Source organism: Pipistrellus kuhlii, unplaced genomic scaffold, assembly GCF_014108245.1.
Source record: "Pipistrellus kuhlii isolate mPipKuh1 unplaced genomic scaffold, mPipKuh1.p scaffold_m20_p_2, whole genome shotgun sequence".
In the NCBI taxonomy this organism is placed as follows: Eukaryota; Metazoa; Chordata; class Mammalia; order Chiroptera; family Vespertilionidae; genus Pipistrellus; species Pipistrellus kuhlii.
The window spans coordinates 9,624,173-9,696,261 of NW_023425515.1; positions in this window are offsets into that span (position 1 = coordinate 9,624,173).

Genomic DNA, 72,089 nt, shown 5'->3' on the forward strand with positions numbered 1-72,089 from the left:
ATATTCACAAAGCCTGGTAAAATATGGGATGGAGCCATATTAGGGCATGAGACCATGAGATAGGAATTAGTGGAGACCATGTAGGAAGCCAGTTACCCCACTCCTGCCTGGCCCTCAAGGTTTCACATTCTACCAACAAGCAAAACACCTCTCCTCCTCATAAGGCCCCTACTAAGGACTTATGCCATCACAGCCACTCAGTTCAGACTCTGATTATGGACTATCCTTCTTGGGTATGGCTCCTGTTGTGCAAGCACTCAAATACAGTTCTTTACCTGATTTATAATGGTGAAAATAGCATAGGTAATACCTTCCAAAAGGGGAGAAAATAAAAGGAAAAAGTAGACATTGGGCCAAAAGAGCTCTGATATCAAGCCAGGCATGTGCTATAGATTCTCAAATTCAGTTTCAAGGTCGGTAAATATGCAATTGTTCTGGGCTCATGTTGCTTCTCAGTCTGCTTACTGTCGGTAGAATTTTGAGTCAAAAGACCTTTATTTAGACCTTTTTTCATTTTGTACTTTTCAGTCAAAGTTGGTAATATCTCTGAATATAGATTCATTTTAAAAGGAGTGAATGGGATTAAGGTCCATACCATTACAGAAAAGCCACATTTACAATCTATTGGAAATAAACCCTTTGTAACTAGAATTTCACCTGGGAAGGCTGACCAACAATTATCTTTTTAAAATACATTTGTATTGATTCCAGAGTGGAAGAGAGGAGGAAAGAGAGGTTAAAAATATCAACGAAGAGAGAATCATTGATTGGCTGCCTCCTGCACGACTCCTACTAGGGATCGAACCTGAAACCCAGGCATGTAACTCTGACCTAGAATCAAACTTTGACCGGGAATCAAACAGTGACCTCCTGGTTCATAGGTCAACAATCAACCACTGAGCCACACAGGCTGGGCCCATGTTGAAATTAAATTAACTCATGTGGTGCAGCCAATCCCCAATGACAGAATCATTATTTAAAATGTACCTCAAACCTCTATAATACCACACAGTTTATTTCTTGGTTTTATTGTCTACCCCCAATTAAAAAATAGTTTCCATGAAGCAGAGACTTTTTGTCTGTTGTCTGCTCTTTGGTATCTCTGAGAAGGGTAATGAGAGCATTGACTGCAACTTAGATACAACACAAAGGATATGTACTGAATGAATATGTGGAGCTTACTGAAATAGCAGACTAAAAGATGTGAAGTTTAAATAGAGCATATTAGGTATGTCTCTAGGTCTAAAGAATAAATTGTTATTTTGAAATACAATAAGTGGAATTAGAGATTTAGATCATCATTGCATATTTATTTGGAAATATTTCTCTTCCTGGCTATTGTCACATTGGGAGCTATTAAAGGATGTAAGTCTTTTTTTTTATTTTTTATTAAGTATCATTGTTGTTCTAATACTCTTGTTATCAATTAATGTCAAATGACTTTTGCCTAACCACACAAAATATTATTGATCATTTCAATTTACAAAAAGTTATTTCATGAATTGTTTAGCACAATTGTAGAGCAATGGAGAGAGAGAGGTTATATTCTTCAGTGACTTGAAAGGCTGTATAATCCAGTTGATTTTAGCTTGCCTATGAGGTTCAATTGTTATCAAGGTTATATGATAATACATTCCATTTTTTTCTATTGAGCATCATGCCAATATATATAATTTTTTTCCATTTAATGGGATTGCTATTGTATTTCATAGTAACATTTGCCAATTCGATATTTCCTTTACTCAAAGAAAGATCAAAGGGCTTTTTGCTCTCTGATCTCTAGTTCTTCAAATATCCATGAATGACATTTCTCATTACTTTCTGAAAATACCCAAGGTAAGGCAGAATGCCACAATACAGTTTAGAATCACTTCATGCCAAAAAGTATAAAAGAGGTAAAATTGTTAATTTTATGTTTGCAGGAACTATTGTCAGCAATGGTTACTACTTAAAAAGAAAATTTCATTTTATACAATACTTTAGAATTGTTTTTATTTTTCTTCCTCTGATGTGTCTACTACTAATCCAACTAATCACCTATTGGCTTTTATGCTACATAGTTGTTTTTGTTTTGTTTTGTTTTGTTTTGTTTTGAATATTTGACTGATTTTTCACAGAGAGGAAGGGGGAGGGATAGATAGTTAGAAACATCGATGAGAGAGAATCATCCACCAGCTGCCTCCTGCACACCCCCTTCTGGGGATGTGCCCTCAGCCAATGTACATGTCCTTGACCTGATCGAACCTGGGACTTTTCAGTCCGCAGGCTGATGCTCTATCCACTGAGCCAAACCGGTTTCGGTCATAGTTTATTTTCTACTACAACCTAAGAGAGAAGCTAAATACCTTGTGTCTTTTTTCTTTTTATTTTTTTATTTCTTTTATTTATTTATTTTTTTGTATCTTCTGTAAACAGTTTTAAATTAAGGGAAAGCTATCAGGGTATTATGAGTAAAGACTACAGACATTAAACAGTGTTTCAAACAGATAAGCTTTGACTATTTTGATTTTAATTATTGTTTTTTCCATATTAGCTTTCTTTTAATGAAATAATAACTCATTTAGTTGGGGGGAAAATTGTCATAAAACCTATTACTGTATGTTTTGCCTAAAAAAAAATTTTTTTTAAAATGTGATACTAAGTACTCTGGTACGAAGCATCCTCTCAAATTTAGGTCTACCAAAAATACCATGTGACTGTACTTGATAATAAAGTCTTTCCAAATGGAATTAATTAAGGTGAAGTCATACTGGATTAGGCTGGGCCATACGTTTAATGACTTGTTCTTGTTTATTGTCCTTATAGCCAATGTCATACATATTCATGGCTTATAGGAAAACCATGTATTGATACAGACAGGAAGAGAGGGTGAACACCATGTGATAACAGTCAGAAGTTAGAGTAATACAGTGACACATCCACCACCAAAGAATGCCAAGCAGTGCTGGTGACCATCAGAAGCTAGGACGATGAAAAGAAGGATTCTTCCCTAAGCTTCAGAGGGAGTGTGACTCTGTATAGGCCTTGATTTTAGACTTCTACCCTTCAGAATAAATTTCTGTTGTTTTAAGCCACCCAGTACAAGGAGACCAAAACCCTAATATAGAATGTGTAGGATCACTCCCTATAAACACTTATTTAAAATATTTTGCAACCCTATGTACTTTCCATGTTTCCAAATTCCTGATGTATACATTGTTTTGAGGACCTTTCTTGTTAATGTCATTATTTTTTGAAATGTGAAAATAGTAAATAATATTTTAAATGATTACATAAATCTCTAGAATACAATCTTCACAGATAATTACAAATTCACTTAAACTTACACCATACATTACTAAGTTGATTATAGAAATGATTATATTTTATTCTTCTCTCACTATACAAACCACTACATTAAAAAGAAGGTAGAGTGAGATCTAAGGTGTTGTGTTTTTTTTTCCATATAATACTGGTTTGGTGGTGATGAACTCATTTTTGTCTCTGAAGCTCTTTAGCTAACCCTTAATTCTAAATGAGAGCTTTGCTTGGTAATCTTGGTGATAGGTCCTTGCTATTCATCACTTTGACTATATCTTGCCTGCAAAGTTTCTGTTAAGAAATCAGCTGGCAGTCGCATGGGCATTCCCCTGTAGGTAACTGACTGCTTTTATCTTGTGGCTTTTAAGATTATAATTTTATCTTTAACCGTTGGCATTCTAATTATGATGAGTCTTGGTATGGGCCTCTTTGGGTTCCTCTTGTTTGTACTCTTTGTGCTTTCTGGACTTATAAGTTTATTTCTTTCACCTGGTAGGGGAAATTATTTCTTCCAATAGGTTTTCAATATCTTGCTGTCTCTCTTCTCCTATTGGCACACCCATAATGCAAATGCTGGTATGCTTATATTTGTCCCAGAGGCTTCTTATAATATCTTCATATTTTTGGATTTTTTTTCCTCTTCTGATTGGGAGCTTTTTGCTTTTACGTATTCCAAATCATTGATTTGATTCTCAGAGTCTTCTACTATTGAATCCCTGTAAATGACTCTTTATTTCAGTTAGTTTATACGTAATTTCTGGTTGGCCCCTTTTTCAAGTCTTTGATATTCTCACATAGATCCTTGAAAGTCTTACTAAATCCTTTGAGTTCTCATGAGGTCCTTGAGTAACCTTATAAACACTGTTTTTCTTGTTCCATTTTTTTTATTTGTGACACGTTTCTTCGTCTCTGTATTTTGTCTGCTTCCCTGTGTTTGCCTCTCTCTATTAGGTAGATCTGCTTTGTCTCCTGGAATTGGTAGAGTGTCCTCGTACAGTAAGTGTCCGATAGGACTCAGTGGATCAGCATGCCCGGTCACCTGAGCTAGGTGCACCTCTGTGTGGGCTGTGTGCACAGCTTTGATTACTGTCTCTGGGAGGAACTGACCTCCTGGCCAGTTGGCTGTGAGGACCAGCTGAGACTACAGTGGAAGAGCTGCTGTGCAAGAGAGGACTTGCTTTGGTGGGGCTTTGGTGCCCACAATTCTGCCCCTTGAGTGTGTCACCCATGGGTGGGTAGAGTTGTAATCTGCTATGGTCTAAAGCTGTCCACCAGGTGCACTGGCTCTAGGTCCTCTATGGAGGTGCAAAATCAACTACTGCCTGGGGCCACCCCGGACAAGCTATTTGTATTGGGCTTAGAGGTGCCCAGGTGAGGCCTGGCTGAGAAGCAAGGCAGGCTGGTGCTTCCTTGGTCTGTGTCTTGGGCCTTGATAGGTTTGGGGAATTCTGTCACCAGCTGCAGCCTCTTAGAGAGATATTTTAGCCTACTTTGAAGCCAGAGCTGGGACAGCTGCTGCACACAGGTTGCATGCGGCTGCAAATTGGATGGGGTGGGGTCTCAGGCAACCCCCTGGGTGGAGCAAACAGTGTAAATCAGGTTGATGGGAACTCAGATATGGCTGCCCGTCAGCCCTGAGACAGGGAAGGTTCCAGCACAGGAACAATGACCCCTGTGAGCACCCCTGTTTGGGGAGAAGCCGCCCCTGAGTTCCTGCCCTGATGCCAGACAGTTCAGTTCCTCCTTGTATGTGTCTGGGTCCTGCAGAGCTGCTGCCTGGTGCTGAAGTTCAGAGGAAGCTAGACTTTGTAAGTTTGTGGGGCAAAAGGAAAAGCTGGGCCTCTAGCAGCCTCTATGGCACTCAGCACCAATCTCTGCTGGTTTTTACAGCTCTTAGTTATGGGGACTTCTTTTCCCAGTTCTGAGACCCTGGGCTGGGGGGCTGGTGTGGGGCTGGGACCCCCTTGCTCATCACAGGCATATCTCCCTCCTGATTAAAAATAAAAACTGCATCTGTGGGTGTGGGTACAGCCCATTATGTGCTTCCACCCCTCCTATCAGTCTCAGTGTGCTTTCTTCTTCATTTACCTAGTTGTAGGACTTCCATTCAGACAGCTTTCAGTGGTTCTAAATGATGGCTGTTCTGTATTTTAGCTGTAATTTTGATGTGGCTGTGGGAAGTGGCGAGTACAGGCATTTAGTTATGCCAGCATCTTCAAACTATCCACCTGATTTCTAAATGTTATCCTCATGGGGAAAAGTTATCACTGACATACACTTTACATTTATTTTAAACTAAAGCTTAATTGTATAAAAGTACGCATCATGTTTTGAGTTTGTGTCAGCAAGGTAATAGACTAAGTACCACTTGTCTGAAATGTTCTCTGGGTTGTATTATCCCACTAAATACACTGAAGTTGAAATCACAACATTTTGAACAGGGAAAATAACTTTTTATTTGCTTTTATTTGACAAGGACATGACATTATGTGTTCAGAGAAAGTTTGTGAATTGTGTAGTCTAAAATGAGTATTTTTATAATGCGTACTTTTTTAAAGTATATCTTTGCTGCTTGAATAATGTAACCACTAATATAGAAAATCACAGCTATTTCAGTAAAGAAAACTCAGCTATTGTACAAATTTAGAGAAACACACTCCATTAACCTTTCTGTCTTTGGAAATCAGACTGACTTATTGTGCAATTTCAATTAGCTTGTCAAATAAATGCACTGCCACTACAATTCTTTTCTTTAGATCAGTTTTAGGAAACTGGGTGTGCCAAGAACTGTTTAAGCATTATAATTTTCTTCTCTGGGAGAAATACTGGGCAGTGCATATTGAAGTAATATGCAAAACTGAGTAAATTTTTTAACTGAATGCCATATGAATGATAATAGGCAAGGCTTCTGTTTGATGTTCCATTCTCTTTTTCTTTAAATGCTTGAGATCATTCAGCTCGCTTATAGTTGGGTGGATTTGGTATTGCCTGACATTAGCTATATATGAAGAAGAAAAAAAATCACTGGCTTTTGATTTATGTAGCTCAATCATGTATATTATTATTGACCATGTGTATATAACATAGGAAAAAGAAAAAAAAAGGAGATGAAAATGTGAAAAATGGAATTATATATATATATATATATATATATATATATATATATATATATATATACACACACACACACACACATACATACACACTAGAGGCCCGGAGCATTAAAGTTGTGCATGGAGGGGGGTTCCTCAGCCCAGCATGCCCTTCTCCAATCTAGGACACCTCAGGGGATGTACAACTGCCAGCTTAGGCCCGATCCCACAAGAGGCAGTGGACATCTTTCGTAACGACTTGCCTGCCTGCCTGCCTGATCACCCTCACCCCCTCTGCCTGATTGCCCCTACCTTGCCCTCCTGCCTCCCTAATCACCCCTAACTTCCCTTCCCTGCTGACCTGATATCACCCCCAACTGCCCTCCCCAGCCAGACTGATCACCCCCAACTGTCCTCTTTGCATTGGCCTCCACTACTATGGCTTTGTTTGGGAGGAAGTTGGACATCTAGATGACCAGTCGACCCTGTCTAATTATCATATTACCCTTTTATTAGTATAAACAGATCATATAAGATAGGAGGCTTAAAGGGGGGGGTGGGAGACTTTTTTAGCAGGAGGAGATGCTCTTGGCAAAAACACATAATCCCTATATCTGGACTGTTAGCCAGCCATATGCACTATACTACCAAACTGGTCATTAAAAAAAATTGAACCACTTTAATTACACCTTACACCAAAGAGCTGTTGCACTTAAAACTCCTCCTCAGTCTCCACCTCAGGTGCTGCCTTCACAGTTCACCCAGAGTAGGTTCTGATTGGTTGGTTTCTATGCTAGTAAGTCAAAAGCCCCACCTCCTAGGCAGCTATTGGCTTCTTGCAGTTCACCTATATTTGGCCCGGATTGGTAGGTTTATATGCCAGTTAGCATCTTGGGCCTATCTCCAGGCCTGTTCATAGAGGTGGGGCTGATTAGCAGCCACTGCAGGCTGCTAGAAAGTGGGCAATACTTTTGACCTCTGGGAGAGCAATAAAGGCTTGGCTGCTGGTGAGGCCCAGAGAGATTAAGTAGGGTGATCAGGTTGGAATAAATTGACTAAGCTTCTATGCTGACATAAAAATCAGGTGATAATTTTTCTGGATCACCCTGCTTCTCTCTCTGCTTTCTCTGGACCTTGTAAGCAGCTGTTGCCATTGCTGATCAGCCCTACCTTTATCTCTCTCTCTCTCTCTCTCTCTCTCTCTCTCTCTCTCTCTCTCTCTCTCTCTTTCAGAGGTCAGCAGTTCAGGGGCGTTGGTGGTATAGTGGTTAGCATAGCTGCCTTTCAGAGGTCAGCAGTTCAGCCCACTCACCTGCTGCGCATGCAGCCTGGCCTTTGGCCAAGCCTTTGGTCATTTTGGATGTTATGACTCTGGCTCTTTATATACAGTATAAAGATGATTCTATTATTTTTTCTTAACTTTAATTGAATTTATAGGATGACATTGGCTAATAACATTATATGGTTTTCAAGTGTACAATTATATAACCCATCATCTGCATGTTGAAATTTGATCTTATCATCTGGAGTCAAGTCTCCTATCACCATTTACCCCCTCTTTATCCACTTTGACCTCCCCCACCTCCCTTTCTCTCTGACAACCCCCATACTGTCATCTGTGTCTATGAGTTTTCTTTCTTAGCTTAATCCCTTCAACTTTTCACCTAGACCCCCAACTTCCCTCCCCTCTGACAGCTGTCAGACGGTTTTCTTTATTTATGAGTCTGTTTCTATTTTGTTAGTTCATTTTGTTTATTAGATTCCACATATAAATGAAGTCATATGATAGTTGTTTTTCTCTTACTGACTCATTTCACTGAGCATAATGCTCTCCAGGTCTATTCACACTGTAGCAAAAGGTAAGATTTTCTTATTTTTTATGGCCAAGTAGTATGCCATTGTGTAACTATACCACAGCTGTTTTATCTACTCATCTACTGATGGCCATTTAGGCTGTTTCAGATCATGGCTATTGTAAATAATGATGCAATGAACATAGGAATGAATATATTCTCTTGGATTTGTGTTTCTGTATGTGTGTGTTTTTTTAATGTATTCCCAGAAATGAAATTGCTTCATCATAAGGCAGCTCCATTTTTAATTTTTTGAGGAAACTCCATACTGTTTTCCACAGTGGCTGAATCAATCTGCATTCCCCACCAACAATGTATCAGTATTCCCATTTCCCCCCCCATCCTCACCAACACTTGTTGTTTGTTTATTTATTTCTAATAACCATTCTGACAGGAATGAGGTGGTATCTTATTGTTCTTTTAATCTGCATCTCTCTGATGAAAGTGACCTTGAGCATTTGTTCATGTCTATTGGCCATCTGTATGTTCTTTTTTGCAGAAATATCTACTCAGGTTCTTTGCTCGTTTTCTAAATTTGATTATTTATTTGGCGTTGATTTTTATAAGTTCTTTATGAATTCTGTATATTAAGTTCTTATTAGATGTATTGACAAATATGTTTTCCCACTTAGTGCATTGTCTTTATTTTGTTTATGGTTTTCTTTGCTGTAAAAAACAAAAGCATTTTAGTTTGATGTAGTCCCATTTGTTTATTTTTTCTTTTGTTTCACTTGCCTGAGGATATATATCAGAAAAAAAAATTTGCTACAAAAAATGTCTGAGATTTCAGTGCCTATGTTTTCTTCCAGGATTTTTATAGTTTCAAGTCTAATATTTAGGTATTTAACTATTTTGAGTTTACTCTTGTATATGGTATAAAAAAGTGGTCTAGATTCATTTTTTAAACACATCTGTCAATTTTCCCCAGAATCATCTATTGAATAGACCATCTTCACCCCATAGTGTGTTTTTGCCTACTTTGTCAAATATTAATTGATCATAAAGGTGTGGACTTATATCTGGGCATTCTATTCTGTTCCATTGATCTCTGTGTCTGTTTTTATGCCAGTTCCATGCTGTTTTGATTACTATGGCCTTGTAGTATAGTTTGATATCAAGTAGTGTAATACCTTCAACTTTATTCTTCTTAATATTTTGAAGGCTATCAGGATCTTTTGTGGTTCCATATAAATTTTGGAATATTCATTCTAGTTCTGTAAAATACACCACTGATAACCTGATAAAAATTGAAGTGAATCTATAAATTGCTTTGGGTAGTATGGACATTTTAATTATGCTAATTCTTCCTGTCCATGAATATAATATATGCCATGTTCATGGGAATGGTTTTATTCTTATTGTGAATTTACATAGAACACAATAATAGTAAATGTCTTCATCTTTCTTTGTATCAAGCCATAGACTGTCTAATCACTGCTCACTTTCATGGATATATATGTTAAAGAGGAAGAAAACATTTCTAATTTCTAAGTAAAAAATCTGAAATTATTTTAATATTTCCCAAAATATATTTAAATCATAACAAAAACAGTTTATAGTTCTTATTCCAATAATCAGGTCCAAAATAAAATGTTTCAAAAATATTAGCAAATGCTAATTATCCTATATAATAAAAGCCTTATATGCTAAGTGTCCAATTGGCTAGCTGTCTTTCAACCAATCAAAGTATAACATGCTAATGTATGTTAAGGCTACTCAGCTGCTTACTATGACATGCACTGACCACCAGGGGCAGATGCTCCAACTGGTAGGTTAGCTTGCTGCTTGGATCCTGCATATGGGATCTGAGTGAGACAGGATGGACACACCCTGGATCTCTCCTGTGGTCCCTCCCCCGCTGGCCAAACTCCCGCATCTCTCCCAGGCCCCAATCGTGCACCATTGTGGTCCCTCATCCTAGCCTGTGCCCCCTCTCCATTGGGGACCCCTCGGGGGATGTGAGATAGCTGGGTTCAGCCTGATCCCACAGGCCAGGCCCAGGGATCCCACTGGTGCCCAGATTTGTGCACTGAGCCTCCAGTTATTTTAATAAAAAACAAGTCACAGATTTGTATATTTTATGATAAACAATGACAAATTTTACACTACATTTGGTACTGAACCTTTTAATTTTCTTTTTTATTTTTGTTATTATTCAAATGCAATATCTATTGCATAGAATGTTGTGATTTTTTAACTGAAAAGAATATTGATATTATACTAAATATACTGTATATAATATCATTATAATTTTTGTTTTACAATATTTTCTATTTGACAAATATTCTGAATAATATGTACCTTCTCACTTATAAGCAGTGCATTTCTACTTCAGTGCCTTTCCACTTCTGTTAGTTGGATGTAGAAGGTGTTTTCTCAGTTTTTTTAAGGCTTATTTCCAACCTTCAATGAAATCTTTTGAAATAATGCCTTCAAATGGAAGTATCTAGAATAGGGTTGTCGAACTCAATCAGAGAAGGGGCCAAAATCTAAAATCCAGCCTAAATCGCGGGCCGAATGGTTTACTGAACAGTCATAAACTGTCATTGTGATGGAAACGCAGCGGAGTGCAGTGATGACAGCGCGGTGCGAGCCACATTGCAAGGCCTGGTGGGACGGATTTGGCCCGCGGGCCTTGTGTTTGACACATGTGATCTAGAACATGAATGAATATTTCTAGGTCTGACCTTTCCTGACTACTCTATTTGAAGTTGTAGTCCCCATAACTTTGTTTTTCCTGGTTTACTTTTTTATATAACACATATAAAACCTGACAATACATTACATATCTATTTGTTCATTGTTTATTTCTCTGATATTATTCAGGGTATTATAACTTTAATTGTAACTAAAGGAAGTGACTCTGCTGAGAAAGCAGAATAAGATTTCATTTAAAAAAGAAAAATAGGGCAGCTTACAAATTGTTTATTGGCCCAGAGAACCAACCTCCCAACTCAACAACATGATGGAGAAAATCACCCAGAGAGTGCATTATCTCACTGACCACTAGAGGCACCGCTGCTAAGGCTGATGCTGCCAGCTACATGGATGCCTCTTCTGTGCCCAGAACTCAAACCACAGTTACTCCTACAATTTAGATGTGTCTCAACTTACCCCCAAATGAATTCCCTTCTCCTGAGAGCTTTCTTTCTCCATTTGCTCATTTTCATCAGTCTCATCTGAATAAAAGAAATTTGGCTCCTAATGGAGATTTAGCTCAATAAAAGTTGAACATATTTTATAGACTACAACATTTTTGAGAACCTTAGTTGGGAAAGAAGTTAGTCTGATGATTTTGTATTTTTAAATATCTCTAACTGAATTTACAGAATGAACCTGATCTTAACGTTAAACTAGTTACTGCCAAACTTATGTCCAACTCTACTTTCTTTTTTCCAAAACACTCTCCTCTAAAATTGATTCAAGTCTCCAAACCATTTCTCTATGTAGATCCAGAATTTTTGTGTCTATCAATCATACAGGTTGGAACAAAAGTAGGTTTATAATTGTGAATACTTGAAACAGTTTACTCTTTTATTTTTACTTATTAATTATTGTATTTTTTCCATACAGAAAACTGTAAACCTACTTTTGCCTCACCCTTGTATGTTACTACCAAAACACATATTTTATCTCTATCTCCAATTATGCATGTAATGAGGGAGAAAATATGTCATTTTTATAATAACATATTACATTAATACTTCCCTGAAAACTTTTAATATTAAGAAGTTGTCCTGAAAAAATTGAATTAATCTATGATATAAGGAGTATGTACACTTTGTTACAGTGGGTAGCTGCGACAGATGTTAGTAGATAAAAAGCAGATTCTAAATGATTCTCTTTTTACAAGACATTTATAAAAGAGAAGCAAAATTAAATGTCAAAATGATAGAACTATTCTCAGTTCAGAGATATAAACCTCCCCAAACTCATTAAACTAGGAACAACAGCCAGAACAGGTGTTTATGTAAGTAGGAACTTAAAACTTTTATGTGGGAAAATATATATTCTTACTAAAATAAGATCTATTTAGATATGCCAACTTTCCTTTTCATATTTAAAATCTTTTACTAGGATATTTTGACATAGGTTACTTTATGATTTTCATCGGTGCGTGGATTAAATGAATACAATTTCTACATCACACAATGTAAAACTAAAGAAAAGAGGTAACTATGCATATAGCAAACCTAAAAAAAGAAACTGTCAGAAAATAAAATAAATTAATTATAATTTAAATAGTAACACTTTTTTTCAAAAGAGCAAAATATACTTTTAATTGACATTTGGAAACCAGCTTAGAGAAAATTATATATATCCATATGTTGAAAAAACTATTCCCCTTAGAATAGAGCAAAGTATCCTCTTATGAGATAAATTTATTATTAGGAAAGCTGAACACAAGAAATTCATTTTCAGGGACTTTCCTTAGCTTCAAGAATTAGGCAAGTTAATCAAGATTACTTGAGTTTGAAGTTGTCTTCTGACAAAAACAATACTTTAGCTCACTTTTACACTGACTCACTGTGTGGCAGAGAAGTCTAGTGACCTGAATATCAAAATTTTTTCATCAAGTGCAAGTAAAATTAAGATCTTTTTAAAGACAATGTCTTAGGTTCTAGGATTGCTCTGAAGGCAAATACTTGTTCAGCACCAGCTGTCTTCACGATCATGTATCATTTATCTAGTGTTGAGCATAAAATACCTTGAGACAAAGAGAAGTTAACTGTCTCAGTTGATTTTATGGGGCATTCAGTAAAAAGTGCCCCTGACATGTCACTAGTCTATAAGGTGTATTCACATTTACATAACTTGTTTCTCAAAGACCCTATAAAATAAACACCAATACATTAAGTGACTTGCTGAATTTATAGACCATTAAAATATTGGGCTTTATACATTGTTATGCTATTTTCATGTTTTTCAGATTATTTCCTCACTGTCTCTCATTCTTTTAACCCCAAACACATTTACTTTTAGGGCTACAGTATACCCCACCAGTAAGATGGAGTCAGGCCAATGGTTTTGAAACTCAAGAGATAGGCAACAGACTGCTTTTTTATCCTGAAACATAACTTCCAAGAGTCTCTCACTCACTTTCCTGACATAATGGCAATCAATGAAGCATGTTGCTTCATAATCTAGAAAGACTTTTAACGTATTTTTGTGATCTAGTACTTATAGATGATGAAAAATTACCTAGCATATCCTTTCTAATTGTGCTGGGAATACACCAGGCTCTAGGTAGAAAACAAATTCAAAATCTAGTAATTGAGGTTCGATATCTGTAGCAACCCTGCAAAACAAAACCTTTGAGTAAATAAATCAATAGCAGCATTTAAAATAAAGAGTGTTAGGAGGAAATGAACTTTCTGATTCACCTCATTATAGTAAAAACACTGCTTCTCTGGGCACACACACACACACACACACATTCCTAGAAGTATTGATACAGAGTCAATCTGACTTTAAAATATGTTATAGCACCAAAATAACCAGATCATGATGAATTATATGGACAGAAGTATAAAAGGGTGAAACATTTGACCTGTTGGATATATCAACAAACTAGTAGACATTTTCAAAAGGTTAGGAGAGAAAATACTTTTATTTAAGGCAAATGACAGAAAACTATTATCTAAAATGCCTTTACCTCTAAGAGTAAGAAAATATAATACCTGTGTTGAAAATTTATGAGATTAAGGGAAGGATACTATGCATAAGTAAAAATTAGAAATGTTGTAATCCCAAATAGACCCCCCACAGATTTATTGCACACAAAAGAAAATGAAAAAAGACACCTTATTTCCTAAAACATGAGGAGGAAAAAAAAAAAAAAAAAAAAAAAAAAAATATATATATATATATATATATATATATATATATATATATATATATATATATATATATATATATATATATATTTGAACCATATGTTCTCTAACCCATATGGAAATGTAAAAGATCCAAGAACTAAGATCTGGAGATTTCCAACAATGTAAAGAGATCAAAGCAATTAGATGAAACGAAAAATAAGAAACTAAAAGGAGCTGCTGTTGAGAGAGAAGAAAAAAGCATAGATGGAGACCAATGGTGTGTTACCTTCTGCTGATAGGTTACACATTAACAGAATGGAGAATTGACCATTAAGTATTACAAACAAGTGGTCATTGGTGACATTGACAAGAACACAGTTTTAGGGGAGGGGTGTGGTCAAAAGCCTAAACAGAGTTGGTTCCTGAGAGAACTGAAGTGAAACAATTATAAACAGCAAGTAAAGAAAACTATTTCCAGTAAAGGGATGTAAAGAAGTAAATTAGTGATTAAAAAGGAAAATGAAGTCAAGTGAATGTTTTGCTTTTGTTTTTAAGATGGTGGAAACAATAACATGATTGCAGCTGGGGAAAAAAGGAACTAGGGAGGAGGAAGTTGATGCTGCAATTATAAAGGGGGAAAATTGCTATAACAGTGATCTTAATTATATGAGGTGATCTGAGTACCAAAACATGAGTGGAAGAATGTAGATAGCCATGCCAAAGTAATAGAAGAAAATGCAGAATATATAGGTAGGTGTTCAATGGACTAATAGGAGCTTACAGGAATGCCGTTCTGTTCCTGTTTATTTTCATAATGAAATAAAAAAATAATCATAAGGTAGTTTGCTGGGAATGCAGATAGATCAGGAAACATTGAAGGCCTGAGGAGAGAGCAGAAGGTATTAGGTGCAAATGTTAGGCGTTATTTATTTTCACCTCCCAAGAGCTCTCAGATTGTATTTGTAATTGTGGCTTACTGCTGTTGTATTCTACAATATAATTCATGTCAATGAAAATAATAGATTTCTAGAACTGCCCTATATAGTCATTTGACAAGAAAATTGATTGTTTGTTTATCATCATAATTTTAGAAAGGATAAATGATTGTTCACTTTCCTACCAGCTTTCTTTTTAATCTGATATTATGCTTGAGGCAAAACAGTGCATTGATTTCCCCAAGTAAATTGCTTATTCAGAACCAGTATGACAACTCTTTTAGCAGTCCTTAGATCAATGATAACTAATAATCGGTGCCTGTGTCTTTTTTGAATTATTTGTTTACAATACACAGACCCAGATGGGGGTATCTTTAGCAAAGTAATTTATGGGAAAGTTATGGGATAGCCATTAGAATCAAAGCAAAAGCTACCGTGAGCAATTCTTGAACAGGCCTGAAACAAGAGAATCCCTGTAGTTTTTATAAATCAATGGGCACTCTCTCTAGAAAACAAAAACAGGATGGATTAGGTCCTAAAGGAATGAATCAACACACCAATAGCTTTGTACACTCTCTGAAACCAGTGGAGAACTTGTTCATTCTCTCCTGCCAGTTAAGGCCACAGCACTGTACAACCCCATTAGCTCAGAAGTTGTGAAAATTCTAAAGGATGTAGTATTTCTTTGACAGTGAAGCTGGAATTAAGTTGCACATTTTTGGCTTCATACATATAACAAATTATGATGAAACTTAATGGTGATATATTATGATTAGGATAATCAGTGATATTTAATAATTTAAGTGTTTTATTTACCTTGCTATCTTACTTCTATAATTCTCCTTAATGAATGGCAATATATTACTCTAAATAGCTTATACATTCTTTCAAAACAATGATTCAAAAATATTACTTCGTTTCTATTTCTCTTTCTATATTCTATTCACTACATCTCTTTACTACATTCTTCTCACTAGACCAAGTTTATTATATTACTAGAGACCCGGTGCACAAATTCGTACATGGGTGGGGTCTACTGGGCCATCACTGGGCTGATCAGGTAGGGCTGGCCTGGGGTAGGGACTGCAGGCAGTTGGCCAGCCCACCCCTGATAAGAGTAGGGGGGGCGGTTATAGAGGACAGGGTTGGGTTGGCCAGGGCAGAGGCCACAGGTAGTTGGTCAGCTGGCACTGCCCCCTGGTAAAACTCAAGGTCGAGGGAACAATTTGTATACCAGCCTCTTATTATATAGGATTTTAGATCTTGATGGACACATCTAAATTCTTAAACGCAGTGTCAAGAACAGATTCTCTGCCAACAAGATTTCAATGTTTATTTATTTCCAAATATTTATGACATACAGTTGAAAATGCTAAAGTCCATTTGTATATGTATTCAATGTGTACAATTTGCTCATTTCAGTAGTAATAACAATTTTTCCTCTTTACTGATATATTCACTGTATTTTTCCATTATTTGGGTTTTATATGACAATTTCTTTTGTATCACATTTGTTCTTTTTTTTAACTTGCAGATTTTTAGCCCATTTTCAACACTTTATCATTTTATTTATCATTTATTTATATTCAAAAATGTGATTTATGCATATAAAATTATGATTCACTTTCCATGTATACACTTCTTTTTTCTTTTAAAAAAAATATTTTATTGATTTTTTACAGAGAGGAAGAGTGAGGGATAGAGAGTTAAGATCGATGAGAAAGAATCACCGATCAGCTGCCTCTTGCACACCCCCCTACTGGGGATGTGCCCGCAACCAAGGTACATGCCCTTGACTGGAATCAACCCTGGGACCTTTCAGTCCGCAGACCGACGCTCTATCCACTGAGCCAAACCGGTTTCGGCTATGTATACACTTCTTTATAGAGATCTCATTTATCTGTCTTTTCACTTACTCTTTAGCTTTCTCCTTTCAAATTATTTCTTTCTTATTCTTTCCCCTTTGCCTTTTCCTTTCTACCCCCTCTTCCTTTTCCCTGTTTCTATGCCTCTCACTTGTTTTTAAAAATAAGCTTTGATATGAGTGACGGAGAAATGTTTCTCATGCATTTCTCATCCATGAGATGAAACATGTCTTCATATGATGCTGGATTGTTGCAGCAAAATAATCTGGAGAGATGAAGAATCACATTTCCTGCTATCACTGTTTATGATGATGGCCCTGCCAAAGTAGTTTATTGGAGCTGGAATCTGAGGCAAACTACAGACAGGCAAGGCCATTTTCATTTTAACATCAGAGACCAGGGTTGGGAGAACTTCAATCTTCAGGTTTGCTTTGGAAATGTATTTCTTTTAAAGTCTTACCTACTTCTCCTTGATTAATGGTTAGGAAGGTAAATCCACTCTCCCATTGAAAAATACCTGCTCTGGGTCAATAATTTAATTTCTCCTACTGGACTTTTTATAGGTAGAAAATGTCCAAATGCTTACTTGCTGAAAATAAATCGGTCACATGCAGCCTGATTTTTTTGTTCAATATATGTAGCACTTTACTTTCTACAATTCGTTCTAGTGCAGTGAGGTTGCTGCATTAGGAGAATATATGCATCCTGTCACGCATGACCAAAATGTTTGACTCATGACTCACTGGTTAAAGGTAGAATTTTGTTTATTTACCAAGATTTCTATAAATCTGTGTAAAATATTGTGGCCTATATGTCATAAACCTGAAGTGGTGAAATTTACAGGTCCATTGGAGAGCAGAAATTTTGAGAGAAAAATAATCCAGATATTTGTCTTAGAGAAAAAAAAATTAATTGGCTAATATACCTCTGCTTAGGCTTGTCCATTAATTCTATTTTTTCGGATCTAAAAAAAATCTACAGAATGGATTTGAAACAATCACAGAGTAACTTTAGGGTAAGCAATCACATTATCTGGATGAGGTAAGTACTCATGAGATTTGACTTTATTCTGCTCCTCTCCTAAACCTTCTCATCACGATAAAGTCGGTACATGTTCCTGGAGCCTGGGGAAACAGGGTTTCAGGGAGTTGAAGGGTAGAATGATGCCCCAGGAAGGAGTAAATCTGCCTTTGCATGTGCCTTGGAAATTACATCTTGGTAAAGAAGATGTCCTTCTTCATAAAAGATGGAGAAGAAATTCTTGTTCTTGGTGTTACCAAGTACTTTAGCATTCTTCCTTTAAGGTCTCAGGGACTCCATGTCAGGCTTGTTACTGACTAAGCTTCTATGTTGACATAAAAGCATTAAGAGAAACACCATTTTAGGTGTAACACAATGGAATGAGTAAATGAAAGAATAAGCCCTATATGGAATGAAGAAACTATATTCAAAGAGAAATCAATATTCTATTGATTCTGTATCTATGGAGAACCCTGACTATTCCAGTGCTTATCATGACCTGCAGGGTTATCCCTGGATTGGCTTATTCTTATTCTCTTCACACCCTTGTTCTATTTTTCCCCCCACTATGCTCTAATCACATTGAGATATTGTTTCTTCCCCCACCCACATTCAAAAGTCAGTCTCTCAGTAAAGTCTCCACTAACTCCCCAATCTGTGTGACTTTATCTGTAACCAACTCCCCCAAAATAAAAAATAAAATCACATTTTCCCCTGATTTATTTTCCTACCTAGAACATATCCCTTTATAACACACCATTCCTTTTCTCATTTATAGTATCTGTTATTTGTCCTCTTCATTATACTCTGTGTTATTAGTGATTGTCATATTTTGTTGTTTAATGTGTCCCAAATGCTTAGGATAGTGGCATATGGTTACCACTCAATAAGTATATGCTGAATTGATAATAGGTAAAATCCTATTAATGTTACCTTCAAAATATATCCTGACTCTCCTAATATTTTACTGATTAAAGCATGGCCACCCTACCCCAACCCACCCCATTCTAGACTTGGCTACTTCTCACCTGGATGATTATAAGTTTTCTCCTCTTGTTCCATGACCACCTATTTTTTTAAAGACACAAGGAAAATAATGTCCCCCTTTTGCTCAAAATCTATTATAACTTCCTGTCTCATTCAGAATGAAATAGTAGGTCTTTACCATGACCAAAAGACCTGGTGCTTTCCCAATCACAGGCAATTAAAGGACCAGTTCTAATTATTCTGTTGGGTAATAGGATACTGTAGATATCTGCATGCCTGCTCCCTATTTTTTAATCAGAAATATTTTCACAAGTAATACTTTTACCTTTCTCCCACATTTTTTATCATTTTTCTTCTTAGTACTTTATCTGACTCATTGAATATTTATTGTTAACTTTTTTTAGTTACCTGGTTCCCCTTATCAAGTATGCACAGTCTATGAAAACAAAGAATATTCTTTGGTCTGTTCTGTTCACAGTACCCAGAATATTGTCCAGTTCTTACTAGAGTTAAAATAATTTGGATAGATGAAATACTTCACAATGTCAGTACTTAATAATGTCAATTTGATGTGAGCTTCCATCTATATTTCTTCCCAGAATGACCAGTGTATGACCAGTGTACATCTGAAAAATATTGACTGATGTAAAGTAAAAGACTAATAGGGATCTACAATATTGACGTTTTCTCCTATGATGGGATGTCTGTGGGTGATGAAACATCAATAATGTTAACAAGCAATGTAATATCGACAATATTTCTGTGTAAAGGCAATTTATTCCTTGACTCTCCAGAGAGGATTAGCTCCAGAAATTATCAAAGGACCTCATTATAGTTTATCTTCACCTACATGGTAAGCCCATGAAATGAACAGGATTTTAATAGAATAAAATACTGTGTTCATTACATTCCATAATAAGTATTAAAACCAAGGAAAAATAGTTTTTAACTTTTAAAAAGTGACTCTGATGTAATAACAAAAAATTATATATAACCATTAAAGGGAAATATGATTGCATTGTAATTATTTATGTCATCATGCATAGCAAAGTTTTATTATCTTTATTTAATAAATCTGTTATATGTGATTTTATTTTGTTCATCAGCAAAAGTTTAAGGGTAAAATATTCCTTTAGATAGTACCCTACACTAAAAATACCACTATGCCATATATATATATACACATATATACATATATACATATATATATACAATATATATATGGTAGTAATATTGTATATTTTTGTATCTTGGGATATTTGATATATGATAACTCCTCTAATAATGAGCATCACATGAGGTGTTTTGATTTACGATGCCAGAAAACATGAGCCACCTATTTAATATTTGATACAATATTCTTAGTATCACAATGCTTTTGTTATAAAAATATAACTTGATATGCTGTTATATAATAATATCTTGACCTGCCAGATGAAGAAAACGTGCTAGGAATGACAGCAACACCATAGCAAGAGTGTAGTCCCTGGACAACCTTCTGAACTGCAACCTTCAGAAGAGTCTTGGACGCTACATTTTTAGATACTGAGAGAACTCCAGTATCATGTTTAAGCCACTCTTACTTTGGGTTTCTGTATGAATCTACAAAATATAAGTCATAATTCATAAAATGATCTTTTCAATCCCAAACTATCTCACTCAGTAATGTGTTTTCAAAATAGAAAGAATGTGTAATTAAAACATTACCTACATTTATTGGGTGTCATTTTTTATGATCCCCTTGGTAAATGTAATCATTAATAGTTATTATGTTCACTACCTCCTTGATCAATTCATTATTTTGTCAGAAATGATTTGTTTCAAGATTTTTCACTTACCATATTGTAAATGTTCACAAAATCAAATTTAGGAATGCATTGCTGCCATGTTTAGTTTCATCAAATAACAATTAACATTGATCTGTTTGTGAACATTAGTAACCTACAAAATATGAACATCAATAATAAGTATCTTTTAATTGATTAATACATTTCATAAATAAATCTCCTTGAAAACGCTTTTATACAGACATGCTTAGCTATGTCAGCAATATGTACCATCTTTAAATGGCTGTGAAAAAAAAAAACCATTAAAATTTCTGTCCATGAATCTAAATAACTTCCTTGATTAACTTGTTTAATGATAAAAGAAGAAATTGTGAATGAATATGTGTCTCCTATAAAATCCAGGTATTTGAAGAGAAAATAGTTAAATTCATTGTTAATTTTAGCTACTTTTTAAAGTAAAAAAAATGTATATTTCATGCATTCATGAGAAATAATATTGGTCATTTGCATACATTTCACCCATTGTTCTCTATGCCAATTCTACCACCTGGTGAGATTACTCATTTCAATGCTGAGTGACTGTAATAGCTATATACCTTGTCTCTTAGTTCAAAATTTTCAGTCTTCAACTCTTCATATAAAATGGTGCCCCTTTAAAAATCAGACAAATTTTTACTAGTAATATGTAAGAACTAGAGGCCTGGTACATGAAATTCCTGCACAGTGGGTGTGTGTTCCTCAACTCAGCCTGCACCCTTTCCCATCTGGGACCCCTCGAGAGGTATCCAACTGCCCATTTAGGCCCGATCCTAAACGGGCAGTCAGATATCCCTCTCACAATCCAGGACTGCTGGCTCCCAACTGCTGGCCTACCTACCTTCCTGATTATCCCTAACCACTTCTGCCTGCCAGCCTGATCACCCCCTAACTACTCCCCTGCCAGCCTGATTGATGCCTAATTATTCCCCTGCCATCACTATTGCCCCTAACTGCCCTCCCCTGCAGGCCTGGTCAACCCTAATTGCCCTCCCCTGCAGGCTTGATCACCCACTACTGCCCTCCCTTTCTGGCCAACTTGTGGTGGCCATCTTGTGTCCACATAGGGGCAGGATCTTTGTCCAAATGGGGACAGACATCTTATGTGTTGGAGTGATGGTCAATCTGCATATTACTCTTTTATTAGATAGGATAGAGGTCTGGTGCATGGGTGGGGGCTGGCTGATATGCCCTGAAGGGTGTCCTGGATCAGGGTGGGGGTTTCATTGGGGAATGGGGTGGCCTAGGTAAGGGGCCTGTGGTGGTTGGCAGGCCAGCCATACTTCCTGGCAACCCAAGTGGAGGCCTTGGTATCTGGGATTTATTTATCTTCTATAATTAAAACTTTATAGGCTTGAGTGGAGGCCTGGGCCCACCAGGATGTGTGGAAAGCTTAGCTTCCTCCATTGCTGGTGAAACCCAAGCCTCCTGCTGGCTTCATGGCCACAGCCATCTTGGTTGGGTTTATTTCATACCACTCCTGATTGGTGGGTGTAGCTTATGCGTGTGGTGGAGTGATGGTTAATTTACATATTACTCTTTTATTAGATAGGATGTACTTTAAATTTTTACATATAACTCTTCTTTTTTAGTTGTCAAAAGTATTTCATAGTAATTATAATTCTGCAAATTCCAAATTCAAACACCCCCACTATTAAAATTTAAACAATTGCTCGTTGTCTTTATTCCAGTTATTAGTACATGATGTTATTACTCACCCTATGACAGAGTGGCCTCAGCAGACCATTCTTCTTGCTCTCAATTTTTGCCTGAAATCAAGGATTACCATTAATTATTCAAAATTATCCTTTTTGCCAATTGTTTCAACAATCTGTGATGTGTCTGTAGCAATCCCAGACAATAGTGATGGAAGGGTCCGATTTATGTTTTTCACCCTGAGGTTCTTACATAACCACGTTGCTTAAATGAAACTACTGTGTGGGTTTAATTAATATTTTTAAAACCACACTAGATTATTGCATTGAATATCTTTCAAACTAAAAATGATTATATTTATTCTCTATGGCGTAGAGCTGTAGGGTCATGACTATCCAATTAATTGCATTATTTGAACAGATGCTCCGGATCCATTCCCAAGGAAGGTACGACCTGCCACTTAGGTATACTTCTGTTCTGTGTTGATAAGATTAGAAGGTCTTTGTTAGAGTCTTAATTATTTCTGAAAGTATTTAACCCTTCTGTGTGCCCCACTGATTACTAAAACATACATCTGCCATTAATAGGCATTATAAAATACCTATATTACAATTTCTTGCAGTGTGAAAGTTTTGTTTGCCAATCAATAGAACTTTGTCTTGCCATATAAAACAACCTTGAACCTTCAGACATTCCAAATACTAGTTTATCAAATACCTGATATAATTAATAAAACAGTTATGAAAGATGTACTAAAGAATACATGACCCACTAATTTATCTGAATATTCAAAATTTTATATTGGATTAAATGTGATAAGCTATAAAGAGGTATGTCAATTATATCAATAGCTCAACTAATTTTATTGAATAGTGTTTTAATAAGTGTTAATCATCTTATAAATGTTAGCATTAAGGCATTTTAGATGATATATGTAGATATATTTATCATGATTTTGGTAATCATTTCACTATATATATATATATATATATATATATATATATATATATATATAATCATATAATAATCATCCTGTTGTACACTCTAAATACATACAATTTATTTGTAGATTATTTCAAAAAATGTTAAAAAAAAGCTCTTACATTTTTTAAAATATTGTAATTTAGTGCTAGAAGATATAAACAAATAACCATTAAAAAACACTAACTGTTCTAGATTACATAAATAAACTAACATGTTCTATTAATATGCAAAATTTACCTACAGTCATGGGATGGTATATTTTGTAGTCATGAATTCTTTGAAGGATGTTAAGTAGGAAGGAATATTGTCTATGATGATAATAAAAATGACCAATCTTTATGTGTCAGACTCAATGCTAAGGTAGTTAAAAAGACTTTATTTCTCATAATGATCCCATGAAATACTAGTAAGTACTATTTTAATTCCATTTTTTACTGATGACTAAATTGATGCATGAAATGAAAATTATTTTTGTAAATCTTAAAACATATTTCCACCATTTGTAGGAATAATTTCACTTTTTCCCGTCAGCTTCTTTTAAAGAGAAATCAATTTTTAATTAAAATTTTTCTAGGTTTTAGATATCAGGAAATGTATTGATTTAAAAATATTTTGTTTATTTTGCCCATAATGTTTGCTTTGAATCATTTTACTGATCACATCTCCACTTTTGGTTTAACTGTTGGAACCAAATTTGTAGCACAACTCTGGTAGTCGAAGCATGTGGTACACCAATCCTCTTTCAGCCCTAGAATAACTCTATTCATTTTTGGAACTCTCTCTGACACACTGCAATTATTACTACTATTTTCTACATCTATTGCATAAAAAGCCTGTGATTGTCATACCATCACCCCATAATGACTGATCTGTAGGAGGCTGCATGTGCGGGGTGGGCAGGGCTGTGTGAGCATGCGGGTGGGCGGGGACTTGGCTCTGGAGGACTTGACAGAGGCACGGGTGGGTTTCTGGATCCCGCTAGAGCAGCAGGTGGGTTTCTGAGTCCTGCCTCCCACAGTGGTGGCGGCAGAGCTGACTGTGGAATTCTTTCTGTGTCCAGCCAAGCCACAGACTCTGGATTCTGGGTCTTGAGTGATTTCACACACTGGGACCCTAGTAATTTTATAGAATCCAAAATTTCTAATCACTGTAACATCTGTTTCAAATAGGGCAATGCCTTGACAAATGCCAAACTAATGAACCAGTATGTTCAACCTGGCGCAACATTGCCCCAGTACAGATGAGCTAAGTAACAGCTACCTGAGCCACTGTCTGCTTACACCTGCAAGAGTCGTGCCTCTTGGTGACATCCTCCACTGTATTAACTCAGAAAGAGTAAAGCCCAGCTCCATACCATAACTTACCGGCTGTCCCTTTCAGGTTTCTGCTGTGTTTGATCAGGTGTAAACATTCTCCCTGTTGTGCAGGAAAATATCAGAACTAAATCAATTGTACTGCTTACCACTATTGTTCTTGGTCAGTGCTCAACATGTAAGTTTCTTGGAGCCCAGATTTTATAGTTTATTATTTTTTTTCTGTAGCAATCCTCTATATTTCCTTTGCCTAAATGAGTTTCTTCTCCATTCCCTTACTCCTCTAACATTGCTGCTGTGAATACTGAATGTTCTACTCCCACGTCAGTATCTTAAATTGTGGTCTTAACTTTTATTGTCTGAAACTTTTTTCTAACTATTTCTTAGCACAATGCTTCTTTTTCAATCTTCTCAAATAGAGGCTTTTTATTCTTTCCTGTTACATTATAACTCATGTTGAAATAGAAGATTACTCTGCCCCTTATTCCTAAACTATCTCTTTCCTATGCTCTTGAATATTTCACTATTGATTGTGCCATCTTGATATAATTCTTTCTACAGTCATTCCAATCTGCAATCATCCACTTTTATGGATATTATCTTCATTTATTTAACATCTTATCTTATCTTAGCTACAGAATTTCTCTTAATCTATCAGAAAGTCTTCATGTTCTTGATGAAAATTATCATCTCCTGTAAATAACTTCCTTTATTACATTTTTCACCCATCCTATGGTCACATGCTGGATCATTGGGAAACAAAATATCCTAGAAGTTACTATAATAAGTATCCTAATTCTAACCATAGTCTTTTATCATCATAGACTATATCTTTCTTTATATACAACTAAGATTCATGGACCATTTCTTTTTAGCTATTTTAACTTCCTTGCCCTTCTATCATGTTGTAACTTACCAAGTAATACCTATTCATGTGTAAAGTATCTCTATGTAACTTCTCTAAACCTGCCCCATACATCTAAATGCTAATGAAGAAAATCCAATTTTAATCTCAGATTTCTTTTAATAATCAAGGAATTTGGTTCTTTTTTCACTACTCATATATATTTCAAGTAATTTCAGACTGTATATTTGTCTTTGTCCCCTTCCCCTCCTTCAAACTAATGCACTTACCTCATCTAGGAAAGCAAATAAAGCCGATGAGATAGGAACTCCCCAAACACTCAGATTGATCATTTGAATTCTCCTTTCTTCCCTTCCACAACAAAGAGGCACCGGTCCTTCTGATAAACGCACAAATTTCCATCTCACTATCGTCTATCCTATTCATCTTTTAGGAAACATTCTGTAATCCCCCCCCTACTTTTCTAGAACATGCAATCCTTTATTTTTACTGCACTCAAAGAAAATTGTTAAAATAACCTTTAGGTCATCAAATGAAATAAGAAATCGGAATATAAAATGATGTAACCTCCTGTGTAACCTTTAATTCAAAATCTAAAAGAGTATACATTTTATATATCTTAATTTCTAATCCATGGATCTCAAAATATACCTCACATGCTCTTTTATAATTATGGAATTTTACATTAAAAACATTAGGTTACTTTTGGAACAGTTTTTATTTTAGAGATTAAGATTTTTTTTTTCATAATTCTATACTGATGGAGCTATGATTATAACCCATGAGTGTGTTCTGGGTTTTTTTATTGCTCATTTAAAACTATATTACTCAACTTTGTCTTTCATCATTTGTCTAGCCTTTTGTAGTGATGAAGACATGGTCTTTGAAATCAGAAAACCCTGAAATTAAAACCTATCTCATCATCTTATAAAAGTAAGAGACACTGAGACACAACACCATTAGCTTAGCATATCTAAGCTTTACCATGTTAATATGTATCTTGCAACAAAATAGTGGTTAACTGCTAATCTTATTGCATTAAAAGTAATAATGCATATAAAATAATTGCTTATTACACACCCAAAAGCAATACAAAGTAAATGACAGCTATTCTTGTAATAATGACCACAAAATATTTTATCTTATTTAATCAAGTATTCACTAATAATGTTATCCAGCAGCTGAGTATTATTATTTGCTATCACATACTCACCCAATTTTCAATCATTTTGCAGTTATTCATTAAATTTAGTGCCAATCTGGTACATACCAATCACTTTGCAAATTGATATGAATTCAAAGATAAAAAAGAAAATTTATAAAATGTGAGGTCTTAAAAGGCAGAATTTTCTATTTTACCCCGGTATCTATATTTTCTCTAGCATTTATATTTTTTATGGATCATACTTCCTCTGTCTTCTAGGGATACCGAAAATACTTACTCTGTCTGCTTTAAAGAAAATCTCCTCTGTACAACTCTCTTTACATTGCCAGCCCATACATATGATTTCATTACCTGAATTTTTTAATTCATTAGTAAACAAATACTATATGAGTTAATTCTGCATAGCACATTACCACAAACTTAGTGGCTTAAATCAGCTCATGTTTGTTATTGCAGCCTCTGCAGTATGAAATCCAAAAATGAATTTGCTTAGTACTTTGCTTCAGAATCTGGTAAGTCTGCAATCAAGGCAGCAGCCAAACCTGGGAGCCTGTCAAAGCTTATACTGGAGAAGGATCAGCTTCCAACTTCATGTGGTTTTCTTGGTAGGATTCAGCCCTTTGCAATCTCCTGGAGTAGAAAATTTTTGTTGTTGTTGTTGTTGTTGTTGTTGCTTTATTCAGAAGTCCCCCTCAATTCTTAGCTGGCCATTGACAGAGGCAACCTTTGATTCCTTACCACATGGACTTCTGCACCATGGACATTTGCTTGCTCAAAGAAGGCAGAACCAAAAGGCAAAACCCACTGGCAAGATAGAGGTCACAATTATGTCATGTAATAATGGAAATAAAATGGCAACACCTTTGTCATGTACTATTAGTTAGAATAAGTCACAGATCATTCTAGTATTCAAAGGGAGGAATTCCACAAGTTAATGAAGAAATGATAGGAAAATGCTCTCTAGGCTTTTCATAGCGTTGCAATAACCCACTTAATTTCTAAAAGTAATAAACAATAAGCCAGGCTCATTTAGTGCTCACTGAGAGCTGTTTGTGAATATATTCACCTAAATACATTTACTACTTAAAATGAATATATTACATGTCATTTACCCATAAATCAGCACATTTGATGTGACATATAGACCTGTGCGTGTGCACATGTGTGTGCACTTTTATTGTTGTTGTTCTGCTATTAAGTTAGTTATTTCACTTATTCTAGATTCCAGGCATCTGCTATGAGTTCTATCAATTGCAGGAAAATTCTCAGCCACGAGTGATCTAAGCAATTGTATGAAAGCATGAGTAAGAAGATAATATAAAAAGAGAACCAGAGGGCAACCTCTCAATATTATTTGTGGAAGCTCTGGACAGACCCCCGTGTGACCTTCTGAAATGACCAGCTTGCTGTCAACACCCACAACCGATGTACATACACGATCACTTGGCTGTCGATGCCCGTCACCATCTGCTATGATGGCAGCATGCCTGCTCTCAAAATGGTGTTCCAGTTTAGACCGCAGGTGCCAAGTCTGTAGATTGGTGGCCCCTGATTCTGAAAACGCTCCCTCTTGTGCCTCAAAAAGTGGTGCCACGTTAGCATCCACAAGGCTTCTTACCTTCGCACCACCTGTTCATTCTCTTTAGGCCAGAAATATCCTTGGCACAGGCCAATAGTGAACAGCTGATGAAGCAACACAGGGCTCCAATGGAATAGTATAACGCTGTCCTGTTTTTTGAAAGGGTCAGTTTGGATTCACAAAGCACAAGTATGTGGGTGTGGAAAATTGTAGATCATTTTCAGAATAATGGTTTCAAGGGTATACGGCATTTGACACAACATTACCGTTATGATTATTCCTGTTGATGAGGAAAAACTGACTGCCCAGCTCTGCATAACATCACCAGCCTTATGGAAATTCTCTTGCTTTCTGCAATGTCCTCCATTGTGTGTGTTTGCATGTGCATGTGTGCATGTGTGTGTGTGTGTGTGTATGTGTGTACCTGCACATACATCTTTGCTGCAGAATTCCAAAGGGACTAGTAAAACTATGGAATAAGGCAAAAGCTACTAAATTGGTGTTGAATGTTTCTTTTATTATTTGGCTTTCCAAAGCCAAATAATATCTAAAGTTAACTCCTACATTCTTTTTAATTTCTTCCTCTTCACACACCATATTTAAGGCCAAAATAATATTGAGCTGCTATCAACATCTGAAGCAGGGGTCCTGGGTTTTAGCATAGCTGAAGAAAGACAAACACAAAACTACTCTTTGCAGCTATTTCATAATGCTCTTAACAAAAAATGCTAAATGGACTTTTGTCCTCAGCTAATGACCTTTTCTCATGTTTCAAAGAGTAAATACATCCATCAAACAATAACTGGTGCTTATCCCACACGCAAATCTACAACTTTGCTTTAATTCTTCACTATTTTCTTCCTCCTCTTATCCAAGATAGAAACCTCCATTTGTGATCTTTCCTCATTTTTCGGAAATGACTTTCATTACTTATTCCCTCGTGCTCATGCACGTTCAACCCTCCTATATTTGAGATCAGTCAGTCAGTCTATCAGCATGTAGACATGTGATGGTATCTCTTCTAAAGACAATTAATACTCTTCTAAAGAAAAGCTTGACCCTATAGCCAGCTTTTCCCACAAGTTTATTCTCCGAACATATAAACTGCCTAGCAGAGTCCCAGCCTCCGTGATGTATCTTCTTTGTCATTTTGCTTCTATCTGTCAATCTACTCCAATCATGGCCTGGAACATATCGTTTGAACAAAACTGTTCTTATTAACCTTTTCTAGAATTTTAAGTTTCTAAGTCTGATGTGCTTCTTTATTAAATGGGACTCTACTTAAAAAGAATAGATATAAAGTAAAATAACTTCTCTTCATCTCACTTAACTTCCTCTGACATTCCACAGAGTTAATTACTGTTATTTTTAAAAGATATGTTTTTTCCTTTTTCTTCCCTTTTATATTATGACTATATAGACTTTCCCCCCTCCCCTCTGCCATCCCCTCTCAGATGCCTTTACTCTACCTGCCCTCTAACTGGTCAAATTCCTTAGGAATAGGACAGGGTATTGTTCGCTTCACATACTAATATCTCATGTTGTTGTTTTTTAAATATATTTTTATTGATTTCAAAAAGGGAAGGAAAGGGAGAGAGAGATAGAAACTTCAATGATGAGAGAGAATGCCCCACACTGGGCATTGAACCCGCAGCCCAGGCATGTGCCCTGCCTAGGAATCAAATTGTGATCTCCTGGTTCATAGGTCGATGCTCAGCCACTGAACAATGTTGGCCAGGACTAATAGCTCAAGTTTTAACCAGTCCAATCATTCTCAATACAAATTAGAGGTTAATTCCCAAGTGTATATCTTTATTTTTTTTATTATTATTATTTTTTTACCTTGAATTTCCTCTAAGTTTCAGAGAAGTATGTTTATTTGTGATTGTCATTTCCATATTGATGGCCATTTTTCTGGGAGAAGAGTTGTGCCCTTGACCGTGATTTTAATACTTCTGGAGATGGATATAGGCTTAAAGAAAAACACTACCTGGAATGTACTTGAGATAAGTAAGACCTGAGTGAAAAGTTATTGTATTTTACTATATATCTATTCTTTTTAAGTAGAGTCCCATTTAGTAAAGAAGCCATTATTTGATCCATTTTAAAAGCATAAAAACAAAAGGCCAATGCCCCTTTCCCTCTCAAAAATATGTGACTCTTTACATGAAAATATATCAATGGCTGTTCTTATAGTATCATGTTACTAAGAGTAGGTCCAAATACAATTCAAATAGATAGAATTAAAATGTTTCTACATAATACTTGAAATCTCAGCCTATATTAAAATGTTTCTGAATGTGGAGACATATGTAATATTAATACTTTAAACAATAAAAAGGAAAATTTATTGCAAAAAATAAATAAAATTTAAAACTATATAAATTAGAGTAGAATTAAATTTATTTATGGAATAATCAGCATAGTATGGGTAGAAATTATTAAATGTTTATTACATTGTGTTTTCATTATTTGTGGTACATCCCGAGTAATGAAGATAAGAAATCCCTGGTTAAGGGGTTAGAAATATTAACTATTAACATTGACTTTGATTCTAGCCAGTCATAGAATTGTAGCCAACCCACTTACTAGTAGACATTGAATGTCTTTGTATCCCCATCTGTAAATGAAATTGATGGTTACTGAAACAATTGGCAAGTATAAGGCCTTATTACATGAAAATCACACACAGATTCAATAAGCAAAAGAAATACTAATAAAAAACTACACAAATCTATTCTAAACCAGTGATTTTCAACTGATGTGACACAAAAAACATGTAAAACATGCAATACCTATTTACTCAGGTCACTGACTTATTTTCCCTTAGATTGTCAGATTAAAAAAATAAAAAACACACAAAAAACCACACAGCCAATAATACAACAATAGGTGTCAGTGTACATGAATCAAAATTATATTTATTTATTTTGTCAGATCAGCAAAAAATATATTTTACAGTGTGCTGCAGAATTTTAGTAATTAGTTTATGTGCCATGAGATGAAAAATGTTGAAAATTGCTGATTTAGACTAGCAGAAAACAAATCAGTAGTTGCCTAGAGCAGGGTTGGGTGAGTTGTTGACTATAAATGGAGCAAGCAATATTTTAAGTCTATTAAATATATTGAAAATTTATAGGGATAATATTTATAAAAGTGAATATATTTGTCAAAAACTGAATGAACTAACAAACTAAAATAGATTCATCTTATTACATATGTATTATACCCCATTAAAGTTGATTCTAAATGGGTTATATGAGTGAATCTATAAGTAGTATGTGAATTAACCCACATGATATGATACCAAGAATTTCATAAATGTAACACTTTCATAGCTAAAACTTGGTGATTACTATATTTTTCTAAGTTCTCATACTCAAATGTATATACGCTTCATAGTTATGTGAGTGCAACTTTTAAGCCAGTATTATTACAAATGATATCATTCTCTTATAAATCCAACTGGTGCAATGTTCAATTTTCACATGCCAAACAAGTTTAGCGAGGATCAAGTGAGTTTATTGCCCAGAACAGATTTTTCCCTGTTGGCTTAGCACTTCTCTCAAAATTATTTAATTCTGCTATACTACAGTATTTTTTTTTTATAATTAAATGGATGTTTAAAATATTTAGGATAAGGCTACATGGTATAGAATTGTATAGAAAATATTTGTGTTGAAGTCGATGAAAGAACACATTGGTTAATTAGCAGCACCCTGTAAGATTACTGTGTGTCAAAAGAAGCTCTATGAATCTAAACTATAATATATAAGATTGCCCTAAGATTTAATTTCTTCAAAGTGTACATATCTGAAAACAAAATATGTTTTCCTAAACTCAGTGTGAAGGCTGTAGTCAGATATAATTCAATGTGTTTGTCATTGGAGTTCTAGTATACATCTCAGATATTATCAGGAAAAAATACAAAAATATAAGATTTGAAATCAAACTTTGGAAGAAAAAAATTGAAGAACTGTGAATTTAACAATCCATCTTTAAGTATATGACACAATACTTATTGAATGTATATAAAATAGTGTTAAAATCCAAAAACATTTAATAATGATCAAAATTTGCAGGAAATCATTTGTATTGAAGTTTTTGTTTAAATTTTAAAACAGATGCCTCTTCTCTGGGACTCTAGCCAATTGGCATTGAGTGACATATTTTGACTAGCACTTATGTGCACTATTTGAGGTTCAAAGTATAAGCTGGATACCCCTCAAATTTTCTTTCAGACCATGTTCTCTGTGAATCAGTGATTTTGCTTGTGTGCTACTCTGTACTGTGATGACATGTTTGTCAACGTGCCTACGTACAACAGTGATCTTTCCTGTAAAAATACACAGACGTAGATTAAGTTGTCAAGGTCATGCAGCGTGTTGGTGACAGAACCAGGATTAAAACTCCCAGAGTTCCTGACCAGTGATAGCAATCTTGTAACAATCTTGTAAGTCTGTAGCCTGGATTTGTTAGATTCTTTATATTTGAACTCACACTATTAGAATCAATGTGACCCAGGTCCATTGAAAAAAAAAATGTACTTGTTAAATTGAAAACATGTTAGATATGACATTTTAATTGAGTAAAACCTACTAAAATGTTGAGTTATAAACTAATTTTAGAAATTCTGATTTAAATTGTATAATGGGCCATTCTGAAAACTTTATGATTCACTTAAATATAAGAATCTGACATATGTTGTTTTAGTCTGTTTGGGCTAATATAACAGAATATTATAGACTGATAGTTTATAAATAACAAAAATTTATTTATTTTTAATATATTTTTATTGATTTCGGGGGGAAGGAAGAGGAAGAGAGAGAGAGAGAAACATTAATGATGAGAGAGAATCATTGATCAGCTACCTCCAAAATGCTGCACACTAGGGATCAAGACCATAATCTGAGCAGGTGGCCTGACAGGGAATCAAACCATGACCTCCTGGTTCAAAGGTCAATGCTCAATCACTGAGCCACTCTGGCCGTGCCAGAAATTTCTTTTTCATAGTTATTGATGGTGGGAAGTCTAAGAATAAGGCACCCACAGATTCGGTGTCTGATGAAACACTGCTTCCTGGTTCATAGACAACTGTCTTTGCTCTGTGCCCTCACATGGTAAGAGAGGATCAGAAGGCCCTAAGGATTGTCCTTTAGAAGGACATTAATTCTATCCATGAGAGCTTTCCCCCCATGACTCATCACTTCTCAAAGACTCCGCTTTCAAATACCATCACTTTGGGAATTAGATTTCAACATACGCATTTGAGTGTAGGGGGACATAAACATTCAGTGGATATGTGAAAGTCAATATCTATTTTAAATAAATAAGTAGTTCTATATGGTTTAGATTGAACAAATGTAAAAGGTTAAAAAATAATACATGTATTCGTAAGCTGTAGAGAAATATACTTTACACATAGGCAGTATTAGTTTAGCCCAACAGAGAAATGACTTGTATTAGAAATGCAGGCTATACTACAGAGGCAATAGAGGCTTTAAATATGCAAGTGAGATAAATGGATTGGCCAGCATTATTAAGGATAAACTAGCAAGACTATTTTTCAAAGATATGGGAAAAATTGCAAGGACATTATTGTAATTATCCAAGTGAGGAATATATATATATATATATATATATATATATATATATATATATATATATGTTGCAACATTTCCAGTAGGGGCAGTAAGGAACTTGGAATTAAGTGTGACATTTCAGAGACTGAATAAGATATCTCTGTGATTCAGGAAATTATAATGCTGAGGAAAAGAAATGACTAGAAAATTATATCAAAAATTTTGGCTTGAATGCCTTGGAAAATGGTGACATATGAGCTAAGTTGATGCCAAATTAAAAAACTAAATGACAAATTTATTTATAGAATAAGGCAATATATTCAGTATTTAACAATTTGAATTATAGTTTAGCAGCATATTTATATTAATTTTTGGCAGCCATGTAAGGTATGGATTTATAAGTTCACAATATATGCTGAAGCTAAAGTAGAAATCATTCATATATTTTAAGCAATGGATTACATAATTAAGATAGTATATTATAAAGATAGAGAGAAAGAAAAGAAAAAGAGGAAAAAGAGGGTGAGGAAGAAGGAGAAAGATAAGAAGAATAAAGAAGAAAGAAGAAAGAAGATGAAGATGGAGAAGAATGAAAAAGAAGAAGGAGGGTAAAGAGGAAAGGAAGGAAAGAAGAAGATATTAGAAAGAAAAACTGTGTTTAAATTATGTATCCCAAATATTTAATGAAGAAAGTTATTATCAACATGTGTGTTTGGCTATATGGAGAGTAGAAGGATATGACTGACCAAATCAGTAACTTTCTTTCCTGAAAGTGAAAACCATATCATATCTTTGTATATAATATTCCTAATCAGCTAAATTCTGAATGCATGCTGCCCTCAGGGCAAGGAATAATGAAGATTAGAAAGAAATAAATATTCACTATTTCCAGTGCTTTATTTCATGTGAAAAGCCCCCCCCCTCTCATATATATATATATATATATATATATATATATATATATATATATATATTCCCTTCTTAGAAAGATGAAGTGATTATCTGATTAGTGCATTTCTTACAAGGAATTGGCCTTGTGTAACTTAACCCCATTCCCCCTAGGTGGTATCTGCCTACTACCTGCACCCGAGTCCCCATGAGCAAGGATTGTGACTGAGATGTGTTGTCAGTGACTGAATGGAAAATCTACTTCAGTATGGGATTACTAGCAATAATGTGAAGTCATTTGTTAGTGGAAATTTCCTTTGTTAGTGTTATGTGCTATTTATTTTTATTTCATCTTTATTGTTGAAAGTATTGCAGATGTCCCCTTTGTTTGTTTTTCCCATTGACCCCCTCCACCCTGCACCCACTCCTCCCAGGCCTTCACCACCTATTGTCTGTGTCCATGGGCTACGCATATATGTTCCCCAGTTAAGGTTAATCACTCCCCACCCACTCCCCCACCCTTGCCTTTCCTCTGGAATTCGCCAGTCTGTTGCATGCTTCTTTGTCTCTCAATCTATTTTGTTCATCAGTTTATTTTGTTCATTAGATTCCACACATGAGTGAGATTATGCTTTTAAAAAATAGCATTATTGATATATAATATATATACCATACAATTAACATACGCAAAATGTAAATTTTAATGTTTTTGTGTATATTTACAGAGTTAACACAATTATACTATTAACACAATATAAGTTTAGAACATTTTCATCACCTCCAAAATATTTCTAATTATACCTATTAGCACTAATTACCTATCCCTCCTCAAACCTGAGAACCACACTGTGCTCTTTTTACTTTTATGTGTATATTAACTTTGACATGAGACTGAATTTTTGTAAGTATTTGAATATGTTAATGGTTGCTGCTTAGACAGGCAGCTTCTGGTCTTTGGAAGTTTATTACAGCTATGGATTCAATATGAGCTGGGGCAAATAATGAAATGGGAAAAAAGATAAGATTTGATTATAATAAAGTTGAGGACTTCTAGATTTTGCTGGGAAAGTCGAAGAGAAGAGAAGGGGACAGAGGAGAGGGATGAGTGGTGTGAGAATTCATCACACTTCTCAGAATGGCAGGCAATTTAAAATTTATAAATTGTTTATTTCAGGATTTTTCCATTTAATGGAAATTTTGGAATGTGGTTGACTATGGGTAACAGAAATCACATATAAGGGAAAACTACTGTAATATTTTCCTAAACAATGGTGATGCACCTGATTATGTTAAGTGACTATATTCTCATGCTGAATACTATACAATCTAACCCTACCTAAAGAATAAATGTAATATAAGTCTAAATATATAAATATAAAACATAAACATAAATATAAATTTATATTATTATAATAATATAAATATAAATAATATAAATATAATTTCTTTGTGTAACAGCTTGTAGATTCATTTGGTAACTTCCTCAAATTATTTTTGAACTTTTGTAATACTTCTTTTAATTAAAGAACAATTTCCTTTTAAAGTATTTTAACCATTAGGACTTTATGCCCAGAATATCCAAAGCAATTTAGATAAATGTAGAGAAAATGTTGACTTTATACTTAGTTGAGAAAATGCATACAAATACAATATAATGTAGTTATAACTAAAGTGAGGTGGTATATTAAATAAGTTCTGCTTAGTTGTTAAAATAAGACTAAAACTATAGTGGAGCTGCTTGCACAATTAAAAATGTAAGAAGCATCAGCTCTTAATCAAAATGGAAAAGCCAATATAAAGGAATCACATTGGGTTTCCTCCTCTTTGTTGTAATGATTCTATTGGAAAAATTGAGAAGTCCTCAGTCCTAATAAATGTTTCTATTTTTTCTCTCTCCTTTCACCTCCTTTCATTCTCTCCATGTTTCTCTCTCTCTCTCTCTCTCTCTCTCTCTCTCTCTCTCTCTCTCTCTCTCTCTCTCTCTGTTCATGTACTAGAAGGTGCAATAGGGAGCAGGATGAATGTGAATTTTATATATATACATATATATATATGTATATATGTATATATATGTATATATATATACCCTAGAATATGAAAACTATATAACATGTACAAAGAACAAGAAAGATAGTCATATATATATACACACATATATACACATATATATGATTTATAATTATATATATATATATATATATATATATATATATATATAAAATACATTTACAGATATAATGTCAATGCTCCCTTTTTTCTGTCATCCTTCAAACCACTCCTTTCACCATCTGAACATTCATGATCACAACACCCAGTAGAATTATAGTGGTTTTCAAAAAATAGATGCCATTTTATTGGAAAATGAATCGTTGCATTTAGAGTTTTTGTCAAGCCAAGCTGTCTTAAATATAGCTATCAAGGTACCCAGGATGAAGCCTAGAGATTATTAAATGTATGGCTATGAAAAAAGCATGAATATTTCATTACAATAAAAATTTAAATCAAGAAAAAGGGAGCATTTGCCTATTTTATCTTAGATTATTTCAGATTTAATGTTTCTATTCAACTAACGATGCTTCTATTGCTGAACTGTTTTGCTGACATCTCTCAGATATGAACAATAGCAGTTCAAATATCCACCCATATATTCAATAATCAACATGATCTAAAAATATTTGTGGAATACTAATACTTACAAAGACCTGCCATGGAGACTGGGGATATCTAAGACAAAAAGACAGATTTTGAGAGATCTCAGGAAGTTTAACAATGAGTTTTAAATTGGTTTGCAATCTAATAAGAGTTCTTAACAAATTCAAAACTTTAATTTTCCTTAGACAGTGCTGAGGTATTCCAAAAATATTCTTTATTTTACTAATACAATATCAGTATCCCCAGGTATGTATCTGATATCAATAAAATAGACAGCCATCTTCATTTCACAACGTAACTTTTTTGTTAACTCAATGGTATCCATGTGATTAGACTTCATGTAAAATAAGTCCTACTAACAGCTTCAAAAAGTAGGTTTTATTATTTCACATGATAAAAGTACAGAGAAGCAGTTGTGACATTTACTAGCATTTCAAAGCCCCATACTATTAATGCAAATAAGTTTGCAATTCTCTTTCTTTTCCTCTTCATGCTTTTTGTCTTGTAATAGCATACATGTCTCCTGAATGTCCAAGCAATATGTTCAAGTCCCAGAGTGAAGGATTTTATTCTGACGAGGTTTTATGTTTTTTATTCAGATGCAGATGTTCCTACTGCAGAAAACCTTAACTGACATTCTTAAATTGCAAGGGAGCCTGAGAAGTTAAGTTTCCTTACTCAGGCCAGGGATAGGAAAGTGACTGGGAGTGGCCATTACCATAAAGCACATGTGTCAAACACAAGGCCCGCGGGCCAAATCCGTCCCGCCAGGCCTTGCAATGTGGCCCGCACCGCGCTGTCATCACTGCACTCCGCTGCGTTTCCATCACAATGACAGTTTATGACTGTTCAGTAAACCATTCGGCCCGCGATTTAGGCTGGATTTTAGATTTTGGCCCCTTCTCTGATTGAGTTCGACACCCCTACCATAAAGCAATAGAAAAACTCAGCCATATGAGATATTTGTGACAGACATCTCCTGCTAAACGTCAATAAATGTTTGTGAAAATCGAACACAGTGTGGGAAAGCTACCTTACAACTTTTATAAATGAAAATTGAAAAGCATTTACCACTTACTCATTTCCCTCTCCTCTGGATGGGTGGATAGATTGATAGATAAATATTTACCCTGCACTGGTACTATGTACTATTTTTAGTACACATTATTTTTAGTCTCATGTAAGGATATAAAGTGCTAAAAACACTGCTGCCTCAAATTTGAATAATATTCAATAACATTGGTTCCCTAGAACTGTGGTAGAAAGTTACCTTGGGTTCTAAAATGACTACACATGATTCTGATGTTTTTCCAGTCACATTTAGAATAATGCTAGAAATGTTTTTATACATTATCTTGATAAAAATTTATAGTGTTATGTGTAAGTTTTTTCTAACGTACACATATATACACTGGTGTATGTAGAGGCGTACACAAAATATTAGAAATATTTTAAGATATCTTTTCAGTTTTTCTTAAATTGTACATATGTATTAATTGAAGATAATCAAAGGAAAAGCTTCAGACACCCCCAAATTGATCAAAGTATTCCATTGATGAATAAGCTTTAACTCCTGACACTTTTCAAATATGGTCCAATCCAACAAGAATTGGCCCCTGAGTGTTTTACTGGAATCTTTATGTTTAGTCTTTAAACGTCCTTGCTTAAAGGACACTGCAGATGCATATGTCTTCTCAAGGATACTTACCTTGCTGATAGTATCTAAAAGTTAATTTTAGTTCAAGCTGTTGTTACAATAAAAGCCTAAGGAGGCAGGTGAATGGGGCTGTTTGGTTTCTCAAGCCAAGCCGTCCCTTAGCCCTCTCTTTCACAGAAACGTGTCAGAAGAATTATTCTTCCATCACTCAGGTTCTGCCTGTCAGCCACAGCACAGGAACACTTCATATCTTCTCTATCATGTATATCTATAATCATAGCTACATCTATATATCTATATTTAAGTTGTGATAAAGTGGTACATATTCTTTAACAGGATGAAATCTCAATTATTATTTATTGCAGTGATACTTAAAAAACATTTAACATTAGAGTAAACAGTGTTTGTTTTTGCTATGCTGAAAACTCAGAGAAAATAAAGCATGAAAACTATTAATGGAGTCCTTCTCATGCAGTAATTCTTAATTTGTTTTTTAAACTACACATGAAAGTTAGCCTCTATTTCTGGGCTTAATTAACATTACTCTGATTTCTAGACAAACAGTTTGACAAATTTTACTTTAATTGACATTGACAGTGGAGTTTTATTGGAAAGGACTGGCAAGCTCATCTCCAAACAGCCTTCAGTATAAAGGAGAGTTTCTGGAAATATGAAGATTTATTATAGTCTTCAGCATTTACTCAAAGAGATATACTGAACAGTGAAACAAAAAGAAATACGACCATCCATCACATGCTCAAAAAATGACCTAAATTCTTATGTCCATTAATACTGCTGTGTTCTGTCACTGGCCAATGAGAGGACATCACTGAAAAATTCTTGCAAGAGTGTTAAGTTATAAATATGTCCACAACAAAGGCATTTCCTGGATTCTGGTTGGACTTGGTCCAATGCCACTTTACTTTCTATTGAAGAAATTAAATTTAAATGTTCATGATTACCGCTAGTGAGTCTTTTAACTGGATTTTCCCTGTGAGGTAAACATACATTTTTTATATACTGCCGGTGTGGCTGGCTCAGTGGTTGAGCATCAACTTATGAACCAGGAAGTCACAGTTCGATTCCCTGTCAGAACACATGCCAAAGTTGCTGGTTCAATGCCCAGTAGGGGGCGTGCAGGAGGCAGACTATCAATGTTTCTCTCTCCTCATTGATATTTTTTTCTCTTCTTCCTTCTTCTCTGAAAGCAATAAAATATATATTTAAAAAAAGAAATGAATTTTGTATATTTAATGCTTAAATAAGTAGACTTTGTAATCTTATACTTAAAAAGTGAAGATTCTTTGAATCCTAATTTCCTAGACTCTGAAATAATAATTGTATTAGAGTACTCCTGTGTCATGCTGAAGAGATGAGAGGCTAAGACAAGTGGCAACTGGTATGCTGATAAGCAAGTTTTTCACCTGGTGTATGTATCCATAATGATACTTCTTATCATTTATTGTAAATGTTTGTATGGCCAGATGCTGCTTTTACAATCAGACTTGTCCTGTTCATGTTATAGAAGTCATAGAAAATGGTTACAGTGTCACTAGCAGTTTCATTCTGGTCAAAGGCATGTAACTTGGTTGCAGGCTAGATCTCCAGCCTCAATACGGGAGACAACTATTCTGTGTCTCTCTCACATCAATGTTTCTCTCTGTCTTCTTTCCCTCCCTTCCACTCTCTCTAAAAAAGTCAGGGGGGAAAAAATCCAATGGTGAGGATTAGCAAATAAGAAAATAACAATAATATATGAAAAATGAAACATTAACCATTATTATAACTTCCATATGAATAATGATAGGGAGAAATGCTGCTGATATTTTTAACTGTTTGCTCAGTAGCCATGTATGATTAGGAACTAAAAGAGAGTGAAATTCATTCAGCAATCATCTTAAGATAAGGCAGCTGCACTCGTGTGACTTTTCCCAAATTATTTGGCTTGTTTTTCTATTTCAGCATTTCAATAAACAGGGTGGGTAAAGTAGGTGTATTGTTGTTCATATGGAAAGTGATACAATAATTTATGAATAGCAAAATAAGCTCTGTGTTTTGTGTACTCACAACTGTAAACTACATTTGCCACAACCTGTATTCTCGGTGCTTTGCACTTGTCTCTGATTTCTTTAAAAAAGTATCCATTTTAAAAGTAATGCAATAAATGAAAATTGTAAACTATGGTTCCCAGTATCAATAAGCAATAAATTATAATGTGTACACTTCCAATGAAGCACTAAGAAACACTGACTGAAAGTAGCTTAAGTGAAGGAAAACCAGCTCAAATATATTTGTAAATTTTGTGAACATCCTTAATGGTATGCATAGAGAGAGAAACATGAAGTTTAATGACCTTTTTTTTTTCTTTTTACCCACTCTGAAATTTTGGGAGCTCCAGGAGAATACATATTCATGTAAAAATGGTCTTAGGAGTACAGCCACTTGAACAGTAGGGCTTTTTATTTTTATTTTATTTTATTTTATTTTATTTTATTTTATTGATTTATTACAGAGAAGAAGGGAGAGGGATAGAAAGTTAGAGACAATGATGAGAAAGAAACATCAATCAGCTGCCTCTTGCACACCCACTACTGGGGATGTACCCTTAACGGGAATCTAGCCTGGGACCCTTCAGTCCACAGGCCAATGCTCTCTCCACTGAGCCAAATCAGCCACAGCTTAAACAAAAGGTTTTATTTGGAAAAGTTTATTACATACCAAAGGGCAATAGGACATGGCATTTGGACCACAGCCAATGGCATTTGACAAGATGTCCTACCTCAGGTTATTAATGTGACAGGAGGAACCATTGCAGGGCCAGACATTATATTTAAAGACAGGACATTGCTTCTTGGAATGGCTATACATTTTGACTCAAGCCATCAGCAAAAGGAGAAAACACAGTGATATTTATGATGGGTAGTCATAATAAATATAATGCACTTCTGTAGAAATTTTTTGTTGTTGACCCACCAGAATCATGACTATGGAAGAATCAGATATGTGGGAGAATGGAATAAAAGACTAGGCTAGTCATATACTTGAACTATTTATTCCTTTTTATTGTTTAAATAACAAATTACTTAATAATTAAAATTGGCAGAAAAGACTATAATTTTAACAACCAGTAAATTTTCAAACAAAATATTAATAATAAATGTATGCTACATTAATTGCATAACTAGATCAATTAAAACTTAGCAACTTTTTAGTTATAGGAGAAATTATATCATAAATCGGTCAGAAATTTTCTTTTTTCTTTTTATGCCTATATAGCATCTGATAGTTCTGGTTGGGGTTCAGTTAGTTATCAGTCTGCACCTAAATTTGGAAGAGATGTTTTAGTTTTTCTTATTTTTATCTAAGTATGATAAGTATTTCAATCATAGTTTTCATTACTTAGACAAACACATAAACTTTACACTTATTTCTCTTCTTTTTTAATCTAGGGATTAAAATCCTAAAAGATAAACCTTTAAATAGTTTAGGAGGAAAATGAAAAGTACAGAAGGGGGATCTCCAAATTTTGGGGGCCATTTAAAATTATCAACTAAAATATATATTTTTACTGTCTCTCCAAACCCCACTTTTAAAGAAAAGAAACTTAAAGTAAATTTACATTTTTCAAAATGTAGTTCAGAAGAAAAGAGAGGGCAGGCAAAAGCTTATCAGATAGGTATTTACATTTAAATATACATGTCAAATTACCAGAAAAATATAATTTATTGCTTTCTCTTGTGATCGCATTTCCCCAAATCCTGCCATATTTATAGTAAGCAAGATTATATTTAGCATTCTATTTTACACCAAAATGTTTTGCTCTCTAACATTACTATATGCTTTAGTCTCATTTCCAAAACCACTTTAAGATCTTAAAATAAGAACCATAGTGTAAAATAAATTTGCATTTTTAAGATTGTCATACACGTTTTGTATTTTTAAGATCTTCATAAAAGTATTGTATATTTCAAAAATATCTAAATAAATGACCTGTACACTAGAAATCAGTGAGACATAATCATAATTCCGGATGAGAAATTGGAAATCTAGAATTAAAATTGATATGCAATCCAGGCCAGCAAATAGTATAACTCAGAAAAATTAGCTTGAATGCTCATTTTTACTACACATTTTATTTTTCCATAACATGAATGTCTATTCACCTAGATTGTCACTGCACATTGGTTGATATCATTGTTCTATTTATCATTTACCCTCTGTGTCCACGTTTACACTGCACAGTGAAAGAATGTGTCTTGCACACCACAAAGGCTAGCTGTACGTTATTAAATTGTTATATCAAGTGTATCTGTGAACTGTTCTGCACACACACACGTACAAAATGATGAATGTGAATGCCTATGCTTTTCATGAATCTTATAGTTGCATAAACTTGGCAACATCTCATTAGAATCAAACCAATCCAATAAACCAGAATTGCAGATCCATATTTTACTGCTATTGTGGAAGATAGAACAGATACTGATGGCTTAGCAACTTAAGAAGTGGTAGGTGGCAATGATAATGTAAATCCTTGGTTGCTATTTTATATTTAATTGGAAATACATTGTATGTGATCATCATAATGTTATATTTTGTTCTTAAGGAAACAATTTGATTTGAGTCTTCTCTCTCTCTCTCTCTCTCTCTCTCTCTCTCTCTCTCTCTCTCTCTCTCTCTCTCTCTCTCTCTCTCTTTCTCATGGTTTCCCTCTTTTTGTTATTACATTTTTTATAATCTGCTGTTTTGAATCCATTTTCCTTCCTGCCTGAAATCCAGATGCCAGCTCACTGACCCACAAACCTTATTAAATTGCATGAACCTTTAAATCATAAACCCAACAATTTTGCTGACACTATCTTCTCAGAAGCATAAATAACTCTTAGATGCTGTAAAGGAACAGCTTTCACTAACAGTGTTTGCTTTTGCATTATTTTCAAATGCAAACTTTAGATGGCTGATAAGTGTCAGAACAGAACTCCGTGTCATCAGCACAGTTTGAATGAGCAAGCAACATACCCTCGTTCCATTTCTCTTTATTGTTAAAGGACTTATGATCCAGGAAGCAAGCAACTTGTGTTGTTTTAGATCTTTGACACCTGCCAGTAAAAAAGAAAAGAAAAGAAAAGAAAAAAGAATTTTGATCCATCCTCCACACCTACTATTTAATTTTACTGCAGGCATTTAGAGAACGTTAACAAGGTTTCTGAAGATTCACATTAAGGCAGTTTCACTCAGCGATGAAAATGGGACTCTGTTTTTTTAACTCTGCAGTGAGGTGAAGGGTCAATGACATCTCTAAGGTTGGTGCTAAAGCACAGCCAGCATCTGCTGATGTTTGAACTTCTGACTTAGCTAAACAGTATTCACTGGATGACAATCCATTTTCTTATTATGGTTTCATATCAGCTCTATAGCACATGCAGGCAGTCTAAGTGTACATATAGTCAGTAGTTTGTTCAAGCAGTGAAAAAATCAAATTACAAATATGATTTCTGCTTGCTCTGGCTTCAGTGTTCACTTTGTTGTCTAAAATATATATATATATATATATATATATATATATAGTATTTATATTTGCATCTATTAGCAATTGAGTAGAAAAAAATTTAATGTGGAAAGTGACTTACTAGATTTCCCCATAAAAGTAGATCTGGTAAGAGTTTTGGAGGTTCAAACCACTGGCTATAAAATAAACTAAGTTGCCCGGCCAGTGCTGCTTAGCGGTTAAATGTTGATCTATGAACCAGGAGGTCACAGTTTGATTCCTGTCAGGGTACATGCTTGGATTGTAGGCTTGATCCCCAGTGTGGGGCCTGTAGGAGGCAGCTGATCAATGATTCTCAAACATCGTTGATGTTTTTGTCTCTCGCTCTCCCTTCCTCTCTAAACTCAATAAAAATATATTTTAAAAATAAAATAAATTGAGTAGGCTCTACTTTTACACGTGCTAATGTTATTGAATACTACCATAATGTATGCTAAATAAAAACTTACAGAAGAAGGATCATATATGTATGTGCTGATTCTATTACATTAAGAATATTAATTATAAACTGTTAAATATTTAAGTACCTGGAGTGTTTAGCAGGAGTACACTTCATTATGCTTTTATTGCACTTTAGTGAAAACAGACATTCTTGGAATACATGAGAAAATTGTGTGAGTGCATGGAAACAGAGCATTTTGCACAAATAATTATAGTATTTCCCTCTTTTTTGTACAAAGTATAATATTTGGATTTATAGCATGCATGACATGCTAAATTGGGTTAAAACTACTATTCATCTGCATTAAAAGAAGTTTAATATGCATTCCTTCCCCACTGCTCACTAGCCCACACTCTGCACATGCACACAAACACATTCACACATACCATTTGTTTGGTGCACATGTTTGGATGCCGAAGGCTCACTCATAGACATTGACCTGTCTACTTTCTCTGAGGATGGTACCATTTTTATTAGCACAATTTTGTACGATTTTCATGAGCACTGCTGCAGTCATATCTATTTTATGGACACAATAATAGTTTCAACACTTTGTTTCCTGTGTTTTCTTAAGATATTAAGAATAAACTGAATTTGAATAAGCATTCCTAGCCCTTGGTATATGCTAGAAAGTCTACCAAGTATTTTATACATATATATGTACATATATGTGTATAATTTTTATATATTATTTTTGAAAGATCAAAGTCTTTTCATAAAGCCATAACTGAATCAAATTCTAGATTTAAAGGCCTGGTTTCTCCAGATTAATGCATCGCATAATCACAATTTCATCTGGAAAATGAGTACTAAACCTACTTTATAGCATTGGGATATAAATAGCAAAAATGTAGCTATAAAACATCTACCAGAGTTTTAGTTCCAGGGTAAGTTCAAATTAATGATCAGAAATTATTATAATTATTATTATTTCCTAAATTATTATATATTTCTTAATCTGGAGAAACCTAAGGTATGAAAGAAGGTAAGGAAATATACATGCTGTAATAATTTACTGTGCTCTAAAGTTGTTCTCCTAAGCAGTCATGAACAAAGGAGAAAATTTAGACCAGGGAACTTAATTAATAGTGTCTTTTATCTTCAAAATTCTTTTAAAAATGATCAATTAACTCCTAACTGCCAACAGTAAGTTGCCCCTGACAGAACCAGTAGTGTGTAGCAGTGCACATGGGAGTTTAGATATATTTTCAAGTTCTTTTATTCTCTGTTGGGGGGATGGCAAAAGCCCAAAAGTGGAATTACTGGATAATATGGTAGTTCTACTCTTGATTTCATGGCAAATCTCCATCCTGTTTTTCAAACTTGCTGCACAAATTTACAGTCCCACCAACAGTGCACAAGGAACCCCCTTTTTCTACATCATCACCAAGACGTATCTGTCTTTTTGATAACAGCCATTCTAGCAGGTGTGAGATAGCAACTCATTATGGTTTTGATTTTCATCTTTTTAGATACCTTTTGGTCATCTGTTTGTCTTGTTTGGAAAAAATCTATTTAGATATTCAGCCCTTTTAAAAACAAAAGGCTAGTGTGTTTGTTTTATTATTTTATTTTTTTGCTATTAAGTTTTATGAATTCTTTATATATTTGGAATATTAGCCTGTATCAGATATATAATTTGTAAATATTTATTCTCATTCACTATCTGAAAATGCTGTCATGATGTTCCTGGTAAGTATAAAAGGGTGATGACATGTGCCACCAACTCAGAAATCATTGCAGTGCTGTCCACTTGATATTAAAACTATAAAAATGTATACTTATTTGCCCAAAGAAGAACATATTATGAAATCATTACTAATCTTTTAAAGGTTAACTTAGTAATGTGTGTATTATTTCCACCATTGTAGCTCATGTGCTTGAAATCATCTACTAATTTTTTTTTTTTTTCCAAATTAAAGACATATGATTTCAATATATGGTCCACTTTTAACTTTGGTCTTGATGGTTTTTTCTCTATCCATACTGATTCAAATTCAGTATTATATATAAACTATGGTACATTGTTTCAACTTTCTAAAAAGTACTCTGTATTGCTATTATGCTATTCAAACATGGATTAAAGTAGAACCATAATTGGAATTGTGCCATTCTAACTTTAAATCTAAGTAGTTTTAAAGTAAAGTCAAGCCTCTGGCTTGTTGTTTGGCTTCTCTCACTCTTGTCATCAATAACAATTTATCCCCAGTGAAAGGTGTGCACTCAGTCACCTCTGGAAACTGGCCTCTCCTTTAGTCTCAACACATTTTTACATAATTGTTAAGGCTCATTTATTTCTTCTTGCCCTCCATAAAGCTGACATCTTTCTCAAAGTTAATGACCTAAAATTTAGCCAAAACAATAATAGCTAACTGCTCAGCGTTTACCTGTTTCTCTGCCATTTGGGATTAAACATTTACACTAGTTCTTAACTTTTTATTCCTTGTGTTTTCTTTCCCTGAGCCAAGAGTGAATGTACCCTCTCCTTGGATGGGAGAGAAAGTGTCTTTCTTTCTGACTTTCTTGATCTCAGAAAGCTCTCCTGGACTGAACAGGCAGTGACAGTCTATGACTTCATATATTCCAGTCAGGGAGTGTGTTGATTGAACACACTTCTCAAAACCTTACTACAACTTATTCTTCTTCCCTCTTCTTCTAGGACAAGACTCAGGGACAGGCTCAGAACATCATTAGGCAATAAGGAACTGGGCTTTTAGAGTATTTCTGTGTTATCATGTGATTAACAGAGATCCAAGAATCTGGATTCATCTGGTACTATATGGATTTAGGTGTTACATTGAAATAAAAATTAGTCATCAATAAACCTAACAGTGCTCAGATGACAGTGACAGTTTCCTGGAATGAAATAAGATGTTTAGATAAAATAAGATGAATAAACAATAGTGAATTGCTTTTCTTTTCTGTTTCTAGCCAGAGACATTTTGGCATGAAGAAATAGGTATGAGCCTGAGGACTTTTGTGATAATGGAACACATTTAAAACGTGGAACTAAAATACTGTTAAAGCGAGAGTCCATTTAGTTTTCTTTGAGTTGCAGACATTTGGGAAGACCAAACGTCTTTTAAGTGTTTCTACGAAATAAAAAATAATATAATAAAAAACCACATGTTGATAAAATATAAAATGGACGCATTTTGCTTGTTTTTCTTCGTTTTCTTACTATAGAGGGCTAGAATTTTCCATTTGAAAGTTGAGGACAGTTTAAATATTTTACTGCTTCTTTGACATAATTAGGAAAAACTAAAGCAACTGTCTTATAATATTTTTATATACTTAGTGAATATTGATCTTTCTGACCTTTAGGATTTTCTGAAACACAGACACATCTTCAGGTCTTTTTACTGTAGGTGAGCATCCCATATTGATTGTAGGCACAGGGATTGGTCTAGCATCTTTTAGAGACCAAGTTGAAGACACCACTTTTAAAGCCCTCTGGATTCAAATCCCCCTGAAGGTAAGGACAATGAGAATACCTATAACAATCTCAATCAGTCCCGATGTCTTTGATGTCACCAATTTCACTAAAGAAAACCTATTTCTAAATTTAATTTTACAAACTAGAAAGCCAATGGAACTGATCATAAAAAAGATATAGGACACTCTTCTACAGCCACCTCCCAGAAAGTCACTTTCTAATGAAATGTGAGCTGACCACCCTTGGAGTATGAATTCCTGAATAAGGCAAATAACACATCTAGATTGTATATCAAATTACCACTTAATGCCACATTGCCTGGGCTGAAGGACTCTAAACTATTGGCATCCTAACATTGAGCCCATGGGCTCCTGGGTGCTATTGGTTACCACAGATGTGTGTGTGTATTTTCCTTATTGATCTGTTGGGAGCCAGCAACTCAGTCTTAAGAAAACAGAATTAAGTTCCTTCTAGCAGAAGTTATGCGGTGCCCTGAGGGCTTGGCCAGAAGATAAGATTAACCTGGGGCTTAGCATCTTCCTGTCTTCCTGCCTCTTCCCCTTCCTGATCCTCCCCCCTAGATAGCCCAGCCTTGGAATGTTGCACCTTGGACTGTTAACATCTTTGCAACTTCCCCTTCCTGATCCTCCCCCATGGACACTGCCAGGGACCCCTCTGCATGGGCGGCCCTGCCCCCCTTTGTCTCTGCTGTATAAATACAGCCATTTCAGAGAATAAAAGTTCGAGGCTTGATCAGAACCTTGTCTTGCCTTCATTCTTTCACGTTCCTTGTTTGTTTCATTCTCTTAGGTGGTTCCTGCGTGCCCCCGTTGTTGTCTCGCGTGTTGGGACATTGATCTTTCCATTAATAATGACTAGTATGATAAAATATGTCATTTCTTATTTTTAAATTTCTTTTCAAGTCGAACTTGCATAACTTGCTGCTTAAAAAGAAATCTCTGTATAATTCTATTTATTAATCTGGATGTATTCACTTGTGAAACTTTACCAAGAGGTGTATTTAATATTTGTGCATTTAATAATACTCTATGTGTATTATACTTGCATGTATAAGTTTATTTTAAAGGAGCATACTTAAATAATAATATCTGTATTAATATATATAAAAAAAAAAAATCCCAGTAGTCATGAGCCTGTATTAAGGAAAGATTAATGTTTGCATATCTAGTGTCCAATTTAATTTCTCATATAATATAGTTGACCTGAATCATGGGGCACTCACCTTTTCTTTACCTCACTCCTGTGGGTTAGGTCTATAAATAATGCAATTTAAAAATGTACTCTAAAATATAATGTAAAATATGATGACCATTTACAACAACCATCTTTACAAAAATACTTTTTTTCTGTGAGTCAGTATTACTCATAAAGGTTCCTACTTTGATAAGTTTTAAATTTATACTTCGCATTTAAAACCCTCTGTTCTTCAATTTTAAAAACTATATCCCTAACCTATTATCTTTGCTTCAAATATGTTAACTATGCCAAAAATTGATTGAAAATGAAAGTTTCAACTGTTTATTAAGGTTTTACATTTTACTTATACAGAGCTGTCTTTATAATTTGCCCCCATCAAAATTAGTATTTATACTTTCTTCTTCAGTGCTCTGTTGTCAGTGTTGTGATTTTGGAGCAGAATTGCTTCTATTTTTAGTGGGCTTTAAAGAAAATCAATAAAAAGAACTTTTGGGAGGTTTATTTATTCTCTGCCATGACTGATTGGGTTATGTTTAAAAACACCATATAACAATTTTCTCTTACTTAAATATTTGATTTTGCTCATGTTTACCAAGGAGTATTTTTATGAGAGTTCTCATGACTGAAATCCTTGAAATCTAACACATAAATTAAAATCCATATACTATGCTTTCTTTCAATAATGTATTTTAGGAGGTATAAATTCTTCAGGAATATATAATTCATTCTCAACTTTAAAAAGCAACAGTTGTCATAACAGTAACCCCTTAAGTAAAAACTTAGTGTAAAATGTAATAATTAAAATGTTAATTATATTCTACCATTTTAGCTTTTAAAAACATTTCTATAAGTTTATTGGGGTGACATCCTATCTAATAAAAGAGTAGTATGCAAATTAACACTCACTCTGCTATACCCACAAGCCACACCCATCAGCCATGCCCATCAGCCAATCAGAGTGAGTATGCAAATAAACCCAACCAAGATGGCTACAGCCACAGAGAGCAGGAGCAAGGTTTGGGTTTCTCAGGCAAAGGCAGAAGCCAAGCTTTCTGCCTGCCCTTGCCAGCCTCAGCCTCCACTCAAGGATACAAATTTCAATTACAGAAGGTAAACAAATCCAAACAGAAACGGCTGCAGCCAGGGAGCAAGAAGGAGACTTGGCTCCACTCCAGGCTACAAAGTATTAATTATATAATAGAAGGTAAATAAATTCCAGATACAGGGCCTCTGCTTGGGTTGCCAGGGGGCATGGCTATCTTGCAAACCACTACAGGCCCCTCGCCCAGGCTGCTTCATGCCCCAAGGGAACCCCTACCCTGATCTTGGACACCCTTCAGGGCAAACCAGCTAGCCCCAACCCGTGCATCAGGCCTCTATCCTACCTAATAAAAGAGTAATATGCAGATTGACCATCACTCGAACACACATGTGGTCAAAGATGGCTGCCCCAATGTGGACACAAGATGACCACCACACGATGGACAACAGGGGAGGGCAGTTGGGAGGCACCAAGCCTGCAAGAGAGGGCAGTTGAAAGGGACCAGGCCTGCAAGAAAGGGCAGTTGAAGGTGATCAACCCTGCAGGGGAGGGCAGTTAGGGGTGACCAGGCTGGCAAAGGAGGGAAGTTGGAGGCAAACAGGCTGGCAGGGGAGCAGTTAGACATCAATCAGGCTAGCATGGGAGTGGTTAGGAGGTGATCAGACCGGCAGGCAGAAGTGGTTAGGGACAATCAGGAAGGTAGGCAGGTGAGCAGTTGGGAGCCAGCAGTCCTGGATTGTGAGAGGAAGGTCTGATTGCTGGTTTAGGCCTGATCCCACTGGGATCAGGTCTAAACGGGCAGTTTGGGATTCCTCCCACATATGAGTGAAATCATATGTTCTTTTTCCAGCTGATTTATTTTTTCTAGAATGATATTCTCACAATCCATCCATGTTTTCACAATGGCAGTGTTTCATATTGTCTTATGGCTGAGTAGTATTTTATTGTAAATATATACCACATATTATTTTTCTGATCATCTATCCAAGGGCACTTCTGTTGTTTCTATGTCTTGGCCATCGTGAATAATGCTGCAACAAACATAGGAGTGTCTATATCTTTATGAATAGATGTTTCTAAATTTTTGGGTTAGAAACCCAGCATAGGTGTTGCTGGATCCTATGCTAACTCTATTCTTAATATTTTAAGGAACCTCTATACTCTTTTCCACAGTGTCTGTGCCAATTTTACATTCTCACCAGCAGTGACTAGCTTTTAAAATATCACTTCTCAATAAAAATATGAAAAAGGTGATGACACTATTAATTCTGGTCATATATTTCTTTTAAAATACAGATTTTACATTTATGTATTACATAGAAAAAAAAGTGCAAAAATACTACATATATATGTTAAAATGAACATTTCCACATAAAAATACCCAAATAAAAAATTAAAAAATAGAACACCCCATGCACCTTGAAAAATTCATGAATCTTCCTATAAAGTCATTTGTTACTTCCTTTCTTTTCCTCAAAAATAAGTAAATCTTAATTTCTACTTATTTTTTTTCATTATTTTAGATAAAGAGAGGAAAAGAGAGGGAGAGATAGAGTGAAACATCATGTAAGAATGATACAAGGACCTGCTACCTTCCAGATGCCCTGTCAGGGATTAAACTCTTGACCTGGACATGTGCCCTGATCAGGAATTGAACCAGCAACATTTTTGGTTCACCCCAACCAGCTCAGCCAGGCAGGCCAGAGTCTTTTGTTTCCTAAAATAATTCTCATGCCAAAAAGGCATATTTTGGTTGGCAAACATTTCTCCCTTACAGTGTATATACATAGTTACACACCAACATTTGTGAGGACATGTGAGGAGACACAGGGAAGCTAGGTAGACAGGGACAGGACCATGGGGGTAAGGGCAGGAAGTAGAACCTGGAAACCACTTAGAGGGAGTTACTAAGACAACCCAACTGGGTATGGAAAGAAGGGTGCAAGCTAGAAATATAAACTTTAAAATAGATGAAGTTGCTAAGACAGGCTGCTTGCAAATAACAAATCATAAGGTTGTGAAGTGTATAAGCAATCTCAAGAATGTTACTGAGGCAGAATTCTTTGAAAGAACCAATCAGAAGTTAGCAAGCATATATCTACCCCTAGGAAAAGAAATGCAAACATCCCCTCCTCTCTCTGTCTCTTCCATGGGCACTGTGGCAGGGGATGTGTTCCCCTGTGCCCACGTGGCTCATGGCCATGTGATACCCTACGCTGGACTAATAGACTTTAATTAACTCGGATGCTGAACGGCACCCAACTGCAAGATGTAATGGAAGCTCTGGACACTGGCCCACATTTGGAACTCCAGCTGTACCTTTTCCAGGACTGGCTTCTCTCAATAAACTTTGCTTCATTCATCATTTGTGTCCGCAAATCCATTCTTCAGTTTCATAAGACAGCGCACTTGGACTCAAACACCACATCTTGGTTTCACATGGACTGTAGTTATAACAACTTAAATATCTTGCATGTAGTCATGTGTGTATCCATTCTGTGTATGTTTTCACTGATTGGATATTCTCATTTTCTGAGTCTTTACCTACCTAGTGATCTTTGTATTGTTATGCCCAGACTTCGTGATCCCCAAGGACCACCAGGGAGCCGAGTCCGATGCAATAAACAAAAGAGCCTGTACCATGCTAGCAATGGGCTCCTCCCACTCATGCCGGCAGCATGGCGGAAGAGAGCGAATTTCTCCCAGTGCAGAGGTTTTGAGGGCTAGGGATAACTCCGCCCGGGCGGAGTTGGGAGCTCATCCTCGCCCCGCCCTGCCCTTTCATTATGAAAGAAATTGTAAATTTTACATTGATGGGTACTACCTATTGTTTTTGTTTGTTTGTTTTGTTTTATTTTGTTTTTGTATATTAAGAACTTCTGATCCTTAAGAGGGGGCAGTCAGTCAATACTTGGGATTAATTTATTTTGCTAATGTTCCTCCAAATACAATAAAACTAAATGTGTTCACCCAATTCCCCACTCCTTTTATTAAGACTACATTTATTCTAACATTTATCAGTTCCTACTTCCTACCCAAGACCTTCCTAAGTATTCTATCCAATGCACATGAGTTATGAGATTTTTTTTTTTCAGCATGGCTGGTGAGAAAAGTGTTTGGGCATTGTTTATTTTAAACTTTGGGTAGTCATTTGCAAATATATTCAAGTAAACAATGAGGAAAAAAATAGATGTGTTGGTGATTATGACAAAAAGGCATGGATAAATTATTTCCAGAAGGCGGAGACAGCTGAAGCTTAAACTGGTTTGTTTTCAGTCAATGAATGTCTCTTTTGTCATTAATACAGTCAGCTTCCCGCTGCCTTGGCACCCAGGATCCCTGCAGAGCTGCCTGGTGTCAGCAGTTTACCCCCTGCATCCAAACTCAAGGCGAACACCACAAGCTATCAATAGACTAACAAAAGCCACTTGCAGGCACCCTAGGAGGGCAAGTTGAGATAATGCTTTTCATTGCTCAAATGCAAATGCTGTTGCACTCAAAATTAAAGCTACCCAATGTATAGGTTGTATGCAGTTTTAGCATTTTTAACATATTCTTGTAGAAAGCCCCACAGTGTGTTTTTAAGTTTGCACATAATTATTGGGAATTTTATCATTAAATTTTAATGTAGTAATATTTATATAAAAAAGTGTGTTAGGTAACTATAGACAGCTCTTTTACATTTTAAAATGGTATGGGATATTTTTAAACAGTTTGTATTATTCCTCATAGTTTCAAACTAAAAAAGTGAAAAATCAATAGAAAACATACTTTTAAATAGAAATATTACAATTTAAATTCTTTGCAGTAAACATTCCAGTCAGTATTTAAGTAAAGCACATGCGTCCATGTGACATAACGCTAACATTACAGATAATACACATTAACATTACATTATCATACTGAAACCAAAATGTAGGGTTTAAGTTGAAGTTCTTTGTCTTATAAAATAGAAGAATGAAGTCCCTGACAAAAATGGTTAGTGGAATTGAAGTTTATTGAGAGGACCCAGGCCTGGCATTATTTGAGAAGTGTCTTAAAGCAAGAATTGTATTTTTTTTAAATAAGTTCATATGTTCTATTGAATACTTAATATAAACTCAGTTTTGAAAACTTACAAGTTTGCTTCCCTAAAGAGTGTAACATGTACAAACAATTAAAATTAGTTACTAGCACTTAATTACTAATGATTGATTGAAAGACCAATCCTTGTCTGTATGTCTAACTACCAGTCAGCCTCGTGCCCCTGTGCCCCTCTCCTCCTTGTTTCATTGTCATCGGTATTTATGTATACAATCCAATATCTTACTTTAAAATCTAGTATTATATATCAAATATGTCAAAAGTCTCTTACATGAAGATCTCTTTAATCTCCGCATTGGCTGGCTCTTCTATTTCACTGTGTAATACAATGTGTCACAGTAAATACTTACAATTACATTGTGTATTATGAATCACTGGACACCCAATGCAGGAAATGCAAACATGGGTAGGGTCCCTAGCAGCTGCCAGCCACCAGCAGGGGCCTCCCTTTGTTCTGTACCAACCCCTGGTGGTCATCTCATGTCATAACAAGTGGTTAAACTCCCAGTCAGTAGGACTCCCGAGGAGACAATTTGCATATTAGCTTTTAATTATCCTGTATAATAAAAAGGTAATATGCAAATTGACTGAATGGCTGAATGACCAGTCACTATGACATGCACTGACCACCAGGGGGCAGATGCTCAAAGCAGGAGATGCCCCCTGGTGGTCAGTGTGCTCCCACAGGGGAAGCACCATTCAGCCAGAAGCCTGACTCATGGCTGGCAAGTGCAGTGGCAATGGGGGGGGCAGACTCTCCCACCTCTGCTGATGGCTGACTGATGGCTTAGGCCCAAGGGGAGAGGGCCCCAAAAATGGTGCAGGCCAGGCAGAGGGACTGCCCCCCTCGAGAGCACAAATTTTGTGCACCAGTCCTTTAATATAGAAATGTAAACCCCTTTAGTAGTGTGAAGAATAAGATTATATTTATTCCTGTCCTTGTCTGTCTTTATTTCTCTTCTTTCCTGAAATATATAGAATTTATAATATTTTTGTGAAATCTTTGTATAAAGAAAGGTCTTACAGGCTTTTGAATGGTTGACTCATTCTCAATGTTTGAAACTGCCATTTAAAATCTTCACAGTGCCTAGAAATTTGTCTTTGCTAACCAATCAACAGTTATAAAAAGTATTCTCTCTATTTTTTTAACGGATGGGTAGGTAGACAAGTAGATACCAAAAAATAGAGTCTGTTTATTATTTTAATTTAGTTATTTGAAACATCTTCACAGAATTTTAATGCTGTTTTTTTTCTAGATCGGGTTTTCTATTTAAGTTTAACTTTATCATGTTGCATAGGATATATCTGTAAAGAGAAAAAACACACACAACTATTATTAGAAAGAATAAATAATTAACATACACTCGGCAAGGAGACAAGTCACCACTGTGCATGACTCATGAGAAACCCATATGACATTAAAAATCACTATCCAGTTTTGCAAAACTACAAGTGACCGTTAACACCATGAATGAAGAAAATTTAAAGTAATGTTTATTGTAATAATTTTTGTTCAAATGATTGTGAACTCAGATCTGCAAAATTAGGAAAATAGATGTGCTATCAAATTTTCAAGGTCATGCAAAAATTTCTTTGTTCTTTTAAGCTCTAACTAGAAGCAACATATAACAAGTTGCTTATTGCATATTTTATGGCTTAACCCAAAGAAACAGCATGTCCCAAGTTTAAATTTTGGCTTTCTATGAATTTCTGCCTTGTTTTAGGTTAGAATGCCAGTTTTAGGAATACAGTGTCCTTCACCATGGAAATTAAATCTGTATCTTCTTTAAAATTTCAATAGGGAGCAGTGGCTTTGTCAGGATGGCACTGTTATTTTGGTATTCTCTTTCTTACTGAAATAGTGACATGTGTCTCAATGGCCACACTTGGGTTCCCTGCTGCCATTATAAATGGGTGTAAAGCCATTACCCTGCTGGGAATAGCTCTAGGACTGACTTTTCATTATCATGAAGAAAGCTGATGTTCCTACAAATACAACAAAACTAAAAGTTTTCACCCTATTCCCCATTCCTTCTATTAAGACTCAAGGGGGAAAGAAACTAAAATGCAGATTAGATTAATTTAAGGCAATGCCATTTGTATTGTAAATTTTTGTCACTATCATATATAATTGCATCTAGGCATCTGCAACTCCCTATTACCCAGTGATTCCACTTCTGGGTATATATCCAAAGAAACACCAAACACTAATTCAATGAATATATGCACTCTTATGTTCATTGCAGTGTAATTTACAATGGCCAAGCTCTGTAAGCAAGCCAGGTGCCCATCAATGGATGCATGGATAGCCCTAGCCAGTTTGGCTCAGTGGATAGAGCATCAGCCTACAGACTGAAGGGTCCTGGTTCAAATCCATTCAAGAGCATATGCCTGGGTTGCATGCTTGAACCCCAGTAGGAGGCATGCAGAAGGCAGCTGATCAATGATTCTCTCTCATCATTGATATTTCTATCTCTCCCTTCCTTTCTGAACTCAATAAGAATACATATTTTCAAAAACTAGATGAATGGATAAAAAAGGGAGTGGATTACATACAATGGAACATTACTTAGCCTAAACAAACAAATAAATTTACCCTTTGCAAAAGCATGGATGGACCTAAAGGGTATTATGCTAAGTGAAATAAGTCAGTCAGAGAAAGACAAATACCTTATTATTTCACTTATTAGAGGCCCAATGCATGAAATCCATGCAAGAGTAAGCCTTCCTTCCCTGGGCTGCTGGCACCTCTACCATCTGGGACCCGGGACCTGGGCTTCCTTTGGGCATCTGGGATCCAGGCTTCCCTCACAGCCCTGATTTCATCTGAAGGACGGAAGGATGCCTAGAAAGACATTTTGTCTAATTAGCATATTACAATTTTATTATTATAGATATGTGGAAATAAAAATAACACACAATATAAATGAACAAACAAAATAGATTCATAGATACAGAGAACAGATTGGTGGGTGCCAGCGGGATAAGTGGTTGAGAGACTTAGTGAATCTTTGCAACTTAAGACTTAGAAAGGAAATATATATTTTTTAAAGGATCAGAAAAAAACACACCAATAAAACAAAGTAGTTAGATACTCAGAACCTGGGGCTGGATTCCCATAGGTTGCAGAAAACACCTTTTCATATGCTTTGCATCAGTTTTTTATGTTGAATGCTTATCAACAAATAAAGACCAGAATTAGTCACATTATAATAAGACCAAAATGTAAATTATTACCAGGCTTTTCAATTCCCAGGACTGCAGAGTGAGATGAAAATGTGTGTTATTTTATGTTTACACTATTCTCTGTAGAATAACTCCAGTTAGCTCACAAAGGAAACAGAGAAGAAGGAAAAATAATGCAGTGGGCAACAAATATCTAGAGAGGTAATAATCAGAATTCAGATCAATGTATTAGAGCTCAGTCAGGATGAAGAAAGTGAAAAATTACTTAAAAGTTCTGCCCACTTCACTGGTCGGCATGGAGAAATGCTAATAAGCAGGCATGAAATGGACTCTAATTGCATTTCCAGAAGTTGATATTCCATTGAATATGATTTTGAATGATTTCTCAAGATGGCATTTACATATGTTCTCTATGTAAAATGCAGACCTTTATAATATTTCTCTTATTTTCTTCACGGTGGCGCTTTCCTATCTAGCTTTTTCATGTAAATTGCTGGCTGCCTGTTATTTATTGTTGCAACTATTTCCCATCTTCCTAATGTCTGTGCATTATTGGGCTGCCATGTCTCAGAAGGAATTTTATTAACTTTTACTTTACCCATATGCCTCATTTTTTATTTTTGTGCTAGGGATTTAGATGCTTTTATATATACTATTGGCCCAGTGCATGGAATTCATGCACTGGGGAAGGGGTGTCCCTCAGCCCAGCCTGCACCCTCTCCAATCTGAGACCCCTTGATGGATGTCCTACTGCTAGTTTATAGGAAACGGGCCTAAACTGCCAGTAGGACAGCCCTTTCACAATCTGGGACTGCTTGCTCCTACCTGTTCACCTGCCTGACTGCCAGCCTGATTGCCCCTAACCACTCTGTCTGCCAGCCTGCTCACCCCCAAATGCCCCTCACCAGCCTGATCACCCCAACTTCCCCCTGTGCCAGTCTACTTGCCCCCAACTGCCCCCCTGCTGGCCTGCTCACCCCCAAATGCCCCCCTGCTCATCTGCTTACCTCCACCTTCTCTCTCCACTGGCATGCTAACCCCTAACTAAATTTATATATGATTGTCATGAAAATCATTATCAAGATTATTTAACTCATTTTCGGGGCCCTACATGTTTTAAGATTATGTTGGTTTCCTAACTATAACAAAGCTGCAAAATTAAGCAAACCCAAATGTTTTATGCCCATAAATTTGTTGCAGTGAAAAATGTCAAATAATCTCATTAGTATTTTGTCCTGTGAAAGGCCAAAAATTATATATTTACATAAATTTTCAGTATTGCTGCCCTAAGAAAATCTCTATTTTAAATTTTCATGTCTGTGAGTTTTGCTATAAAGCATTTTGAAATTCCATTTCAACATTGTAAATCTGTTGACCTTGAAAATGTAACAGAATAAAAACAAAACCTTTATTTCATCAAATGCAAATTTTAATTCTTTTCTTCCACTTCCTGAAATTCAGGAAGCTGGAATTTTGCTTTGTTCTGCTTTTCTTTACCTATGTTTAGTAACCAACTTTCTAGTTAATATAGAGACTGCTTATTTTTAACTTCAAAATATATTCATAAATATCCAGAAATAATATATTCATAAGTTTTCTACCCTGCTTACCAATCTGCATCACCTACTGTGATATGTTTTATATTAGTGTGTGTTGAATTTATTTGTGAAAAGCAAAATAAATTCAGAGCATTGGAAAGTGCATTATTAGATCAAGAATGAGAAATGTTTAAAATAATTAAGAGACATTTACTCTTAGAATTATAGATTAAAAAACAAATATAACATATTTTGCTTGTGCATCTGTATACTTTAAAAAGGGACAGCCAAATGTCTTTATTTTAAAAACCAAGTCAATACATATATTAGGGCTATGTTTTGGGAATAAAATAAAATAAAAATAGGAACTAAAGGAATAAGGAAAAAATAGGGGAGCCAAGAAAATAGAGAAACATGACAGGCACAGATCTGCATTGGAATCCAAAATAAACATACGCAGCACGTGGAAAGAGCCAAGGGTCAGATAGAGCAATAATGACACAAAGTCTGCTGACTTAATGATGCTTTAATAATAGTTGTTAATTTCTGTTTAAAAAAGGTCTTCTTTGTTTAGAAATTTACGTTCTCCAAATAACAGTATTTGCACATGGGGATAATGAACAAGGCACTGAGTGGGAAGCTGAGCATTAATCTAAATAAGTGGGTTAAACAGGTATTCAGTAAGAGTTGAGTCTTTACTAACGATTATAGGCTCCGTATTTTAAGGATAAAGCAAGTTAAAGCTACAAGATAGTGTCAGCCATGAGTCTTGATCATCGCCGGGAAAGACGCCATGGGACCTTCCTTATCTCACATGCCAGCAGTATGGTTACCAAAAACAATACTGATGGAAGCAACAAAGGGCCCAAAAGCAAAGCTGGGTCTTTATTGTCACTAAGTAAAGCTTTCCCAGAGTCATCTGATACCCAGGCTAAAGCCACAGGAAACATAGAATGGGTTATTAGAGTGGAGTTCAGGAAAAACGGTCTCAGGCAATACACATACCCAAAGGCCATAGGCTGTACTCACATTCTCTTCTTTTTGAAAAATTTAAATAGATTTCATTGATTTCAGAGAGGACGTGAGAGAGGAAGAAAGATAGAAACATCAACGATGAGAGAGAATCATTGATCAACTGTCTCCTGCAACCCAGGGGGAATGTGCCCTGTGGGGGAATCCAACCATGACCCTCTGCTTCATAGGTGGATGCTCAACCACTGAGCCATGCCTGCTGGGCTCATAGTCTCTTCTTTATAGTAAATGCACATGTAAGTCTAAGCATGTGAACATATTTTATTATTTTTTTAAATTTTTACTCCACCATACATATTCCATGTAGTGTACCTTAATAAAGGACAATGACATTATTGGAGAGGGAAAAGGCATTAGCCACATGTCCCAAAATCCACTCAGTAGAACACAAAGAGCTGTATCTCTGCTGCTAGGAGGTGAATAGACCCATGGTCAAGGACACATGGTTTGTCAAGTGAAATTTTGAAATAAATGAATGTAAAGAGTGGTGTTTAGCCCTAGCCAGTTTGGCTCAGTGGATAGGGTGTCAGCCTGTGGACTGAAGGGTTGCAGGTTTGATTCTGGTCAAGGGCACATGCCTGGGTTGTGGGCTCAATCCCCAGTAAGGGGGTGCAGAAGGCAACCAATCAATAATTCTCTCTCATCATTGATGTTTCTATCTTTCTCTTCCTCACACTTCCTCTCTAAAATCAATAAAGATAAAGAGGCGGGGGCGAGGGAGGGAGAATGAGTGGTGTTTAGATGTTGGACAGGCGAAAAAAAAAAAAAAAGGGAATAAAATGGACATTATATTTCCTGCCTGTCATGTTTTGTTTTTTTTGTTTTTTTCTTCTTCTAACAAGAAAAGTCTAATTTTTCTGTGAGAACAATCTCTTTGCACTATACAGAATGCTGGTGGAAATAAATTCAAGTTTTTCCCCCTTATTGGCACATGACCCGCTTCAGGTCTAATAAATGCCTCTATCTGTGCAGCACAAGGAATGAAAATTGTGTACGTGTACCCTGCCACACTGCTTGAGGAGGAGAAGGTCTATTGTCTTTTATCAGCCAGATCCATTGACCTGCTCTGTCCAGTTCCTTCCACCCTGCTGAGCTCTGACCCCTAGCTTCCAATAACTTCCTGGCCTTCATTATTCACAGAAAATGTGTTGTTTGTATAACCAAAGAAATAAGGGCAAATGTGTTTTCTTTTCCATCAGTGCTTATTGTATTTACGATTGTTTGAAAACAGGAGGCCCATAAAAATAATAACTTTCTAGGGAATAAATTCTCCTATTTCTCCTAACACCAGCAAAAGCAGGTGATCTTATGTTCTCCTTTAGAGTTGTTCACCATATATTTTTGGCTTCAGGTTTTCCAAAGTATATTTTGACTAACATATAGTGGGTATATTTTCCTTCCTCCAGACAGTTTAGTTTAACAAATGCCTAAAAATATGTTGTTTTGTTTTTAGCTTTTCCTTAAAATAACATTTCTTAGAAGATAACCCAACATTTCATACATTTTAAATTAAATCAGCATGGCATCCGAGTTGGTATTCTTTGAACAAATGTGAGATGCATGTGGCAGATCCTTTTAGGAATCCACCAGAGAGCCATTTCTCTTAGCTTTCAGAAGTCTGATGTTGTTTCTGCTGCCAAGGCCTCCTCCAGGCATATGGCTGCAATGGCATTCTCTTTGTCTAATTATTGGTCTAGAGATGGTATATGCATAACCCCGGCAAATGAGAGGTCAGTAGCACTTCATAGCAGAGCTTTGGAAGAAAATTTTGTTCTCCCATTTAAAGAATGAAGCAAATGATGGGGAAAGAAACCCAGATCGACCCTCCCCTTCCTGCTTTTGGCTATTGTGGAGTGGGTAGTGAGATCAGATTGAGCTGCTTCAGCTACCAGACAGCATACACAGTGAGAGGGTTGTAGAGCAGAAAGATGAGAGTCCTGGAGTTCACCCTGTTATTATTGAGCAGTTGAAACTTGCTATTGGAAATCTCAATTCGTTGTGCATATTAACCTCATGCAATGTATGTCTATACACTGAGATTCTGGGGTGCATAACAAATGTGTGTATGAAAAGTTATACAGCAGACAAAAGAGAAATGATGCTGAAGAAAGTTTGCTAGGTGAGTTTATTTAGGCCACATGTGCATTGTGACTCAAGACTTCACACTACTCACAGGTAGAATGTACTCATACAGTGGGTCATCAGAAGTCTAAGATTAAGATGACAACTTTATACCAACAGTATCACTTTTTATACATCTTAGTATAAAATAAATCATATATTTTCTAATATACGTCCTACCAAAAATAAGCAGGTATTTTTTGTCTCTAAATATTGATAGTTGCATATTAGAACATGTTCCTCATATAAAATACCATCTTGTTAACATTTAATTTTTACTGAACTTTCCCAAATAAATGCAAAGAAGTATTGCCCAATTTAGTTGTTCAGAGCACCTCAACATTTTCAAACAAATACTTAAAAGGAAAGTGTACTTTTTGTAACAAGGTGAAAGTATGTTTTTGTTGGGATAGGAATGGGGGGATGAGGACAAATATGTGATACCTTAATCAATAAAGAAATTTAAACAAAAAATAAAAATAAAATAAAAGTTAAGCAAATAGCCCGGCAAAAAAAAGTATGTTTTTGTCTTTCAATAATTTTCCAAATGTTTATTAACATAGTTATTTAACCATTGCATTTGTAATTTAAGAGGATATGATTTTGTTCTAGATAAAAAGTAATTTATGTTGACAGGTGAGAATATAGAACGCTAGAGGATTTTTTTGAGATCCAGAGAAACATTTAGAGGAAGATTACATTAGAAACATTGGAGGTATTGAGTCTAGTTGATTATATTTATATTTTCTGACTTGAATGTAGAGAAATGAGTGATGGCAGAGCATGCTAAAATTCCTGTCTCTCTTGTCTCTTTTATTTTTATAAGATCTTATGAATCTACAGATTTACACTTTTTTTTCACATTGTTCTCCTCACACTCTTTCATTGCCACTCTTTACAATTGTTAGAGATTATTGAGGATTGTTGTCCTGGTGATCAATCCTAAAGACTATCTCATGTATTTTAGGCTTTGAAACCAAACTGACTATCAAAAAGAGTCAATATCATTGTTTAAGTGCCTATTATTGTTAAGAAAAGAAGGGAAGGTTTTGAAGGATTTTTAAAATATCTAACATATAATATCAGTTTACTTCTCTGATTGCTCTGTCAATAAATAACTGACCTTTGAGGTTAGAATTAGTTAGAAAATTAGTGCACTATTACAAGTACAAAAGAATGAGAACTGAACCAGTGTAAGTATAGTAGGCATGGGGAGAAGTGATTAAATTGTTGCTATATTTTAAAAGTTGTGTAGGTAGAACTTACTGAAAGACCAAATGGATGGGAGTAAGAAAAAGAATAGTGACTCCAGGAATTTTGGTTTAAGTAACTAAAAAAATTGAATTATTATTTATCAAGACAAGAATAATATAAAAGAATGTTTCTGGAAATTAAAAACAAATAGTTCAATTTGAGATGTTAATTTCCAAAGGCATAAGAAACATCCTTGTGTCAGTTAGATAGATGAAACATTGTTCAGAGAAGTCTAGGACTGCAAGTCTTCTGCCTATAAATTCTACTTAAAACTGTGAGAGTGAAGGAGATATCCTGGGAAGTGGGTGGATATGGAGAGAGAAGAGGTTTGATGAGTAAGTCCAGGTGCATGGCAACATTTATTTATTTATTTTTAAAATATATTTTATTGATTTTTCCACAGAGAGGAAGGGAAAGAAACAGAGAACTAGAAACATTATTGAGAGAGCAACATTGACCAGCTGCCTCCTGCATACCCCCTATCGGGGATGTGTCTGCAACCAATGTACGTGCCCTTGACCAGAATCAAAACTGGGACCCTTCAGTCCACAGAACGATTCTCTATCCACTGAGCCAAACTTGTTTTGGCAACAGTTAGATGTTTAGGAAGTGAGTAAGAATCAGTCAAAGAAGGTAGGCCTGAGTTTCTCAATCTCAGCACTACTGACATTTCAGGCCTGATAACTCAGTGCTGTGGGAGAAGGTCCTGTGCATTGTAGGGTGTTCAACTGTATCAGTGGTCTTTACCCACTAAATGCCAGTAGCACATTTCTTTTCTAGATGTGACAACCACAGAATTCTCCAGATAGTGCCTGAGAGGAAGGGAAGGCACAGAACAATAGCCCCAAGTTGAGAACTACTAGGCTAGACTTTTAGACAATAAACAGGTAAATGTGGTGGCTTTGAAGTTAGCATATTTTTTTTTTTTTATTCCATGGTAGACTGAGTCATCAATTATTTCAAAGATTAAAGTAAGATGAAGAGTAAAATTAAATTAGCAACATGGTGGTCATAGATATCCCATACCTTATTTTCTCGACTATTGCAATAGCCTCATAGCTGACCTGCTTTCTTCTACTCTTATTATTTCATATTCTATTCTGAAAACAGCATCCAGTATGAGCCTGTAATATATAAGTTTAGTCATGTTAAAATATATTTGCTGTATTTCTCTATCAATGCTATTGTCTTTGTAAGGCCAACAGTGATCTGTAGAATTTAGACACATGCTATCATTTTTATCTTATCTCTTACTGCTTTCCCCTAGCTTCTTTGAAGCTCTTCCTGTGATACCTGGGGAAGATCCCACCTTAGGCATTTTATAACTCCCCTATGCCTGCGCTTCTCTTTCCCTAGGTGACCATCTGGCTCACTCCTTCACTTTCTTCCACTCTTTGAACAAATGCCAGCTTCTCAGAAAGTTTTTACTTATGACTGTATTTAAAATTGCAAATACTCTTCCACGTGCCTACCTGATCCATTGCCCTATTTATTATCATTGCATTTAGTACCTTCTAATATAATACGTATTTTAAAAAGTGTGTCTATACTGACTAAGATGTATTAATAAGGAAATACATGGAAATTGGAAAAATTCAATATAATGTATACTGACAGTCCTTGTTAGTCTTTAGTTTTATGCTTCACACACAGATATTTTAGCTTGGATTGTCTAGATTTTTTTCACCACTCTACTTTGCATGGTCATGGATTAGCAAAAGTAAAGTAGGTATTTCTGGGGATTTTTCTTGATATTATTAAATGAGATTGTTCAGACTGTGACTTGATTTGATTGTCTTATGCTTTAAAATGTAACGGTTTTGGTAAATGTGTGTGAAAAGCAAAGTTAATAATATCTAAATTCATAAGCATGATGAATTAATGAAAAATGAAATGGATTACTCATCACTCTCCCATGAGCATCTCAGCAATGCAGCCTCATCAATGATGTTTTCTACTGAAATATTTTTGTTTGAGCTGACAGTATGTCCTATAAGACTAAATTATATCTTAGCATAAAATTGTATGTATGATGCACTAGAGTAATCTTTCAAGTTTGTCATCTTCCAAAAATGTAATGAATTAGTGGATATGTGTGATTTTGCTCCATTATTCAAACATAATGGGAGCACTAGAATATGTTCAATACATTTAGATGCAACATAATTTATAGCTTTTGGATAAAAACCTACTGGTAATGCCATCTCACTATTCTTCTTCTTTATCTAGGCTATTTATTTTAAGTGTATTTCATATTTCAAAGAGATGTATCGCATTCTAATTTTAATGATGAAACATTTATCATACATCTATGTTTGAAATATGGCCTCACAAATATTACCAGTAGAATTTCTTGTGTAAATTTGTTTTTTTCTATATGAAGAGTGACCTATGTTAAGATAGAGTACAGTTTTATCCCTGGTAAAATTAAAGTGTATAAATATTACAGAACTCTATTTTATAGACCGAAAGGTAATTTAAAGCATTAATGTGCTTAGCAAAAGTGATTTTTAGTAAAGGTCCTGAGAGACATATGCTATTGAAAATTTTACCCAAATGTATAAAGTGGTGGAAGAGAAATATCCTGTTTCTGAATTATCTCTGGCTTCCTAGTAATCTTTTGAATTCCCACTCTAATGACTTCTATTTTTTTTTAAGTAATTCAAAATTGCTTATGAACTTTATTTGTCATACAAGCTAATTAAGAGCCTGGGTGGGAGTGGGGGGGGGGAGAAGCAGTTGCTACATTTTTTGGAGCTATTATTGTTTGGAATAAGTGAAACTTAGTAAAAAGTAGTTGCTCTTGAGCCAAAGTTGTAGGCTCAAATCCTACTTCAGGACCTACTAACTCTGTGACCCTGGACAAGTTTCTATATAAGAAACTTGATAAAAGTACTTGTATCATAAATTTACCATAAGGCTATGTTTGTACATGTGGCATGTCTGTAACAGTGCCTGAAATGTGGCCTATATAAGATAAATGCTGGTTAAAATTATCTTATCTGGCTAGATATATGCAACTCACTTATATGCCTGTTAGCGTCATTTTTATGTGTATTTAATAGTATGCTTTCCCCCTTTTAAAATATCCTAATATGCCTTTCACATGGAATAAGGTATCTGATCTATTGAAGATTTTATTAATTGCCATTGTTGTTTCCTGTAGAAACATGTGATTATTGTATCAGTCAACAGAAACTTCACTCAAAGTTCTCAACTTCCAGGTAGGAGAAGAGAAATATAAATGAAGGGAGAGAATTACTCATTAAAAAAAATTTGGCATTTAACATTTCTTAGTGTTAAATATTGGAAAACTTTAAATTTATCAACAATTAATTTTATTTAAACAAATTAAAACTAATTTAAACAAATTAAAAACTAAAATTAATTATATTTGCCATCAAATGTTATTTTCCTCCTTACCTAAAATACATATTAAATATCTTTAAAAAGTAAAACTGGGTTAAGATAACATGAACTCTGATTTTCTCAAGTTTTTTTTTTTTTTTAATCTTTATTTTTAAAAATATTACAAAAGGTTCCCCTTAAATTCCCCTGTTAATGCCTTCATCCAGCTCCTCCTTTCCTCCCTCAAGGCCTTTACTGCACTATTTTCTGTGTCCATGGGCTATGCATATATGCATATAAGTTCTTTAGTTAATCTCTTCCCACCCCCCACTCCCCACTTCCTTCTGAGATTCTTCAGGTTGTTCCATGTCTCTGGATCTATTTTGTTCATCAGTGTATCTTGTTCATTAGATTTCACATATAAGTGAGATCATGTGATATTTGTCTTTCGCTGACTGACTTATTTTACTTAGCATTATACTTTCCAGGTCTCTTCATGTTGTCTCAAAGGGTAAGAGATCCTTCTTTTTTATAGCTGCATAATATTTCATTGTGTAAAATCATTTTTATTATGATGTGTCTTGGTATGGGTCTGTTACAAGTCTAAAAGTTGTTAATCTAAGATAAAATGAATATTATCAATGGATTAGAATTATTTTCATATGTACTTTCTGGCATTAACCTGAAATGATATTTAAAAATTAATATAATAATAGTAAGCAGGATGTCAGAAAAAAAGGAAAGACCACTGGCATACCAACTACTTTGTGTTTATCAACAAAATGCATGTGACCATTCATATTTTGCATGTAGAAATAATTAAGGCATCTTTCCAATTCATCTTCAAATGTGGTATAAAATAAGCTGTACAATTCCAAAACTACAATAATGAGCAAGAAAATTACCATTTTGCATAACATACAGATAATTTAATTGAACCTAATTTTCTTCTTAAATTCCAAAGGGAGATTTTTCTTAATGTCAGGAAATTTGCCCTTGGGAATCTTTCTTCCCCACTCTATGTATTCCCTTAATAGTGGGAATTACCACCAAAACCAGTTTGGCTCAGTGGATAGAGCATTGGCCTACAGACTGAAAGGTCTCAGGTTCGATTCTGGCCAAGGGTATGTATCTTGGTTATGGGCATATCCCTAGTAGGTGGTGTGCAGATGCAGCTGATCAATGTTTCTCTCTCATTGATGTTTTTAACTCTCTATCCCTTTCTCTTATTCTCTGTAAAAAAATCAATAATATATATATATATATATATATATATATATATATATATATGTATATATATACTTTAAAAAAAGTGGGAATTATCTTGATGTTACAAATCCTGATTATTCTTAAATGTTTAGTCAAAATGTTTCTACTTTAGTTTATTATTATATCAGAATTTAGGTAAATGCATTCAATTTTTTGTTTCCATTTTATTTTAATTTTAAATAATAAAACAGATTAATGCATGATCTGAGAGCAAACTTGCAACCTGTGCATGTGCCCTTAAGAGGAATCAAACCATGATCTCATGGTTCATAGGTTACTCACACACACACACACACACACACACACACACACACACACGTGAAATAAACAAAAAAGGATTTTTCCACCAGCCTTTTAAATAGATGGGTTCATTAAAAATAATCTTTTATTTCCTTAATTTCCTTACCATGTAAAAAAATATATAAATATTTTGGATTTTCAGATCCATGTAGGTATACATACATTTGAATTGTTGATGATACAGATACATGCAAAGAAAACCCTATCAATTAGTTATATGACTAGGTTTTAAGTATTTTTATGTAAAATAAATATAATATTTCTTATTTCTCAAAAACTTTTATATATTTTACTGCAATACATGCTCAGCATATACAATTTGAAAAGTACGTATAAGATTAAAAAAAAAAGTGGTGCATAATCAATCACTCATTATTCTAAAGCCTGCTCAATTACAGGTCATTTATTATTTGTCTATATACAATTTTAATTCTCAATGTGTTTTATCAAATAAATATCATTCTAAGAAAAGTATGAGTCAATACTTGATCACATTTCTCCATTGGGTAACAAGAGAACTACTTGCCAACATTTCCACTCTTTGAGGGAAATGCTTGCTAGAGAATGTCTAATGATGATAACATATCTGCTCCCTTACTAAAATTCCCACAATCTCACTCATAACAATTCTGGTTAACCTCCTTTAGGATGTAGATCTTTGGCAATCCCCTAATATCCTAATGGCTGTCAGCTTATGCAAGGCTTTTATTACAACTCTGAGCATGGGAGTAGCCTGCCTTTTCCACTCACCAGCTCTACCCCAGCTCACAGCCTGAGGCCAGTCACACTCTGCCTCAGACTCTTATCTAATTCTGGCATTAAATGTTTCTCCTTTTCTCCAGCTCACTGCTCTGCATTATTTATCAGACACCACCCAATCAGATTTCTCTGTGGGTATGTCTCCTCTACCCTGTGCAATTCTCATTTCATCATTATCTCTCATCTTGGCATCCTGAACAGTTTTAGCTCTTATTAGTTTATTGAACACATTGTAGGAACGCAGCAAAAATGCCTCAGAAATGTTTGCCCAGTAGGGAAAAAAAGAGAAGTATTTATTCATTCACATCTTTACCCTAATGCTCAGACTTTAATTCCAGGAGTTTTAATTCTCATCTCAGGTGTACACATGATGCAAAATGCCTGAGAATGTTCAATCATCACGTAACCTGCAGAGATCCTGGGATTAAGCTGGAAGAATTTGGAGCAGAGACAGTAGATATTGTCAGTTAGTTGACTCGGGAGTGAGAATGATTGTTCCTGTATTTAGAAGTGGGACAGGTGGATATGAGGCAGGGCTCCAGATGAGGCTAATATACTATATCTGGAACTATTACTTTTTAAACATAGAACTTAACCGTAGTTACTATTACTCAGTTCTAGTTTAAGGCAATGAGTCTTAGCTAAAGAAATATCTTACATAAATTAATAAAGTTGTGAGCTGGCTCTACCATTCATATACTTGTTTTTTCCTCTTGAAACTATATCTCAGCTCAGATATACCCCTGGACCATTAAACTCATGTTTTCAACTTTTGACTGAGTATAAATACATGAATTATCCAAATTTCTTCTACATGAACACACTTTACAAACAGAAAGTTAAAATAACCAGGTAAACAAATATCCAGTTTAACTGTTCCCTGCTTCATGGCATCCTTCTCTTTTATAATATTGCATTGTTTTCTAGTACAGACTATGGAGAAGGATATTTGCTAAATATTATCTACTTCTGCAGTTATGACTAGTTTTCAAAATTATGTTTATAACTCTCTCCTCCAATAAGTAATAAGCTATTTGAAAATAGAAACTTCATTGAATTCCTCTTTGAGTCTCCATCTCTTAGCAGTGCCTAGAAAATACATATGATAATATTTGTGGGAAGAATGAATGAATAAACATATGTGAAGCAAGCTTCATATATCAATTTAATTTCTCAAAATGAGAGATTATTTAATATTTAATACATTTGTCCGTCTCTGTGAACTTTCAAATAGTGTAATGAACACAATTTATTAGAAATTCTCAGTTATAAAACAGTATTAAATTTTACACCCTATCAGTTTTGGACATAAATATATTTTAACATTCTTAATATTACTTCTCAAGCAAAACTGACTTCCATAAGGAAGAATAGCAATTTAGTCATACCTAGGAGATAATTAACTTCTTGATGGAAGAATTATGCATGATGATTTAAAAACAAAACAAAACAAAAGTATTACCTTATTTATACAGACTGAATAAAAAATATTCACAAGTATGTATAAAATCATCCCCTCTGACAAAATAATATCCAAAGAGGATTTTAGAATTAAAAAAAATGACTGGGCTTTCAGGTATGTGTCCCTTCAGTTCAATGATATAATATTAGATAAGTCTGTTTTTCCATATAATATTATTTAGGAATTTTATTAAAACTATAAATAATGTTGGGTACTTTTGAAGTAATAAATATAGTGGGTACTCTACCTTGATTTTCAGGGTATTGTTTTCTCATACAAGTGCCTTAGAAATAACAACAAAATAATTAATCTCATTTCAAGTTCTTCTCAAGTTACATGATTATGCCATCAGAGACATGTACCTCCTACTTGAACACATTCAATAACACTGTTATATTGTCTAGCTTAAATTTTGAGAAGGAAAAGTCTAAAATGCTATGTAAATTATTGTCTGATTGCACTTGATCTGAAATTAATTGCTCATTCCCACCCAAATCATTCAAAGTTTATCAAGTCAACTCTTGTGATGAAAATGAAGCACCTGGCATCATATCATACCTGTAGATGTTCTTTGATAAATATAATATTTTACACATAAGATATTAAAAATATATTAAATTCTAGTATAGAAAATAAGTTCACTTAATCTTCTACCATTCACTAAAATTGGTTGTATTTTTTCACTAGTCCATGATTTGAATGTTACTTTATGGCTCCTATGCATTTCTCCTTTTAATGAAAAAAAATACTTGATATGGTTCAGTTGTATTCTATTATATTATGAAAGAGTAATAGCAGAAACACATAAAATACAATGCACAATTGAATTGAAGTAGCTAGTGTAAAGGATAGTAAAAGTTGATAAAAAAGGATGTACATTAAAATTTATTATATAAAAAATAGCAAGTAAAGTAAATTTACTCTATCTTGTACTAAGGATAAAACCATTAATATATCAAGAAAAACATTTGATTTAATATCATTTTTGTATGTGACATTGCATATTAATACAATAC